Source organism: Barbatula barbatula, assembly GCF_947034865.1.
Source record: "Barbatula barbatula genome assembly, chromosome: 3".
Taxonomy (NCBI): domain Eukaryota; kingdom Metazoa; phylum Chordata; class Actinopteri; order Cypriniformes; family Nemacheilidae; genus Barbatula; species Barbatula barbatula.
In genome coordinates, this window is record NC_136764.1 from 16,507,046 (window position 1) to 16,567,993 (window position 60,948).

General features: G+C 39.0%; 1 protein-coding gene across 2 annotated transcripts; it reads right to left on the reverse strand.

Moving 5' to 3' along the window:
• Nucleotides 1-8,688: 8,688 nt before the first annotated feature.
• pbx1a (pre-B-cell leukemia homeobox 1a) lies at nt 8,689-60,734 on the reverse strand. 2 transcript variants are annotated; one of them, XM_079451367.1, is made up of 9 exons: nt 60,090-60,734; nt 58,893-58,966; nt 20,721-20,965; nt 20,268-20,458; nt 19,962-20,097; nt 19,381-19,540; nt 16,058-16,167; nt 12,369-12,458; nt 8,689-9,726 (listed from the first exon to the last, which is right to left on the reverse strand). In XM_079451367.1, exons 1-9 carry the CDS (start codon nt 60,272-60,274, stop codon nt 9,634-9,636), a joined length of 1,284 nt encoding a protein of 427 aa, XP_079307493.1. In that variant the 5' UTR covers nt 60,275-60,734; the 3' UTR covers nt 8,689-9,633. The 2 variants fall into 2 exon arrangements, with proteins under 2 accessions (XP_079307493.1, XP_079307494.1); XM_079451368.1 differs by lacking the exon at nt 16,058-16,167 and having other exon boundaries at nt 9,280-9,726.
• Nucleotides 60,735-60,948: the final 214 nt, after the last annotated feature.

Consider the following 60,948-nt stretch of genomic DNA (forward strand, 5'->3'; position numbering starts at 1 on the left):
CTTCCTAATATTTGTCACTTTTTTTCTCCACTGGTTTGATTTTAAAGAAACTACAACAAACAGAAAGGATTGTCTGAGACACAGGCAATAAATACATATTTCCATTTTTGTTTCAGTGTAATAAAAATTAGTTTAGGGTTGCATGAGAGCGGCAGTGGTCAAATACAAATCACTTGGCTTGGAAGCATAAAGTCTTGCTACTTTAGCGATCAATAACCACTACAAAAAAAATATAGAAGGGGTCATGCTCTGCTGCTTGTCTTGTGTACAATCAAATTTGTATCAATTTTGAACAAGAGGGCTGCAACAATACAAAACGCATCTTTTTTACTTGGGTCAATGTCTCCCTCTTGTGGCTGAACTATATAGTAATATAAACCTCACACGTTCACGCCACAGCACACGACACAAGGAAAAGTTTGTAACAACTGACGGAGAAAAACATTCAAATGAGCGTAGTTGACATGAACTACAGAAGATAATATACTGTCTTTTTTACACAGCTTTTCGTTTATTTATTTATACATTTATTTGTGTGTGCATGGTTTAGAAAAATTTGTGCCGCTGCAAGATCATTCAGAAATGAAGCCAAGAATGCAAAAAGTTGACTTAAAATGATGGAAACTTGAACTACAACATAACTTAGACTAAACTGAGACTAAAACGTCTAAAAACCATAAATCTTGATATTGATTTAAAAATGCTATATATATAGTATAAAGTTACTGTATTGTACTGTAGCTGCAAGTAAGCGTTTATTTTATTATGATTTGTTATAATGAAATATAAAAGAAAATCTTTATGAAATAATACATATTTTATCTGATTTTCTATTTCTTGTGATTTTCGGTACTGTCATTTGACTTAATCATCCATCTCAGCATTTTCTACAGCAGTGGTCTCAACCTTTCCATGGTCGCACCCCCCTGTAAACCCTTTTATAATCAAAATCTATATAAAGATCTCAAAAATAGCTGTAAGGCTATATGACAGATTGATTTTCTATAGATCAGATTATAAATTTAACAACCCTTCTGATAAAAAACAAACAAACCATCACAGAAATGAATGGTTTCCCTTAAAATACCACTGTGAACCATTAGCTTTTTGTATTAAAAGCATTACAAAATTGTAGTTTTTTATTCCAAAAGGATTAATCTGACAGATCAGGAGAACGGTGCGAGTGTAATTGATTTTAACGCAAGCGAGAGTTTATAGCAGTTTATAGTAGGCTACAGACGAGTTTTACAACTTTAATAACTGTCAACAGCTTTAAGCAGCGTCCAAGTTCAGAAATATATGAAAAGGCACTTTATTATTATGATGTAGAGATCATTGCTAATGTTGCTTTCTACTTTGCCTACTTTGTAGATAATAAGCGTTTGTACGATTGCACCTCGCAGGACCTACAATGAGTCTGCTCGGCCTCTCGTGATTTAAAGCTACTTCTTTTAATTCATTATTTTGATTATATTCAGCTATCACTTTAATACAGAAGAAAATAATCAGACAAAGTCTGTATTTTTGTTTATGGGGACTGGTGACCGAAAATGTGAGTTTTTTCGACCTTAAAGGGGCATGCAATGGTGTTTCATGCATTCTGGCTTATTTCGGCTACAATGTTAAACATGCAGGGCAGGCTTCTCTTAACTTGTCAAACGAATTGGACGTATGACGTAGTGTGTCATGATTCTGCTGCATCATGTCATGTTTCTCTTAGTATAGCGGCAGGGTCATGACAGAACCTCATGTTTAATGTGGAGAGAGGAAATTATTGTTGTTATTGCTTTCCATACGCTCTCTCCGGTCTCGTCTCTGTTCCCATCCTCTCGTTTTTGATTAATGCCCTACACCTGTTTCCCTTTTGATTTGCTCCCTTATTTAATGCCCTTGTGTCTTCTGTCTTGTGCTGGTTCATTGTGGTTTGTGTGGTGAGGTCACGTGTCTAGTCTAGTCTAGTCTAGTCTAGTCTAGTCTAGTCTAGTCTAGTCTATTCTATTCTATTCTATTCTATTCTAGTCTAGTCTAGTCTAGTCTAGTCTAGTCTAGTCTTGTCTAGATGTTCATGTTTATTGTTTATTTTAATCTTGTTTAAGTGTAGGTAGTGTTAGTTCTGTCTTGTTATTGTACCAATGTCATGTTATGTTACCCCCTCGTGGGTATTTGTTTTATTATTTATTAAATTATCTGTTAACCCCTTACCCGCTGTCTGCACCTGGGTCCTCTGTCCTTGTCTCACCACTCGAGAACCATGACATAGTGTTTCTGTACTTGATACACTCCCCCAGCACTCCAGCTTGTTTCGTAAAGTCTTTTATGAGTCTTGATCCATGTGTCGTGCATAATGTAAACAACACAAACTTTTAGTGAATCTGATTTAGTTGATTTGGTTCCTCCCCCCGCACACCCCAGGAGATCGTATGCTTCCGGAAATAATCGTACGGCTGTATCTATCTTTTATAATTGTGATCAAAGCAAATACTCTTTGAAGATCCGAAGTATGCAATACTACTCTATGGGTACTCAAGATTAATATGAGATGTGTGTAATGCAGCTGTAAAATAACATCTCTAAAATGATTTCAGTGGTAGAACAACTCTTAACTGGACTCACCATCTGAGTGTTCAACTGTGTTCGGGTCGGTACACACAGCCCTGCATATCCCCTGCCTGACGAGTGCTTAATGGTTTCCAAACAACGTTTCTGCATTCATCAGTTTAGTCGAATTCACGTGTATTGATCAGCGTCATTATTTACGACACTGGTAACAGACAGTTACGCTTATCAACCACATGGGGGAGCCCGTGAGCAAAAATTCAATAGTGTGGCTTTAAAAACAGTGCCTTTTTAACTGGACTTAAATTTGTTCTTTTTTAAATAAAAGCACATCCAATGTTACTACATTGTCACTTCATGTACACACACATGCTAAATCTTTGAAGCCATTTCAGTCCAGATCTTTCACCCCGAGGACTCTAAGAAAAGAGCTTCTCAACTTGAATCCTTTTGATTTCCCTGCATGTTGATAGTTGGCTGTTACCCATCAGCCTGCGGCCAGTCAGCGGTCCGGTGCCATTTCACCATTGTTCAGTGGCCAATCGCAGTGACCATCCCTAGCCTTTTTGCCCGCTAGTCTTCGCTTTGGCAGACTATATTTAGTCGATTATGAATATGCAATAGTGCTGAGAGTAATGTGGCCAGACATGCCACTGTCCGGCCCAATAATGTCAAAGTCATTAGCAGCAGGAAACAGGATCCACATGCGGGGGATAAGGCCTTCAAAAAAATCTGGCCTGTCCACTTGGTTGCCTGTCTCATATGGATGTCACACCGTAGAACAATGACCACAGCCAACGATATGCACTGCTGACTGACCTACATATAAAACATCCACCACATTCATGGACATGCATTATCATCTAAGAAAATCACGAGTGAAATGCTATAGATGCGTCAGGATGGATGTAGAGATTATGAATCTATATAACTGTCAATTTATGATGCAATTAAGATCTCATTTACCCTTTTATCATTATGAGAACGGCGCTGTGTGTCCAGCATGATTTGAAGAATGTTAGCATGGCTTCTTATTAACTGCAAACAATTTTTTTAAACGGATTTATCATTTTACTATTAACCACAGGCCTAATTCTAAATTATAATCTTCAATTACAGCGTGTTTAGGTCAGATTCCATTGCTATGAAAAAGATCCTTTTCATCGTCACTCTTTGTGTCTGTAAGAAAAGGGCAGCAGATGATGTGAGGGTCAGATGTCAACCCTTGTATCCCTGTGATGATTCCGACAGGGAATGACTGTATGAGACTGGGTTTCTCCCGCCTGCCACACCCCATCCTATCAACCATCTGGGGTCCATCTGAGGAAATAAAGTGGTAACCAAGCAATATGTGGAGGTGTAAAAATGCATGTCCTATTAAATTATCCTAATTTCTATGGAAGATTAGTCTTTGTGCTCTCTGATTAACTCATATACAATGTAGACTTTGACTGTGGTTCATCTAAATTAATAATTTATCAGCAAAATCCTGAATCGACATTTTGGCAACACTTTACAACAGTATTTGTTAACATAAGTAAATGCATTAGGTCACACGAACTAACAGTATGAAATATACAGTAGTTTTTGAGCATTTATAAATTCTTGTTAAAGTTTATGTCCATACAATTATTCATGTTAGTTTATAATGCATTATGTCAACAGTCATAACGTTTGATTTGAAAAATCTATTGGAAATAATGAATTTAACACGAAAAACTATTGTTCATGGTTAGTTCATAAACAACCTTACATTTAGCAAAACCTTTACATCTTTAATTCTCTTTAACTATAAGTATTTGTGCAAACACGTAATTTTGCAGTTTATTTTTGATAATATGGTAAAAAACCATAAAATTAAAAAATATCAACAAATTTGCAAGAGAAACAGGAAAAACATAAAATTTCGCAGGAAAAACTGTTTAATTATGCTTGGTTCTGGCACCCTAGCTGCCAGAAAATTCCCATTTATACAGTGTACATTTTAACATTGGCTTTAAAATGAATCAGTGATCACTAAACAATACTTTCTGAACTAAATTTACACATACTGTACCATTCATGTACCAAATTTATTTTTTACCAGGAGAAATTGTAAAAATGGTGTTTATGGTGAGTTGATAAAATGTTTGTGTGTGTGTGTGTGTGTACTGATGTGTGCTTGTGACCCCACTGATGGGAGAATAAGGGTGAGATGTTGATCAGGTATGACAGGGTGTGATCATTACCGGGCCAGGCCAGCGAGATTTCAGCCCTGCCGCTGTAATGAGATCAGCAGGAGTCATGGCCGCTGCCACGCTGCATGACCCTGCTCATGCGACAGCAGTGCGCTGTGATGGCTAATTTAACGCCGGTCACCCATGAGCTCACCACCACACACTGAGCTACTGTGTGTGACCACAAGCATGTGGAAAGCACAATTGTGGGGAATTGACTGTATTTGTTTGACTAGCAAAACATATTTTTTCTAAAGGTCTTGGGGCAACCTAGCAATAATAAGCTCGCAACGCTGGTCCCAGCATCACACCCTGCATCTCTGTCCCCCAGTTTTGTGCGAGGAAGGACATGGACCCAATGTAATTTAAAGTTGGCTGGGAGCCGCTCAATATTTGACTGGCACCAAAGCTTAGTGTGTGGAGCTCAGATAATTCAGCAGGTTTCACAAAGAAAGCCTTTGCGGGTGTCAGGAAAGGGATTTCTCACCACTCCTGTGAGTGGCTGATATACAGAGCCTGTGTGTCTGAACCGGATGGCATATCTCTGGGATTTGTCCTGTCCTTTCAAACCTGAGAAGATCAGTTGTGAGATGGAATGCCAAATGACACAGAGGCAGCCGGGGAGACTCCGACAGCGGCGAACAGATAAAGAGAATTAAACTTAACCGTCCACAGATGTTCCTCTGCCCATTGCCCTTTTTAATTTCCCAACACAACAATGGGTTTACTGTCAAGGACATTGAGTGTGTTCTCCTCCTGGTATAGGGATGCAGGAAAACACAAGCAATATAAACAGCATTTTTAATTTTTTGCTATTATTGTTCTAATACATGAAATTATACTAATACATAATTATTGAACTCAACATTTAAAAGAGAGAGTAGTCTGACATTCTTGTTCTATTAGGACATAATGTCTTTGAACAATACAAAAAATAAAACCGAATGTTGATCGCTTTAATTGAGAACATTATTTTTTTAGTTGCATCGTTAAAACCATAACATTTAAAAAATGTCTGAAATAACATTGCATTGAAATCTGCTTATTTAACGTTGTACTTTTTATATATAATATCGTATAACATATAAGATGGTACATAATATAGAACTTTGTTCTATTCACAAAATTATGATTCTAATTCAACGTTAACATCCCGTGTCAGCATATCTGGTATTTTTCTACCAACAATATTCTCCCTTCTGAAACTTAAATAAGACCTGACATCATAAAGGACGATTTCACATTGCATTTCTGTTAACATTCGCATCCCTCTTACGTGTTGACAAGCAGCATCGCAGAGAGGGATGTGGATGAGCACGACTCAGGACGTTTAGTCGCTGTGAATGACATGTGGGCTTGTTTGGGCTTTGAAGGTGGGAGACTGGGTCAATATGAGCCTGTGGAGGTGGGAGACATGTTGAAACCTCTTTCCCCCTCACATTTCCCGGCCCCCTCATAGAAGACGGTGAGAATTGGCTGCCAGAATATGTATATACATAAAAACAAATTGCCAGTTCTCCTGAGGCCAAGTACCCGAAAGCTGTTCTATGACCAGAAGCAGAGACCCTGACAGACATGTGAAGTCGAGGTCCGCCGTTAACGGCTGACTTTGGCCTACTTTTATTGTCGGCATGAAGGAATGGCAGAACTCAACTTGTGAAACAAAAATATTACGACATTTAATGAACACTGGGTGAGGGAAACATTATAGCTCAGGTTTAACTCAGGTGCCCATTTTAGGACTACATTTCTAATCAAATGTTGCTTAAAACATTGTCAAAATTATTAAACAACCGTTTTCAGCATTCGTATCCCCATATACCACAAGTAGTTTTGGGGTAATGATGATAACTGCCATGCATAAAAACACTTCTCATGTCCTTAAGTTCATAATAAAATATCAGAAATGTATGATTTTTCTAAAATTGTAAGGAATACATAAAGATATAAGGTGCACATACTGTATGAAATCTACCTGTATGGTTTGAGACTACTGTTATTAAATGTGTTCATAAATGTGTTGTTTTTACTTTCAAATTATTTTTTGCACAGATTTTAAAATGCAAATTTTCTAGAAATGCATGCAGTATTATTCTTTTTCAAATGATTCTTTTTTCTTCATGGTTAAAATATATCAACCCATTTTCTGCTGTTTACCTTATATTGGCAAATCAATCAAATGTGAAGAATAAATACATCAGCATTTCCTCAAAACACTGCAGTATTTTATTGTAAGCAAAACACATGCAACAAAGGAAAATGTGATCATTTGTTAAGGGTTGAACTCAAAATCTCTGGCTAGGAAATTATTATTAGACCAGCAGTCTGCAAAAACTACAGAAATTGATTGAATAAATCACAAATGAGCCTTATTATCCCGTTTTCCTATTTCTTTTACTTGATCATGAGGAAATAAGCCTAAGCATGAATTGGACAAGAGGAAAATAGCCAAACCCTGTAAAGCCTTTATAAAAAAATTATTAACAAAACAGAGAATTTCACACAATACATACTGATGTGTATCAATACTGTTCAGTGAGCAATACAACATTTATTGATGATAATCATGGCAATTTTGAGACAACGTTTCTGTGAATTGTGGGGGAAACCCAAACACAATTGTATGGGCTTCAATGCTTCATATGGTACATAACCGTGTAGTCTAATAATGCGTTTATAGCAGGTGCAGTCGAGTCTATTTCACAAAATATATACATTTCCACAATGGCAACCATCAGCAAAAGTTCTTTTGAAATATAAATGTCATTCAAATAACAGATGACATATGTTTGTATTTTCAAATTGACTAACATGATTATCAAATCCAAAAAAACGAGAGTAATAATGAGAGCTAAAGAAAAAACAAACAAATATAAAAACAAAAAAGTCAAAGCCATTATTAAAGGCAATTAAAAACATTGTCACATATTTCTGTTTCGTATACATACACGAGCTTGCAGTTTTTACATTTTTGGTTTTGATAGTGAATAATGAACATTCCGAAACGCTTCCCAAAAAAATCCAGACTTAGCTTTCTTTCCTTTTTTGGAGATTGATAAAAAATGTTTTTGGAAAAACACTTGATAGAGAGCACAAATTAAAGAGCCATGATATGATATTAGACACTAATGTCATAATAATGACACAAATACATCAGAGCAGAAAAGATGCACTGGCCTTAATTTAGGTCAGTTTTTGGAACGTGTTCAGATGCCGACAAGCTGGATTTCTGTGTTCGGGGGCAAAGGGTCCACTAAAGAGTTAAACAGTTACCTGCTTCAACACAGCTAAGAGTGACCGTCGAAATGTCCAAATCTTATTAACTTAATGACTTCCCCATTTAAATGGACTCTGATTCAATGTACTGCAAAACAAACTTCATTAGCCGGAGCCCTGACAGACAGGGATATATTTTCAACAAAAATTAGTTAACTATTGGATTTTTCAACAATGTTTTTTTTTCAATTATCCGGCATAGCAACATCAATCATGATTTTTTTTTCAAACGTAACACAAATTGATGAGAAACACTTGTATAAGGGTTAGGTCAGATCCCAGCGTACAACTATATTTGAAGCTCAGTATTTTTAAACAACTTTTTTGTATCTTTTACATTGTTAATGCAGTATAAAAGATTTTGGTTAAGAGCAACACTCGGCTGTTATGTTAAACATCCAGCATGGTTGCTTTTTTCCAAAACTGTATACTCTCCACAGTTGGATCTCATACGTAAAAAGTATAGGCTTAATAATATGTCATCAGTTATTTTGTCAGGTAAAAGTCAATGGGAACACTCTACAAAAAAGGATCTTAAACCTAATTCAACAAATTCAGAACAATATACAGAGTTAATGCTTGTTTTTTATAACTTGGGGTAGCACCTGTCTGTATAAATCACAAGAAACAAAGAAAATATGTAGCTGTCAAATTCCTTTACTTAAGGGAGTACGAGACTAAAAAAGCATTTGAAAGCAATCTGAAGTGAGAGCCGGGAGGAAATGTCATTATAGACTATAATGACTTGATGCTTCCGCCATTTCCGAAATGAGTTATATTTTCATTGACTCAAAAACAAACAGCGTGAGGAAATGAGTGGGAATGAAATCTACGATGACAGAGTTGTGTTTAGACTGCATAGGCTGAAAGCAAAAGTGTTTTCTTTAGCTAGGGTACAGGTACAGGTAAGAGACATCCAAGCATTCAATTTAATGTTGGCTTTTCTATTAAAATGATTTATATCAGGGTGAACATTGTCTAAGGAATTGCTTTATCGACATAGCTGACATGAATTCTGAAGGTTTAAAAAAACTAAAAAGCAACTTTTAAAACAAGTCATAACATAAACTATACACTTTTACTAGCGATAACCGATTAAAAGAGGCAATTACTGTATGAATGAGAGCTTCCTCTTAATCGCTATAAATACCAAGTGGCATTTTTTATCAATAACATTTTTTAGAAAACAAAAATTTATTTCGCATTTCATACTTTTTTCCTTTTTTCTTTTGCTGAGAGGTAGAATGAAGCATTTCAATTGAAAAACAATGACTGGTGGTTCCATCATTATCAATCGCTTTGAAAGAATGAAACAGTCACTGGTTAGATAGTCATCCGGTGCCACCTAAAATACACTGTGTAAACTGTACAAACACATCTTTTTTTATTTATTTTTTGTTTCTTTTTAAATTCATAATTGTTTTTGAAAATGTTGTATCCCAAATGTTCCATGGTGCTAAGGAGGTGTTGATGATGACCGTGTATATGGGATATTAACCCCAGTCTGCGGAGAGTAGCAGATCTTTATTAAGAGCAGTCTGAAGATCCAGCATATTTGTGAGGATGGATCGATGGATGATGGTGATCAGTTGGAGGTGTCAGAATGGACACTCCCGGGTCCTTCCGTGGGTGAGGTCACTGAAGAGGGTGTTGGGGCGTCCTGCCAGCCGCCGTTTGCCTTTAATTAAAAAAAAGACATAAAAAATGTTAAACCACAAGGCATGTGACTTATTAAGTGCTACGCCTTAAAATGTTTCATCTGAAGTACATTCCCCAACATCAAGCATTGATGTGAAATCCAAATAAGACACAATAACAAATTCACTTATAATAAACACTATTTTGCGAGAAACGAGTCACGAAGCGATAAAAGGAACGGTATTATGCTGCTTATTACGAGTCGTACAGTCATTTTCAGGATATGATTTTCATAGACAGATGATGGAGGAATCAATTATTGCAAATTATCACATTGGCTAAAGGAATGAAAGTATAATGGGCACCTAAAATGGAGGCCATTTCATGTCCGGGAGACAGGTTGCCTAAAGAGCATTTGGGGCATTAATAGCAATTTCCATGCCATCAGAAAAAGGACTAGAAATGGGCTTTGGCAGCCTCTTATTTTCCGAGCCTGTTATTTTAGATAGAGGCAGTCTGTAATCAAAAAAGAAAGAGCAGAGCGAGGAGGAGAAAAAAACTTTTCAAATCTTCAGCTTTGGTGACATCCTATGTCTATTTCAAAGGCATAATTACAGCGCATGGGCTCGAGGAAAGCTCCCCCACATAAATGCTTTATGTCTCAGGCCGTCATTATCCAAAACTGGGAAAAAGAGGAATAACTTATCTGGGTGGAGATGGAAAAACATCATGTTATTTAAGACCAGTGAATTTGTTGGAAAATTGAGACGCATTCTCTAGCTATACATTGTAAATGTTCTGTATTTTATCTATTTATGTACAGAGATCAATCTAAAATATTTATCAATGGGGAATTCAAATATACATCTTTATTTTTACCAGGGGCCACAAAAAATATGTTGGAAAGCTTTAGAAATTTTTCATTGAAAACAGTGGGGTCCAAAAGACTTTGGATTCTGCATTTTTCTAATTTAATTTAGTTTTCGTTTGCAAATTATATTTTCTGTATAACAATTTGAGCTAAAAGTTAAACTAAAAATTAATATTAATGAATATCTCTGTAATTGGTACGTCAATTTTCTAATGACAGCATGCACTCGAGCTGGCACGGACCCCAAAAGTCTGTGCAAAATCTGATGATTCATATTATCCCAGCGTGATTTGACAACATTCCAAAAAAGAGCTTATTTGATTTGCTGATGTGATTGATGTCCTAGAAATACAGCAGAAGCTTAAATACGTGATTTTACATAAAAAAAAAATTTCGTTGTTTAAAGTAAAACCTTCTTTAGTATTCTGTAGGTTAGCATCTTTGAGTTAAATCTTGAAAAACTGAACTGAAGAGTTGATTCTTGGTTAGAAAATCTTGGTTATAATATGTCAAACGTGATTTTCTTATAAACACGTCTATAAATGAATTCCCTTTATACTAATTTAAAACAAGATATGACGCGTTTAATGGCATTCATTTCAAAACATTTACTAACAGTTAAAAGTTCACGTTACCGTTACCATTTAAAACTGTCAATCTCATAGCATGTTTTGCTAAAAATGATGCCTAAGCAAGTTTTTATTAATCATACGTAATAAGACATTAATAATTTATATAGAATATCACACATGTAAAATTTCTTTAAATGTGGAAAACTACAGGTATCGGTAATGAGTAAGGAAAAAGTTGTGTACACAGAGTGACAAGAGAATATAAAAATGTTATATAAGGTAACTGGTTAACCTGTACAAGTAGATGTGTTTCTTCAGATAAAATCAAAGTAAATATCTTTGTGTGTGTTTAAACAGTCTTTAAAAAACGCTACAGATGATGAGAATATCAGTCCTGGACACATCTTTCTTCCATTATTTCTTCATTCTTATTATACATGAACATTCTGTCAATCATTTTTTGTAATTTGTATCAACGTAAGTCGTCCTGACAAAAATACCAACACAGACAGAAACGGCACAAAAATGCTGCTTCACTTCTACAGGACGTGTCCAGCTCTGCTTTAGAGCGCCTGCTTTTAGAGGCTGCGTTTGTGTATTTGTCTTTTTTCCCCTCCTCACACTTTGCTGGCATCCTGTCAGTGCCGTTAAGATGGCAGATGTGTGATATGACCAATGCGCTTGGATTGCTGTCCCAAATCTCTACTCAACCCTCCCTTGAGACTGTCTGATCAATTTCCTCTGCTGGCGACACGGCTTGTCGCTGTGGATTTTACATGCTGGCCTCTGCCGCTTGTGCTCTCATTTCTCCTCTCTCTCTCAAACACTCCTCCCCCAGTACAGAACTGATGCTCCTCGGGTTAACACTCAAAGCTGTGATAGAGGAGACCATCATGTATGTGAAACAGAATGTGACACTAACACCTGTGTCCGGCCTTGTTTAGTGTCATTTGTGACTTAAGATGTAATGGTAATGCTAACAATGTTGGTTGTTGAAATTTATGGTTGCCTTGGTGACAGTTGCCAGGGTGCCTGTTGCCCCTGGCATCACTGATCAGTAAGGTACCGGTGAGCTGCGGGAGGGCTCTATAATCAAATTCTTCACAGTATGAGTGAATTCATATCAGGGTAATGAAATATATTACATTATAGTTATTTTCACGGAACAGTCAAATATTTTTTTTTTTACTTTTTTGATAATCCAAAAATGATAGATTTAATGTGGCGGTTCAGACTCACATTGATGCCCTGTGGACTGTATATCTGACTGGCAGCCAGGCTTTCACTGTATCCGCCTGTCTGACTGATAACATGGCGAAGAGTATCCACCTGCAAACACAAACAAAAGACAGGGTCAGACCACACTGATGCAAACAAAGACATTTGTGCTGAGAAAAGGTCACCCTGATATCAAAAAGGGTATTGGCATCTGAAAAGGTCTTCAGAGCGGCGTGAAATGTTTTTATTGTAGATATCAGACGAAAGACAATTTGTTCATGAACTGATTTGTACAGAGTCATAAACAAATGGGTGCTAATGCAGCCGCAGCTAGTCTTGTATGAGCAGGTGGGGCAGCGCCCCTCCAAAATATTCATCCAGAGAAATATAGAACTGTATATAAATTGAATCTAGCAAGATTGTTAACTCATAAATGTGGTCTGAATTATTCAATAAATATTTTGAGGCTTCTTTGCAATTTTAAGTGGTAAAATGAGACCAAATTTAGCGCCTGGCTTCCCAGATGGGTTAGGAATGTAATGAACTGTAGGCATGGAAGAAACACCCTCAGCCCTTCCGAGCTCAACATCGCCCCATGTTTTTCCAATGTAAATCTGGGGCGAGAAATGGACGTGCAGCCTGGTCTGATTGACAGCCATATGGGCTGGAATGAAGCTGCCCCTCTGGTTTTTACGATAGGTGAATGTAGTTCCAGACAAAGCTATATAAATCTACGTTGGTAAAGTTTATGTCGGTCTGCACCTGTGCAGGAGTTCAGCAAATGAATCAGGTCAACACAGCGAATGATTTAAATCTTCTTGAAGGTAATAATAAATCAAGTTTCAACCTTAAGGAAATGAACCCTGTTTTTGGCAGACTGATTGCGATTTATACACATTTTTACTACATATACCATGTTTAAACTATGCTTTCTGTAGCACTATGCAGTAATCTTACATTTTGAATTACATTCTAGAAAAACATTGCAAAGAATAAACAATAAAAGATAATTACAAAATATTCGTTTTGATTATAAATATAAAATTTTATATTAAACGATTTTGTAAATATCTGTAAACGGCTCATTTAAATTAGGGATGCACCAAAATGAAAATTGAAAACAAAAACGAAACACATGGCCGAATACCGAACATGGCTTTTCGTATTTCTTCTATTTATTTAGCCAATTTTTTCACTATTGCATAAACTGAATGGTCAAAATGTGCTTTTCAATATAATAGAATATAACTTGAAATCAAATTAAACAAAACAAACGGAGCCCTCTCCCTTCTTGAATAGCCTATAGGCCTATAACTGACTGCTGAAAGCTGTACCCCTACAACAAAACACTTAACTAAAAAGTGTCATTCAACATTATAAGCTAAAAGTATGAATAAACAAAAACTTGTATTATATAGGCTATGCTGCAAAATGATTTATAGAAAGTAAAACATGCAAGCAATTCTGAATGGATGTCTCTCCTCCAAAGCTCCCCACAAAAGATGGATGTCACTGTTCTCTCAGAAGGTGCACTCGTGGCAAGGATGCAGTTGTTTAGTACAGGGAACCACGTATTATGACCTCTGCAGAGCTGGCGCCAGCGGAGCGCTGAAGAGGGGGCCGTATGAAATATGAGAGGGGGCGATCACGTGATACATGGTAATCCCAGCTACAAAATACATGATCATTTATGTCACGTAGTAATCAAACATGTCTCTACTACAATCACAAGAAATAAACCAAGTGAGCAATTTTCAGACGACAAGGCACATTTGTCTTTAAATCTTACAACATAAAATAAAAACATAGCTTGGACATATATATATTAATAAATGTATTGCATAACAGAAGTAAAGGTCTAGTTAGATCTCATAAATGTCATTGAAAGTTTTTGAAGAACAAGGGAATAACAATGATAACACGGTTATTTTTAACACACATTTGTAAATCACACAGGCAAGAAATGCGCGATCTGTGATGGCCCTGTGGAGTCCAACAGCTTCAATATTAACATCATATTTTCGGTTGCCGAACGTTCTCTGCATCCCTAATTTGAATGTTAAACTTAGACTTCAATTAATTTTATATATCCTACCATATGATCCAGACTCTGCCCCAACAAAATTTATAGCCACGAGCCGCTACCGTGCGAATGTAAAGATTTTGCGAATCAAATGCAAACAATGATTCAAACCTTAAGGTTGAAGGAGTTCTATGTAAAGAGAACAATTGTGTCCATGTGTGCTTTTTTAAAATTTGTATACATTTCTTTGTTCTGTTGAACACAAAAGAAGATATTTTCATGAATGAAGGACAGCAAACAGTTCTGAGACACTTTTGACTACCATTGTGTTTTTCCTTTTATGGCAGTCAATGGTGGCCAAGAACTGTTTGGTTAAAGCATTCTTCCAAATATCTTTCTCTGTCTTCATCAGAACAAAGACATTTATATAGGTTTGGAACAACTCAAGGGTGAGTAAATGATGACAGAACTGTCCCCTTTAAATTGTCTACTTAGTTTTCAATATAAAAGCTTGTTTATTTTTTAATTGTTGGCAATAAAAAGAGATCAGGGGTTATGGTGCAAATTTTGTTAACAATGTTTAAAAAGTTATAAACCTCATGTATTATTTATCATGACTTTCTAAAGTCAAGCAACGTTTTAACTAAGCGTCTATTAAAAAACAAAGAAAACAGCTTTCACTTCCTCTATTACAGTAAAGTGCCAGGCAACTAAATTAAACATACAACTAAATTATCAAACAGAACCCAACACTGCAATACCAGTTTAAACAGATACACCAACTCAGCACTATCAAAATACACTAAACAACCTTGTGTAAAAGAAAATCTCGCTCATGTAATTCTTGCACCGCATGAACTCATTTGAGAAAATTTCCTCAGGGATTCCGGCATTGAATATTCATGAAGCACCCCGAGCCTTTGGAGGAGTTCATTCGTATGGGAGAAAAACATCATAAACGTCAGAAGGGAATAAACCGAAGTGCCCCGCATTTCTACTCTAGCGTGCCGGGCAAGGTCAGGCGGCCGCGGTGGCGACTGTGACAGCATGACAGAAACGCAAAACCCACTGATAAGCGCTGTATTGTTTCCAAGACTGTCTTTGATGGTCTATTCATTTGGAAGTTGACAATGGCCACAGAGCAGCATTCAAGTGCTTGAGGGAAACTGTGACCTCGGTGCCTTCTCAAGGACGAAAGGCCCATCATGAACAGAATGTTGGTCGGACACTGAGATGAGGAGGCTGAAGATGAGAGATGGACTTTTTTGTGACAAGGAGGAAGATTTGATACATATGAAAACTACGTAAATTTTAACGGTTATGACAGAGCGCGCCTTTGAAACATTCGTAGTTTCATACCATGAAAACATATATTCCCTTTGGAAATATAGTCAATGACATCAAACATTACGAATTATATTATTCTCAAAATAACTTGCTTTTTGCTTCTCAAAAAGCAACAAAAGTGCACCACAAAAAGACAGCGGCACAATTCACAGGGTGCTTTCTTGAATTGCAATAAATACAACAAAAGAATTGGAGTAATAATGAAGCAAGGCCCGCTGGGTAAACCCAGACTTCATTTTATGAAATCAGAACTGCCATTATGACAGCACAATGTGTGATTGGATTCAATTGAATACATTAGTTACGGTCATCTGCCTTCTTTCCTAGCAGCTCTCCATACCTGTGACTGAACGTTTGCCCCCACTTGGGCCCCCTGGTATGAGTCCCCATTCAGAGACTGCACACTCATGAACAAGTCCCCGGAGTTCATGTTAAAAGAGCCAGCAGAACCTGAGAGTAAAAGAGAATGAGAGAGAGAAAGAGAGAGGGTAAGAGTGACAGATACAGGGATAGATAAAGACAAGAAACACGGTCATGCAACAGTAAGACTGCAGTAAAGAGGGTTAGTAGTGCAGAGTTATTACTGTAAGAATTGAATGAAAGTTATGGTCTTAAGCCTACACGTAAAGGAAAAGTATATTTTGGTATATTTATAATCATAATAACTGTTTATTTCCTACAAAATAAAAGTATACTTTAAAGTGTTAATATAATCAAGACTTTTACCATTTCAATCATATTTAGTTTTTTATTTCTATGCATCATGTTTTTGGCTTTACAACATGCTAATGCTACATTCATAGACCACGTTGCAAGATGTAAACGCTGGTCAAGCAGCACTTCCAGTTTTGGTTTTTATTTTATTATTTTACATGTTCAATGTTTTGTAGGTTGTAGTTTTAAAAAACTGAAACAGGAAGTTCTTATGGACCAGTGTTGGACCAGCTTTGTTCACACCATCCCAAGTGGTCTATAGATACTGGCCCAATTTTATATATTTTATTTTTCAATCCTACATACAATTCAATCTTAAATATATTCATTTATACATACGAATATGGTCCATAGGAATCAATTGTGAGTTTAATTTTCATTACCAATGTAGACAGCACACTAGGTGAAAATGCCAAAGCGTACATATCAAGCGAATGCACAAAACTATCTGTACATAACACTTATTAAGGTATTTCAAGAACAATAACAGGTTAGAATGAAAGAGGCTGTTATTGATTCTACAGTCTAAAATCTGTAATGGTCTGTACTGCGGCTTCATTGCTTTAGCCAAGTCATTTACCACGTGCTAATTGAGTCACATAAGGAATCAAAGAATGCTATTTATCTTTAAATGAACTCCCCAGATGTTTAAGAGACAGCAGGGCTTAACTTAATTTCCTTTTAAAACGCGGCAGGGCACTAAGCAAATGTACATGGACATCTCATCATTTCAAGGCTATAGGACAAAAGGCTTGACCATCTAGTCATAATGAGATCCGTGAGGTCAGCTAGACAACATCGGCCAAGCAGGCTGGCAACCTTAGGTGCATGTACACCTTATTTTAGCCAAATACCTGTTTAGTAGTATTGTAACACGCAAGAAAAACGGGGCAAGAGGGAACTGAGGAGTAAGAAGTGATTTTTTAATGGTTAAAAGAAAGAACAGCAACAGCTTGTTATGTGAGCTACGCTGAAAGCCAAGTTGCTAATGTAGGTTAATAACAGTGGAGAGTTGTTCTTGAAGGTCTCTTACTGGGAAGGATTAAAGAAAACTAAGGAAGTGCATTAAAGGTAGGCAAACTGTGTGGTATTTTAAAGCGTTACCTTGGCAACATGTGACTCTTTTCCCTACACTCAGATTTATATGGTTACATTAAGCCAGTAACACACACATCCCAGGAGTTGAATTGCCGTGCGGCTACTCAAAGTCCAGCTACAGAAGTGATTTGCAATGACTACAATATGTGTCATTTGTATGCAGGGCTGGGGAGTAACGAAATAAAATACAAAATTTGAGTTACTGTTTTTCAAGTTACTTCATTTAAGTAAATGGTGGTAATCAAATTACAGTTCCGTACATCTGAAAAGTATTTTAGATTACCAAAGTTATTTTTTATTTTAATGGCATTTATTTCATTTATACCTTATATTAACTTTAACAGGCAATTCAGGTTAACAGCAATCAGTGATTCTCTGACAATGTGCAAAAGCATCCTAAACTACAGTTCAGCTCATAGGTTTTACCTTGCAGAATATGCAAAATTGGAATAAGTTTAAATAAAAAATTGCATAGAAATTGTATTTAGTTCTTTCCTGAATAAGCTATTTCACGCAATAGAAGTTTACATATACTCCATAACACAAACCGAGTGAATTTCTACAAAATTGGCACATTAAAAAATATACATACCCTTGAATCTTTAATGTCTGTGAATGATCAACGACTGTATTCATGTTTTGGGATAGTTATTTGCGAGTCCATTGTTCAAGTAATTTGTTTAGGGCTTTTTATCTCACAGTTTTATCTCAGTTAGTTTATAATCCACAAATCTGATTTCTTTTCTTAGAATTGTGAGATATAAACTCGCAATTGCGGACAATAATGTCCAATGAGAGAAAAAACACTGACTATTTCTCAGAATTACGAGTATGAGAAAAAAGTTATAAAGTCAGAATGGCTTGAAATAAACTCACAAATGTCAAAATTGCGAGATCTCGCAATTGTGAGTTTTTCATGCAATTCTGATATCATAACGTGCAACTGCAAGTTTAAATCTCGCAATTCCAAAAATAAAATGCTTATTTAGTGATGGAAATAAGTTTCCATGAAACACAATGCATTCAGAGAAGGGGGTGAACATGTTTAATCAGAATGGTTTGTAAAGATTTTTTATTTTGTTTCTTTCTTGAGCATCAGCATTTATTCCTACTCTTTTTTTCTTAGATTGTCTGCTTTTTTGCTTAAAGATATATTTTGGAAAAATGATGATGTTTAATATCATATGCAGAGGAAAACCAAGTGGTCTGTTTGGTGGTCCCTTTGTGTGCACCTACCTTATCAGTATTCCAAAGTACTTCGATGAAGTTAGAGAACTAACAAAATACGTTACAAATTCAATGTATTTTATAATTTGCAGTGAAAAGTAACCTTCCCAGCCCTGTTTGTGTGTGACCAATTATAATAAATAATCACACACTGCAAATTCTTAAAGGATGAACATACACTTTCATTCAAATGTGTAGGATCCCTTTACTGAATTGTATTTGAAATCATTTGATCTCATATATACATCCGGGAAAAAAATTAAGAGACCATTTCAAAATCAATTTGACTTTTAAATGTGTTAGATGATTTGGACCAAAAAATGAGATGTGAACTACTTTAATAATGTTTAACAAGCATCTCAGGGTGAGACCTGAAGAAACTGATAAAATGACAATTCAGCAAATTCAAGGCAAATGGTATTCTGAAGACACAAAAATATGGATTTGTTTTAGTTTTCTTTAGTCACAACATAATTTTCATCATCACATTATTTGTTTTGATGAGTCTTTTATTTTTGTACAATCTAGTAAAATATGAATAAGGAATAAATAAGTCATCCTAAACTTTTGAATCAGTAGTGTACACATACTGTTGGGACGGGGTAGTTATAGCACAACACTCACCGGCTGAATTTGGTGTAGAAGGCGAGTTGGCTTGGCTGCCGTGGGTGGAGACACTGGTTGCGGTTGCTGCGGTTTTGGCAGCGTACATGTTAGCTTCTTCTTGGAATTTGCCGATGTTTTTCTTGTATCTGATCCTCTTGTTTCCAAACCAGTTGGATACCTGAGCAGACAAATAAAATTAGGTAGAAAACAGAAAGAAAAGTGCAAGGCTTTAAATGACATTGACATTTTGTCATTTAGCAGAAGCTTTTATCAAAAGCGACTTACAAATGAGGTAAACATTTGTACCTTGAACCAATAATGAACTATTGTATAATGATTACAGTATCTATGCAAACTCTCAGTGTGTGCTGGACATAAACATATTCAGTGTCACCATAAGAGGATTTCATACTCTTGTATTCTGTGTTTAGGTCACAATTGTTCAAAGAACCGAATAGAATAGAACGGCTTTGTTGTCACTGCACAGCTATATGACAGCACAGTAAGAGTGTCATGCCATTCATTTATGTTTTCACATTGGGATATTATCAGGGTGTGTTTTATATAAAAACCTCATGTAAAAAGAAAAAGCATCTCACCTGTGAAACTGTAATGGAGCATTTCTTTGCCAGCTCTTCCTTGGCCTCCTCGCTAGGATACGGGTTACTGAGGTGCGAATAGAAATATTCGTTCAGGATCTCTGTGGCCTGCTTATTGAAGTTTCTCCTTTTTCGTCTAATTGAAAATAATTCAAGAAAGAAATGTTAAAGAAAGGATAAGAAAAGAATGAGCTAAGCCTTGACACCGTAACCTTGTTTTGACTTTTTATATTGTAACAGTTCTTCGCTTCATGTTACCTATGAAAATATTAGAGAAAATACTTTGACACTCAAACGTGTACAGACCTGGCGTCTAGGAAGCGTGAGCGTAGGATCATGACGGCCTCACAGGTGCTCTGTTTGAGCTGCATCTGGATGGAGCTGAACTTGCGGTGGATGATATTCACCATGCGCTCGATCTCTTTGGGAGAGATGGGCCGGGTGCGAGACTGCTCTCTCAGCAGGTTCATTACATGGGTGGTGAACTCGTTACACGCCTGAACATGCACAGAAGGGCCGCACATGGTTCAGTCACTGGCTTATAAACAGATCAACAGGAGGTGTCCTCCTGCTCTTGTATCTCGAGTTCAAATGAGTCACATAAGGACTGTACAAGATTTTTTTTACAATTATGCCACAATCTTAAGTGCTAAGTCTTACAGGTTTAAAACATTTCTGTTTACACAGGTCTACTCAAGAATAGACACAAGACTTTTGTGGTGTTGTGAATGCCATGAAGTCCAGACTCTGATCTCTCACCTGCTCGTACTTCTCTAATTCTGTGTGGTAGATCTGACGGATCTGGGACAGCTTGGCCCGGTAGTCGGAGTGTTCGGCCGAGTTATCCGCCCCGACCCCACCTGCTGCAGCGGCTGCGGCCGCAGCTGCGGCAGACCCGCCCCCTTTCTCAGGTCCAGACACACCCTCAGCTAGCAGCATGTTGTCTAACCGCATGAGTTGAGCATCTGGAGGCTCCTCCTCTTGAGCTCCTCGGATACTTAATACTGTAAGAAAAGAATAACCATTAGATATAATTTTTGATCAAACTAAAAAACGTAAGTTGAATTTTTAATAGAAATTAGGCACTTAAAGTCTCAGTGAAATAAAAAATTACAATGCCTATTTTTTCATTAAATAGTGTTTCACGAGTTCACCTGCGCAGATAACAGTGATGTTGATAGGGATAATAAAGATAGAGCTTGGTTAGGAAGGTTATGCGTATTTGGCGTGCTGTCCGGGAAGCGGGCTCCGAGCTCGCCAGATCTATCCGAACCCGAAACACTACACCTTGGTCAGGGTGTGTGCGCCGAGCTCGGAACCGGTTTGAGCCCAGAGCACACCCCCCGGGGTTCTTGCAAGAAAATGAGTTTGGGAGAGGAGCCGGGGTGGAGGAGGGATGCTTAATCTTAGGAGATCGAGCAGGTAAGATGGTTTCCCTATTTATGAGCGAGCTCGCTATGGCTGATTGTGTATGTGCGGGGATTGCTGATTGTAGACCAGCCGGCTGATTATATGCTCTGGCTCCTCCCGAACTTTGTTAATTAAACATCATTTAATGTAAATAGTTTATCAATGAGGGTCATTTATTTTAAAAATTTGTGTCCCCTCATAATTTTTAGTTAAAATCGGAAAATGCACTTCCTTCCGGAATGAAAATCGATCTTAAATGGTATGTTAGACAAATTAGGCGGAGCATCAGTTAACTCCTCCCCTTCAACTGTTCAGTCAGCTGCCAGTTCCATTTCAAAATGCCACGGCTGTTTTTATACATCCAAACAAAAGAAGAAAGCCACGCCCACTGTTTTTCTCATTAGAGATTTCATTTCACTCTGAAATGCGTCCTGAAAAGCGATCCTGATTCCCGGGACATTAAAGGTGATGTGTTTATTTTAAATGAGAGACGTTAAGTAAGCTATTCTTCAAAAAGTGTAAAACTCTGATACCATTTCTAGAAACCTGTTTGAGTCGGTCATTATTTTTACAATTATATTTAGTGATGCCGGTAGTGTCGAAATGACACAATCTACCTAAAAAAATGAAGATGCATGGATTCATATAATATGATTGACCCCATAACGTTAATGTTAAATTCCTGTAATAAAATCTGCATTATACCATCACACTCTCCAATTATTGGACTTCAAAGAGCTTGAAGCTTGATATATTGGCCTTGATTTTAATTGCTCTTTGTGATAAAATGTGGGACTATATAACAATCTTGGCAAGGTTTGAGATAATAAAAACACACTTTCATTGATCTGGAACATCATTTTAAAGAAACAATTATATCTGCTTCCATCGGTGTTCGTCTTAGCTCTTTATCATTTAAATTACTCATTGATGAGTAAAATGATTGTCAAGATTTCATAAAGCCCGAGCAATGACAAAACTTGTCTGTCTGCTTCTATATTTCTTTAGCTGTTAAACTGTCACAATCTCCTGAAACATTTCCTCTTTCCACATTTAGATGAAGTTAATATACCATGTAACTTTGCTCTTTTATTTGAAGGCTGTACTTTTATCACTGGTTATATTGGCTGTATTACAGATGCTTAGTCCTGTGTCTGAATATAAAATGAACCTTCCTTTAAAGTTTAGCTTTCATTCAACCTGATCAAATACATTTATCAATTCATTTCTTTTTTGTGAATATTCCTAAAATAAATTTGCAATGGTATTAAAAATATAACTGGGAATGGAAGCAATTACCTTTCTAAAACCACACACAGAATATTTATTGATAAGAAAGTTTACACATTGGTTTTTACTATATTTTCATAAATGCCCTAAAGATGATGTGGCTTATCGTGTCGTTTGAACATAATGCACTGCTGTATCTTTGTCTGCCACAAGATGTCTCTGCTTGTGTTCTATTGAGTGAAGACGGATCCACAGCATCTTCACCAGCCATTCTGCCAGCAACAAAGAACTTCAGACAGCTCATATATACTGAATTATAGAAGATTTCACGAAATACCATTTTCAGATACACAGCAATAACTGAAAAATACCAACCAACAACAATATACCAAGAACCATTTAATACGGTGGGGTCTACTTGATAAAAACTTAGATTTTACACCGTATTGGATTTAACATAAAGCAGCTACCCAGGACAATACCAAAACCGAACAAAAAATGTATTAACATATGACAACTGTGAAATTATTAATAGGCCAACAACATAGGCTGAACAGGGAAACTGACATTTTTCCTGTAAAACAAACAGGGCCAAATACCTAGATAAGGACCATTTGTATACACTACTAGACCCACTGACAAACCTGCAAAAAAAATCAATCTTTGATTTGATCCGTAGTAGAAGCCATGCAAATCATCGATATCACAACATCATTCTAAGCAACGTGTCAGAGGGTAAGGTGACCAGCGCGTCGCAAGCTGTTTCGCGGACCCCAAACTCAATCAGCCCACTCCCACAGCAAATGTCAGAGAGCTCCAGGGGTCATGAGTTCAGGGCGCAGGTTGAGCAACGCAGGAGAGGTCAGATTTCTCCAGAGACCGATAGCAGTACAGCAAACATCCTGGTTCATTAGTGCGTCCTTCGGCAAGCCTTTGCAGTGTGGTGTGCGATTGCGCTTTTATGCACGTTTTCTTAAAGTAATTATTTTCATTCCACCGTCATCTCAGAGAACCAGTTCAACCCGTTGCCGTCGACTTCAGCCCTTTCTCGACCCATCTCGATCTGCTTTCAAAAATCCTGACCATCCAATTTCAGGCTCATATCAACTGTCTGCCCACCCAACTATTTCACAGCACAAAAAAACACAACTGTATCTCAATAGCACAACAAGAGAGAGAAAGAGCAAGTCTTTTATGCCTTTATAATAGAAAGAGACAGCGACAGGGGAACGTGACTGGCGTACAGCAGCGAGTAAAGAAAGGCAGGCCTCAGAAGTGGGCTACGTTCATCTGGAGTGGAAATCTAATGAGGCAAATAATGATTTATTCATTCCATCCATATCCTCCAGTGCACAATTAAATGCATGAAATATATTAAATAAATACAATGAATACGAATAATCATACAATTCACTTTGCTGTTGCTTAATTACCCCAAACCGACGCAATGCACTTTATTTATTTTGATCCAGTAATGGCATGGCAATCGATTAGGCCATAACGCTGCCAGGCCTGTGTGTGTGTGTGTGTGTGTGTGTGTGTGTGTGTGTGTGTGTGTGTGTCCTATATACCCAATGTGCTGCTGATGTGAACTGATCTGAACTCAACCACCCGCAGACAAACATTAACAACCTTCCGAGAGGCAAATTCTCCTTTTTTATTGTTGCTCACTGGTTGCCCTTTCAAAGCTCAGGAGACTGAATACTCAGTACCGACTTTGTTTCACATTTACAGTTTACAACATTACTGAGATCTCAGTAAGTGTAGAGTTGACACACGTGAGATTACTGAGGTCTAATTTCTTTAAAAATGAATAAGGACAGTAAAGCAGTCCTTTTGCTTTCTAGTTCATTATTGACAATAAGATGAACCTTTCAATCTGAATTTATTTCCTATTTCCGCTCTGTATCTCTTACTCACTCCGTTTTTGCATGTGCTATAATAAACTTCAATTTTTTCAAAGCTGCGACTTCCCCTCAGAGAACTCATAATTCCACGCTTCCAGCATTCACTTCCCCAAGCATTTTCCTTTTCATGGCCGATTTGACAATCAAGAACCCACGCACCTGATAGCAAAACCTAAATTTTCTCTCTTCACTTCTAAAACAAGATCGTGCAGGCATGGTCTTCCCCATGATAATCCTGAGAAGGCTCCCATCCTCCTCATGTTTGTTAAATTGTAATCTTTTTAAAAAACGTGTGCTAGATCTTGTAATCCTCCTTTAGAGCACTAAAAAAATATGTTCGAGGTTAGGCGGGAGGCGGCACTGGTGCAGGGGCTTCGAGCTAGGTTTAGTCAGGGAGGGTTTATCTTTTCAACGTCTAAACTAAGGCTGGTATCAACTTGAGGGAATTAAGCTGGAAGTTAAAGAGTGGATGGATTACTGTTGAGACAGGAGGATTTGGCCTGATTTTGTGTCTAAAAGACAGACATATGGCACACAGCAGATTCTCGGTTCTTTAGTTCTCCTCGAAACCTCCTTGGTGAGATGCTGGATGTTGCTAAAAGTCATGCTGCAAAAAGGCATTGAAGAGACTATTAATCTAACAGAAATTTAAGATATAGGATATGGAAGGCTATGCTACACTTTCAATATGATGATCTTAAAACTTGGAGGTGATCTTAAGACTATGTTCGGAGGTTATATACAATATATGACGTACATGAGCCCCAAGTTCCATGATTTCTTATATTTGGGAATTTTATTAAAACTTCATGTTATTTAAAAAATGTGCTGGAAGGTACATTGACTGGCATGTAAACTAAAGTTAAAGGGACAGTTCACCCAAAAACTAAAATTCTTTCATCATTTACTCTAGACATTCTTCTGCAGAACAGAAAAGAAGAATGATGGTAAACAAAAATGCTGGTCTCCATCGACTTGCATTAGTTTTGTGTGGGGTTCATAATGGTTTTTGGTAACCAACATTCATTAAAATCTCTATTTTGTGTTTTTAAGAAGAAATTCATACAGGTCCAAAATGACACGAGTGTGAATAAATTATGACAGAAATTTCATTTTTGGGTCAACTATCCCTTTAACAGCTGGCCTTTGTGGTTGCCTTGTAGTGGTATTGACCCCTCAGCATCCAGAAACAGAACTATTCATTTTTTTAAGAATCAATAAAGCCTTGTTAGTCAGGTTAGCTATATACTTCCACCTTAAACCAGAAAGAAACAAAGGGTGTCAGAGCGTCAAAGTTTGTTTGTTCCTAGGTGAGATTTATAAAGCTGCGCTAGGTGGATATATAAAGCCAGAGATAAAGCAATCGTTCCTCTCTGGCATGTTTTAATTGAACGGTGACAGGAGACAAATCCCACCTCTCTTTGTACTCATCTATAATTAAGCTGAGGATGGAAGGGGCCCTATCATTGACATTACATTGTGTTAATAGCACTGGAACAAATACACACACACACTAATATATTGATGTCTGCGACGAATCCTCTCATGCATTGAAGCTATTGTAAAACCCTTTTAAAATCACTTCATTTAGTATTCTGCCATTTACACAAACACAAGATCCCATAAAAACTATACAGAGAGACACAAGCACGAAGCTAGACAATCAAAACACAGAAAATACAAATGAACCATGCTGGCCATTGCTGTATTTCATGCGATGATATTGGCCAGCCCCCCCTCGCCCGGCCTTAACTCCCTGCGAGCGCCTTAAATGAAAGCATGTTTAATTAATGATGTTGAAGTATTCTGTCACAATTAGGAAGATGTATGGTCAAACAAGGTGCTTGTGATGGCCCTGACAAGGATGATGAAAGTTTGCCTTCCTGGACTGGCACAGGCAGCCAGCGTTGGGCCCTGGAGCCCCTCCAGATGCAGTCAATACGGTAACCTGAGACCTGAGATCTCCAAGCAGACACATGCAGTCAGCCAACAAGCATGTACTGCACCTCTCTACACCACACTGCCGCTTCACTCACGGCGGGAGAGAATATATAGTAAACATGATGCCAACATTTACTGCATTTAATATGTGAAAATAATATATATTGACACAGCAATGATCAATATCTTATTGCTTAAGTGCTTATAACCTAATGGATTGACACAAAAACAGTTTGAATTGGAAAACATAAGCCCCGACACACTCTGCTTGTAATTTTGACAAATACAATAGTTATTTTAATGTGAATATTTATATTATATTCTAATGAAAAATGCCATAGTAAATTAATATATGATATAATATGGCACATTGTCATCATTATTTTTAAATAACACTTGTCCATAAATAAATGGTTCACCTTCAAAATGAAAATTCTGTCATCGTTTACTCACCCCGTTGTTATTTTAAACCTGCATGACTTTCTTTCTTCTGCAAAACACAAAAGAAGATATTTGGAAAAATGCTGATAACCAATAACCATTGGTCCCCATTGACTTCTATTGTAGGGAAACAAAACAGTTACCAACATTTTCAAAATATCTACTTTTGTGTTCTGCAGAAGAAAGAAAGTCATACAGGTTTGAAATGACAAAAGGTTATGTAAATAATGACAGAATATTCATTTTGTGAGTGTTGGTACATTACCAGATAAGTGATGAAATGATAACCATAGTAATCGGTAACCATGGTTACCATAGTAATTTTGTAAGGTTTGTGCCTTATCTGATCATCTGTTTATTTTTCCCTCTCTCATGGTGTCACGGTGATCCTGTCACAAACCCGTCCATGAGACCAACAGAAGGACAGCAACATGTTAATGTAGCATCGGCATTATTCATTACACAGCCTGTTGTCACAGGCTGAATACTGTGAGCGAGAGAAAAAGAGAGACCATCTATGGTACAGGCAACATAACAACAACCATTATCTAAAAAGTAATCCGGCAAAGCTCTGTTCTCTCGCCCTGTATTGAAGGGACTCTAAACATGTTTAGCTGAATTACTGCATTCCTTGTTAATGCAATACTCTGAGTGTCTCATCCCAGCGCGCAAATAAAATATGTTAAGTTGGTATTGCTTGCAAAACTAACTCATGTTTTGAGTTACTGAGTGAGTGAAGGGTCACATAAGGACGCTTTTAAAATCCTATTAAAGCTTCTGTCATTACCAATTCGCCATCATGTCATTTCAAATCTGTATGCTGCCTTTTTTTCAGTGGAACACAAACCAGAAAATTATGCTACTTTTATGATGCTTTTTTTGTACATTTTACAGCTGTGCACTCACCGCTAATATATGTCTATGTTGTCATTTATTGGTCATTGTGTGGCAAGAGCACAAAAAAAATCTACTTTTGTTTTTCACATAAACATAAATGACAGCATTTTTAAGTGGAGTGTTCCTTTAAGAAAAGTCAATTCATAAAAACAGTTTTAACCCAGTGTCCACTGGGTACCAAACATCTCACGGACGGTGACGTCTTGTAGTGACTCTCCAAACAAAATGACAAAGAAGCTCAAAGAATCAGTGGATGACAGAACGAATGCTTGGCATGTAGAGGAGGAGGGGAAAGGAACTGAAACGGAATGGTAGAGTACGGTGTCAATTAAAAAAATGAACTGGAATACGCTGCCGTGATGACAGCTGGCGGGAGCCGAGATGACAGGCGTTACATTACGCAGTTCTGGTGGCTCCTTAGACCTCGTTGTTCCGTCCCCTTCCCCCTCACCGCAAGCTTGCGGGTGCATGGCGACGATCCGGTGCTTTAGCGAGATCTAGTGCTCCCAAAACACCACTGGACCCGCAAGCTATAGCTAATAACCCCGATTAGCATTACCAAGCCTCCACCATGCAACCTGATAAACATCACGAGACAGTTCAGAGCTACGCACTTCCACTTAAAGGCCCTCATTAAAAGAATTTGTAATTCAAAACAGGCAACGCATGTATCCTCGGGCTATCAAAGTCCTGTCTTTTGAGGTGCCTCAGAAACGCACCTCGCTAGATAGAATCAGACTAAAATTTGCCGTGTTTTAATAGTCTTTGGGCTCCGTTAGTTATCTTTTGCTCGGGTATATTGCCTGGACAGATCATAGGGAGGAAACCTGAATTCTCTTAATTTAATTTAGATGCTGTCTACAGCATAGTTATAATAGTTTTGACTTTAGTTTTATTTAGCTATAAAAATATTTAAATTAGCTTTTAATTTATAATTTTAGTTTTATGTAAAAAAAATTAAGTTTTAGCAATATTGGTGTATGCTTTTGTCATTTTATTATTTTTTTTTTTATGTTGCGATATAAAATTAAATCATTTTATTTAAGTTTAATTTAAGTTTTTTAAACGCATTTCAATCTTTCAAAAATAATTTAGGTCAATATTTTATTTGATTTCAATAAACGGAAACGTCTGCAAAATATTTATTTTAGTAAACTAAAATAAACTACAGTAGTGTGTTTTCATTTAAAAACGCTCTTCATCGCAATGTTCCTTATTATGTCGAGGCAAAGTGGAGCAAAGACAATTTTCTAAATAGATGGACAATGAGGCAACTTCGAGATGTTGCTACAGGTTTTTAAAAGGGAAAGTGATACGCTCAGAGTATTGAAATATTCCGTCTCCTAAAATGCAATCTAAAGTATGCATGAACTGACATCAATGCTATCAAACAGTGACATGACGAAAAACGCGTCATCATTTTTAAACCCCTCAGTTTTCCAAAGAGAAAAAGATGCGTTTTCAAACGAAAAAGTACACACAACACACATAACTACCTGGTTTTCAAAAGGTTTTTGTGAATTTACTACATGATAACACACTAAATGCCATAATAAAACTAAGCATCATTCTTTGTCAGCGTAAACGTGCCTTCTTTCTATGGAATTCAAGGCTTAATATGTATTGTGTCTTATTCATAAAACCCGGTGCTATTTGTCTGGCGCAATTAAAGTCACACAATCCCCATTTGTGGAAAGCAGGGGGTAAACTTTATTAAAAAGAGATGTTTGTGTTCATTTTCTATTGATCTTGGCAGCAGCAATTTGTCATATGATGATCAAATGATGAAGAAAAGCATAAACATACATCCAACCTGGATCGCAGCCATGATGCTGTATATGCAAGACTCAGAACTGAGCCTTCAGATCGGGAGTTATGTTGTACAAATTACGTTTAGCAAAATGTTTTTGCCTGATTGTAGTGTTTCCCGATTTGCATATTTTTTTACTAAACAGCCTGCTAAACCATCAGTGGGCACAATTTATTCACACAGAATTTCCTTCTTTGTATCGGTTAATAAGGGATGTATTGAGTTTCCCGAGTTGCTCTATAATGTCTGTCTCTTAAAGAGCTGGGAAATGATCCCTTTGAAAGACAGCGACAGTGATCAAAGTCAGAATTAATTATGCACGCTTGTCTCCCCCCCCCTCGCCTCTCCTAGTGAATTTTGCTAATCTAATCGAGCCTGAGCAGAATGGCTTCCTCTCTGTCATCTCTTGCATGTGTGTGGTGCCTGTTTACTAAAGGGAGAGGTGCATATGACTTAATCTCTGCTCCGTAGGGAATCCGCCTGCTCTCTGTTTATTGCCTCTCTTATGAGGATTGCATGTTAGAGAGGAATTTTTCTGTATCAACCAAACGCCAAAGAAATCGAGTCATCTTTGTCCTTATAAGAGTAATATGTTAAGGCTGACACATACAAAGCAAAGGTATTTTAGTATTCTTTTCAGTTTTAATCATTTTGATAATTTGTTTTGCACTTTTGTTATATGCTTTTTATCATACAATTTAAAAGTAATTTATTTGTCATATTATTTTATAACAAGCCTAATACAACGTAACAGTAAGGCAATCGAAGGTAATTTTTCTAAAGTAAAGGTGTTCAATATTTGCTTTTAATGTCCCAATCTAAATAAAACCTGATTATGTAATACATGTCCTTCTGAAATATTTATCTCCATATTTTGTGACTTAAATGTTTTGTGATACATCGTTATTATTAGTCCATCTTTATGTTTCTCACTGGTTTTTGCAAATATCTAACCAATAAAAAGTGAAGTGCTTTTCAAAACCTTGACAACACAGTACTTAATCATTAAAAAGTACAGTGTTTTTTTACATTTTCTGAAAAACAGTGAATTTGGAGATCTGAGGTTTTGGAAGGACAGTGATGATATAACTGTTTAGCTGCCATAGCTTTATTTTTCTGGATAAATAAAAAAAACATTTACGGCTTCTGAATAAATCTCAATGAGAATCAAAGGATCGAACTTTAAACTTACACCTAAAAATTCTAGTTAGTTTACATCTATAATGCACAATACACAACATAAAAACAGCGACGCCTCCTGTACTTTACCAATGGAGAAAGCATCTTGTCACTGGAATTACACTAAAAACTGCTGAACTACGTTCACACTACAAAAAATAGTTTAAAACTGCTTGCGGTTTCCCATCCTGCTTTCTAATGAGGGAATTCCTCTTCAGAGGCATGGCCTTTAAACAGTAATGATGTAGCAGTAGCAAACATGACTGTGCTTTGATGTTCATCTGTGCAGGTGGGGCCAAGAGCAGAGGTGAACGTGTGCGAGCAGTAACCCTGTTCTATTGCGGCCCTAAAGAGGGTCTCTATACGAGCGACCGCATGTAAAGGGACCCCTTCACACGAGCGGAGGTCCCCGTAGTGTGTGTTTGCACGCGTGGCACATTTCATAAGGCTCCGGTCTTTGACTGGTGATGAGTTTATGCGAAAGTAATTAACAGTAATTAATCCTTAATTACCATAATTAGCCAAGTCGCAGTAAATTAAACCACATCTGGAGGCAGATGAAAAGCCTCAGCAACCAAAGCAGTCTGTTTTCTCAGTTTTTTCAGAAGACCGGGGGGCGAAACCAAAGCCATCTGACAGCATTTGGTGGCAGCTACCTGTTTGATCAAGACTCCTGTGTTTTCTGTTCTTGATTCCATAAGAATGAAAGAGAACGAGTCGTGCTGAGGGGGATGGAGCATGATGGGAAAGGGGAGGGATGAGAGATTCATTTCAAACTACAATAACCTCTCATCTCCAGGGGAGCATCTCCCTTAAGCTACAACACAAGGACGTGCAACATATGGCCACTCGCAGACACAGAGACAATTGCCTGTGGTGTCTGGCTCCTTTTGGAACAGGCGTGTCGTCTGTATCTCACACATGACATTAGAGTCTCAGAGACAGCGGGTGTTCTCATCAGAAAGATCCATCTTTATGCGATCATGAGTCATTTCGATTTGTCTGTAGCAGCATTTCTTTTACTTTTTCAGGTGGCAGAGCATGTCATCATTAAAACAAAAAACACGTAATTCTCATTTGGACATCTCATTCCACATTGTTTTCAATAGTGAGTGAATTCATTGTGAATATAAATACAAAATCCAGACCCCAGTTGGACAACCACTCCTTTACAGATAAAAGCAAACATAAAAGTTGATGCATCAGTGTACTGAACACTAAAACACAGAAATAAAAGTGCTGTGGGCTGTAAGTATCTGTGGATGTTCAGCATTTTGGTGTCACTCTCTAATCAGTTATTTACACAGAGTGTGAGCAGATTAAAGCGGGATTAGGCTATTTGCCACACCCGCAGGCAGCCTATGTATGCATGTGTCTTCCCAGCCGCCCACAAAACCCCTCCACAGCTTTACAACGTCATCCCCATCCAACAGTTCCAACTGTGACACCACATCCCACAGATGAACACTTATCTGCAAAACATATTCACGAACATGTCATGTGTCAACATTTCAGCAACATTCAATGTTCTAATCACATCAATGTTCCACATCCAATTCTCAACACCCCAAAATTGTCCCGAATTCAGTTTTCTGATGTGCTGGTGCAGCAAACGACAAAGGCAGAATAAAATGAGTAGAGAAAAGTAGATTCTTAAAGGGATAGTTTACCCAATACTAATATTCTGCCATCATTTAGTCACACACACATTGTGTTCTGCTGGACAAAGAGAAAGATATTTGGAAAAACGCTTGTAACCATATAGTTTGGGATGACTATTGGCTACCATAGTGGGAAAAAATACAATGACTGTCAATGGTACCCCAGTTTACAACATTCTTCAAATTATCTTGTTTTGTGTTCAACAGAAATACGTCATTTATACAGTTCAGCGTGATTACATGATGAAAACTATCCCTTTAAAAGGACACAATTTGATTATTTACTCAGAGTTCATTCCAAACTCATATGCAGCTTCTTTTTAATAATATTACATACGTTTTTGACCACAAATTGCTGCAGCTCCTAATATCATTCCATTCGGCATATTCAAACCAGTGTGTCTCATTATTTTCAGTAATTTTGGGGTGAAATAATGAGGAGAATGGAACATAAATCTAAGGGTGCTCTCCCATACTAGTAAACTATTCAAAACAAATGGCCTGCGTGTCTCTACAGGACTGGCCCACATATCATTTGCTGTTGAGGTGTAAATTAGAGCACAGAAAGTCTAGTAGCGCACAGACTTGGACCCAGTTTTGGCCAAGACACAAAGAGACCGATTCTTAACCGCTCCCGTGGTAAAGGAGTGTTAACAAGGGGCAGGTTCAAGACACAGCTATACAGGTTACCGCAGTAACCCAGTGCTAACGTGACCTCGCCTCAAGTGCAAGCTGGAGAAGAGATCTCACACTGCGTACTGGACTTGACACGTCTTATGTAAACATGAAAAATGAGTGGGGCTGCCAACACTGACACAAGCACAATCTCTAATTGGACTAAAGTCTATAAGCAATTTTTCTTGGTTAACTTAGTTTCACTGTACACTATAAATGTCTTGTGGAAACAGGCATCACAGGCTCTTTTTAATCTTACTTCTTAAAAAGCAGCAACTGTTACCATCTGCAACCTGCTGAGGAGAGCGGAGGCATCACCTTGCGAAAGATTCACTGCTTGAGAAAGAATATTTAACGTCCTCTCGCATATTTTTTGTTCTTGTTATCTGTCTGCGCAAGTGTGTCCCATCTGAATTTTCCATTTGCGAGATGCCGTGCGCCGGCTTTGCCAAGCTTGTGCGGTAACTAAAAGAAAAACGATGTGAGCCTTCAAATCTCATAACAACTTCCATCCACAAGACACCCTCAGCACTCTTGAGACCAGTGTTTTGTGTGTGGTGAGCAGTAGACCCTGGAGAACAGTGGTCTGTGCTCGGCGCTGGGGCTGTTTGTTTCAACCTGCCAGTCATAATGCTCGCTTGCTATAAAGAAAACTCATGCTTTGCTTCACGACAAAAATGAGAAAATGCGTTGAAACCAAAAAATGTCTTGCACAAATTGAAATAGAAACATAAATACAAGTAAGGATAGTGCAGGATATAAAAATTATTTGGTAAATGTGATGACACCCAAAAGCTATTTGTGTACAAACAGTACAATCAATCAAAACAATTTTGTCTCAGAAACGCACGGTATTGCTTCGATTTCCCAAACCTCATAAACAGAATGAAGCTTAAAAAGAGCGAGTGCGAGAGAGAGAGAGGGAAAAAAACATGTGATCCAATTTTTCACATATTCAAAGATAATTGTCACAACATGGGATTTTCTGTTCTGATTGTTTTGGGTTGGAGATTAGCGGCGCAGCTAATCTTGCTAATTAGTGCTAACAGCGTTACTCACTTGACTCCCCTGTGAGATGGGGACTCCTGCAGACTGTACGAGTTAAGAACCCAATGCTCCTGAACATGCAAATGAGGCCTACACGGACCGAGCTTTACAGCAAGAGCCGGCCTGGATAAAACCAGTGAGCCCTGAGGTTCACGACGCTTCAATCACTCAATCTTCCCGGCTTATGTGGGTCGCATAACAGATGCACATGTGGGTCAAAGGGAACCCCCGTTGTCAATCAAGAGACAAAAGTAGAAAGAGGGAGGTCATTTGTATATGAACTCATTAGAGAAAGTAGCGGGGGGTCATTTTTACATCTCCTCCTGTCCTTGAGGCGGTGTGTATGAAAAATGAGCGAGAAGTCTAAGGCAACGGCCACGGCTTGACCCGAAAAGGCTTTGCCGCGTTCGACGCTAAAGCTAAATGGATTCGCTTTGACAGAGCTACAATACAGGACATTTCACACAAAACAACACAGAGAATCGTGTTTCCTCAAAAAAAGTATGAATTCCTTATCTCTCAATGCAAACGCAGTGAAGTGCATAACTGTCAAAGAGAATGGGAGTCTCGGCTCAGGGGCTGGTCGATTGCGCAAAGATCACATAAAGCATCCCAATTCCCCATCTCTCTTTCCCTCTTGCCCATTTGTTATTCTCCTTTCTTACCCAGCTCGCTCGGAAGCTTTTTCCTCCACCCATCCCTCACCGAAATGCCCACCGCAAATAAGCTATGCATGAGTCAACACAAAAGGAAATTGAGCAAACGCTAGGTGTGTTTGCGTGGCATCTGCTTTGAGGGATTGCAGTGTGACTAAATAGGCAGCTTTCTGTCGGTCAGCCCATCCACACCTGCCTCCCCAGCTGGACTGCCGGCTCTCCTCAGCACACAACCCATTCGAAATAAATAACTCCCAGCTGCTGACTGTATTTTTAGCCGCCGCTTTTATTTTCGCACCTGCGGGGAGTGTTTTCGCAGTCGACTTTGGGCTTTCCCCCCTCTGGGCGCAGGCAGGTACAGTAAATGGAAACACATGTTGTTTACTCATCAAGTTTCATCAGGCTGTTTTTGTGAAGAACAGGCCTGTCTCTGGGCTCGACCCCGAGCCTGGCTTTCTTGCTATGTGAAAATCCGCTATTAGTATGTGTAGCACCAAAGACGTGTTGTGCAAGCCATCTTTATCATGAAACACCCATGACAAAAAACTCAACGAGACATTTGAAGAGTGCCACGTTGGTACCTGGTACGATCTGGGTCACTGACAAAATTAGCATGACAATGAATGGCAATTTCGACACTTGTAAATATAGAAATGGGGTTTTCGTAAGAGCGCTGCAGGCGAGAAACTGAAATAGTCTGGGGGAGTGGAAGGCTTTGCTTGTCTTCACCATCCTCACGTACAGCTGGTTAAGTGTAGAGATGGTGGGATTACATTATGAGTCTGACCTAGTTAGGAGTTGCCTCCAGAGACTGAGATACTCTCGCCTCAGTGGCTGTAATTTCTCCCTGCTGGTGAAGAAGAGAGACAACAAAAGAGGAGAGGCTGGCTGAGATGGGCAGACAGGCTTTGGTTTAAAGTCTCAATGTTGACTCTGAGGCTCTCTGGGATATTGCTGTGTGGGCGCTGGTTACAAAGCATGACTGTGCTGTGGCTCAGGGGCTTTATGAGGTTCATCTCCCTCTCTTTCTCACATACACACTGCACTGAACCTGCCCCTCTTATTTTGAGCCAATGATTGTTAACTCTGATTTACATCCACTAAGGTACTGCTTTTGATGGTAGATGAGTTGGTACAGTAGACTGTAAATGATGAGCGTGTAAGATGCGACTCATTGATGCTTATGTGACTACATCACTACAAATGAACACAATGCGAGGTAGAGCAAACTGAAGCAAATACTTTTTATTAAATAAATAAAGCCAGCTGGTCATCCCAGTAGGATGTAAATAAGTAGGCGTGGTTAACTCCACGCTCTGCAAATTGAACGTTATTCTGAAAAAAAAATGTGAATTATCCACCGATAACAAATGAACAAATAAAATTTTCTTTTGATATTCTTTTAGTCTGTAGTTTTGTGATACGCTTCAGTCCGGCGCTTTCTCTTTCACCTGCTGTGATCGCGCAGGGATCTGCACGTGCATATAAACTACAGTACAGACCCCATGAACACCAGTTTATAACACCAGTCATATACATGTACTCTCATTGTTTGAGCATATACATATTGTCTATCTTCCTACTGCATACATATGATATAGCCAGAAGATAAATATAAGTAATTAATTAATATGATTATCAGAACTTAATTTGATATCTATAGTACATTTTTATAACTTTTACAATTTTAAATACGGTGAGCATTTTAATGAATTGTGGTAAATTAAATCTATCTGTGAAAAATGAGGTGTAAGATATAGAATTATACTGGGAGATTGTTACTGTGAAATATATCGTTACCATGAAATAACATGACTTATTCCATATAATTGATTTTTGGTAAACTCATCATTTACTCACCCTCGTCATTTCAAACCTGTATGACTTTCTTTGATCTGCAGAACAAGGAATATATTTTGAAAAATGTTGACAACAGGGAACTGTTGGTCCCCATTGACTTGCATTGATATTGTGTCCATAGGAATCGACGGTTTTTGGGGACCAACATTTTTCTAAATATCTTCTTTTGTGTTCTGCAGAAAAATGAAAGTCATACAGGTTTGAAATGACAAGAGGTTGAATAAATGATAGTTTATTTATGAGAAATTATGAGTTTTCATTTTTGGGTGAACTATTCCTTTAAAGTGCTCTATGTGATATAATATCCAAAATAATTGATTTTAAGATACAAGTGTACACTGCGCTATTTTGAGACACCATGTATAGAAGTACACAAAAAACGATATTTTAATATATTCATATACAGTATGTATTTAAACAATTATATTTGACAATTGAGCACTATGTACGTGTATGTTATGGAAGTGTACTTAGTGCACTTTTGTTTACCGTGGATAAAAACCCTGATGAATGGTGAATGATGAATGGTAGGCTGTACATTAACCAGTTTAATTTTATTATGCAAAGAAAATGAGACAAGAGACAAAACTAGCACTACATAGGAGCATGGTTGACAAAATTTAGACAAAAAAACAGACTACACAAATTCTAGTTCACAAAGTATTGTTAAATCAATTTCAATTAGAATGATGTGAATTACAAATTCTAACTCTGAATTATGTGGCCAACTAAAAGAAGCAAAGAATAAAAAAAGTTATGAATGAGTCAAAATCCTGTGGTGTGTGTGTGAGTTTTCTTTCAGCAGGTGTGCTTTTCTTTATTTCAATCTCTTGTGTCAGAGCCAGCTAGCCTTTATCAGAGGGGTTGAAGGGAAATGTGTTCCAGCCAGATTAGCCCCCGCTCTGTGCCAAGGTTATAAACAGCCTGTTATCGGTCTCCCCAACAGAGTAATCCACACTGTATCAGCACCCAAACATATGGGGCCACACAAAGACAGATAGGCCCTGATGGACACCTCATTTTAATTGCAATGAAAACAGGGTTGGAACAGCTCCCCTCCCAAAAAATGTACAAAAAAGGGACTGGGACTATATTCCAGCTCGTCCGTCTGAGTCTATTCTTTTTTTGTGCGTGCCATGTACATACACCTTGCTTAAAGATGAGTTTTTGTGTTTCCTCTGAAGGTCATTATTCATTTTCCCTTGTTTGACTTCTATCGCATTTATTCAGCTTAATTGATCTTTGTTCAACATTAAATCCTGTCCCAAAGCTTTCATCTGTGTGCACAGCTGAAATATTCAATACCTCCTTTATCTGAGACACTCCTCTGCTCATTCTAAGGAGCAATGTGATTAATATTCACCAGGAGGCAGTTAATTCAGTTTAGAAACATAAAAGAGGACTACATAAATACACGCGCGATAGGACACTTCACGTGAGATAAAACACCTTTTTAAATAATACTGTGCTAATTAAAAAGAGAAAGTGTATTTCGACAAATTGTAAGGCTGGGGAATGGAGGGGATATTAAGTCAGTCTAAAATGGTGTATATTATTTAGAGTGAGTTTGGCCTACGGTTTATAATAGCTTTCTCAACCATTATGGAGGACAGCCAGATTGAGCAGTAATGGCCTTGGTAGCCATGGAAACATTATCGCAGTAGTAAATGCTACATGACATCAAGAGCACAGTGAATCGATGAAACTAAACAGTATTATATCTGACCGGCCATGAAATCCCAGCGTTTAGAACGCAAATTTATGAATGAATTACCTGACCGTCAGGTTTAGCGGGACTCTTATGCCTTTGGCCGCCGCTGCCTGGGAAACTCATCCACGGGAGAAAGCAATAAATTCCAACATTTTTATATACTGCCCACAGATTTAAAAGTCTTGTTCAATAAAGTTTAAAATGTCACAGAGGGGCAATAACCGGGATCACATAATAGCTTAGGGCTCGGAAAGCTATGCAAAAATGGCAGAGTCCTCCTCCTCGAACGCAATAAACGTTTACATGTTTCAATCGCCCGTGAAAAAATGGTTTTGCATGTTGTCACTGGGGAATAATTGGTGCATTTTATGAATATTATCATATTTTCCAACAGGTCCCTTTTTTGCCGTGTCAATCTGTGTTCAATCAATTAAATTTAATATGAATGTAAATACATTTGATAAGAAAAAACCTAAGGAAAGACCAGAATACAAAAGGACACCTTTCAGGTTCCTTGGCTTTTCTAACAACATGGCAGTGTTAATACAAATGTGAGTACATTTATATATTGTATTAAAATACTATTTAATCTAAAGGCTTATGCTTTAATGCTTAAAGTGATTAAAATATATATTTTATTAAAATGTTTCATCAATTCACATATTTCCATCTGTGCTATGATTTACTTTGATTCTCAAATGTTCCACAATAATGACATTACAGAACAAACAAGTGTTCAAACCTTTGACTGGTGCAACATGTCTTTCTACCAAATACTGCCAACAAAATCAGCCATTTCTGGTATTTAACATACTTTTACCTCTACCATCATCTCTGCTACCACGTGGAGTTCCATCCCAAAGTATATAATCTAGTAAATGTCACTGCATTTTTAAAACCTCATTTCCAAAGCAGGTGATGAACCGAGACCACAGACACCATTCTGTTTACTTAAATGTCAATGTATCAGGCGTTTCTGTGGTGTGAGCTTTAGCCCGAGCAGACAGTCTCAGAGCATCCAAGGCCCTCATTAGATCACTGGCTGCTGTTGAGAACCCCCACCCGCTCGCTGATGTGCTTCTGCTCTGGCTGGCTGGCACACAAACACTCCTGGTGTCTGCGCATCTTCAACCACACGTGAAAAAAGGAGAGCGTTGGCATTGGGGGGTTAACATTCGCTCTCATCCGCACGCGCGCTCAAACATTCTGTTCCAGCAGGCTGCTTTAAGCCATTACCTCTCGCCACATTGCCGCGCCAGCTCATATGCTGGATGGTCTCCCTCTCCCTAGAGCACCCTGCTCCAGACCGTTACACAACCCAACAACCACCCCTCCCGACCTGCTCGCGCACACACAATCGCGCACCTCTTCAGACACCCCCCAGGTCTATATATCACATTTAACACTCTGACAGTAACAGTCTATAATGTTTCAATTCTACAAAATCACTCTGCCAACTCCAGGATAGCTGAGCGCAGACTGAAGAAAATAAATAACCCCCTCGGCCAGCCACAGTCCATTTCAGAGAAGGAACGAAGAAAAGAAAGGAAGATGGGGAGTGGGGCAATTTTAGCCCTCATAGACTTTTCCATTTCCTGTATGAATGATTACAGCATGCTGGCGAAATGAAATGGGGTAATTAATTTGTCACTCGGTTTGTTTCGGCGAGATTTGGCACCCAAAGTCGAGCGGGTTCTTGAGAGAGCGACGCAGGAAGTGTTTTAAAGTGCACAGTATTAGGTCAAACGACTAAATACAGATTGAATGGTTGAATAAATCAATGGACGCTCGCTGAATGAATGAGGAGGTGAAACCAAACTGTTTTGGCATAGTTATTGTTAGCTCCATACACAACGATTGTCTTTAATACAAAAAAATCCCCAGAAAGAGAAAAATTAAACACCCTATGCCCGGAAGGAAAAATTTGATACCATTTCGGAAAGTAAAAAACAGGATTTTTTTATTATTTTGTTTGGCAGCTTTTGAACCCCTAGCCTTTTGTCTAATTTTGTACATTCTCACAATGAAACCATACAACACACTGTAACCACGTTTTTTGTTTTCGCCCACAAATTTTCATGTTACCAACCCTGAAAAGATTTACCTCGGCTAGATTCAATCATTCCAGCTGTACACAAGCTTCCCGTGTTTCACATCCAAACCCAAACATTTGTTTTGCTCCACAGGAGTATTAACATAGACATATTGTCAACTGCTCCTGCTCTTAGGAGCCATTCATTTAAATTCGCCCATTTGAAACACTTCAGTTTGTCACCATTATTCTTTCCCAGTACACCACCAAGTCAACAGCAACAATGGCCCTATTTTTCAAGCTAATGGTAGGGCTTGCCTTCCATTAGCTAAAAAGGCGTCTGCCTTTGAATAAGCCTCTCCAAATGTGACTTCTGTTTAAGAACGAATTTGAATAATTAATTACCAGATAAACCATGCACAAGTAACAGGAACGCCGCTTTTGGGGTTCAGGCGTTGAGTTTAAACTATTTCTCAGCCCTTCGGTCACAGAGATTTCTCATTTGAAAGCTAATCCTAGAGGATAGCAATCTCAGCCGAATTTAATGAAACAGAAGTAAAAGATAATGTCGCTTTAGATCCCGTCACTTGGGAAGCTCTTCCTTTGCTGCTCAGTTGAGGTGCCGCTCGATCGTAATGGGCAGAAACGTGTGATTTCACCGTAAAGAGATGAATTTGCCCGGAGTGCTGGTTCTTCACTTCACTCCAGTGCTTTATTTGCTGACTCCTGACCCAAGGTCATAACCTACACTCCAGCTGTCAAATCAAAGACCGGTCAACTCACAATTATGAGGGCTACACTCCAATAAGAACATGATTCATAATCTCAATGAGAAATCCAATAACTAGCCTGCAGTCATTTTTAGACATGCACACATGCACACGATCAAAGGTAATCAAATGTAATAGATGCCCATCTTTCAGAAATAGGTTTTGAAGCCACAATAACAATAATAATTTTGAGCAATATCTTAACTAAAGATACTGGTTGACACCTGACTAGTTGATTACTAAAGACAATAATTTACTTGTTTCTATAGGCAGTCTAGCATGCTAATGTTGTTTGTTACACATTTTGAGCTCTCTCTCCTCTTTGAGGCCGCTCTACTGTAGCCAAATACATTCAGACGGTTTTAAAATGTTGCGTCAATTGACCATGTGCTGTTTTTAAAGGGATAGTTCAACTAAATTGTGTATTGTGTCATCTTTTACTCACCCTCTTGTCATTTCAAACCTTTATGACTTTCTTGCTTTCGCAAAACACAAAAGAAGATAATCTGAAGATGTTGATAACTGCATTTCAGAGGTACCCATTCACTTGCAATGGTTTGTGTACATATGGGGCCCGGCATTGTTCGGTTACCAACATTCTTCTAAATATCTTCTTAGGTTCGAAATGACGGTTCGAAGAGGTTGAGTAAATGATGATAGATGTTTTTCATTTTGGGTTGAACAATCCCTTTGAGCAAGCAACCACTAGCAATGGACACAATGCCATCATACACAAAAACATATTGTATGCCTTACGTAAACACACCTTCAAGAAAGACGTCCAGTCAGGCAAACCCAAAACCAGGAAAATATAGTTTTGCATATCTTTAATTTTCAACAAATCCATCTGTTCAACCACATTTTAACACTATGCCACAAATTAATTTGTTAGACCACTATACCACAATAAGACCACTTAAACACTCTCTCGTCTAAAATAGCCCCGCCAGCATTAAGCATATCAAACAGACCAAGTAGGTTTAAACCGAAGTTAATATCCATTTACAACCTCACGCATTGGTTTATTTAATGATTCATTCAGATCTAAATAATACGCTTGCAATTCTCCCGCATCAGGCTTAAGGTCATCCCACTATCTTTTATTTGTTTATCCTCTTCTCTTTAATCCTGCAGAGGACTATATCTGCGGGTGCCGGCGCTTCATTATACATGAGCCCTTCTCGTTCCATTCCTTTGCAGGGCCACACTGTCTTTATTATTTAATTAAGTCGCAGAGTCGTTACATTAATAATTGAGTGCGAGGGGACCCGGTGCAGCCTGCGGCGGATGGGCCTTTCCTGGTGTGGAGTGTATTAAAAAATGTGTGTATTTATGCCTTCAGGGAGTCTGTCCTGGCTGCATAAAATTGAATTGGTTATATCTAATATATCCACCCCCGAAGGGGGAGCGGGAGTAAGAGAGAGAGACAGAGGGAGAGAGAGAGAGAGAGAGAGAGAGAGAGAGAGAGAGAAAATGACTGAAAGAGGATGCAAACGAATGGTGCGTGGGGGGGTTGAGTAGATGAGGTGCTTGAATCCAGCCATTGGGGAATAGAAAGCTTGGCTTGGCTCTTGGATTTGGCAAGATGCGCAGGGCCTTGACGTTAATGTCCCCGAATCAAATCAATGGATGTCCAAATCCTAAGTGTGTGGTGTGTATAGCCTTAAGGCTGAGTCAAGGCAGAACGACAGACAGGCAGAGAGAGACAAACAGAGATACAAGAGAGAGAAGCAGATTAAGTACCGCCGTCGCCGGCCTCTTTGTTCTTCTGGGATATGTGGATATGAAGAAGGCTTTGTGAGAATCAATAAGACCAAGAGGTGGATCGGGTCTTAAAAAGGATTAGCGGCAAAACAAAGCTTGTATAAATGTGTTAAAGGCTCCCCAGTAGGAGCATGCCTAAGAGCGCAACGCTGACACACACTATAATATGCACGTGGATTTCAAATAACCAATGGCACCATGCACCTCTGAGGACGCATGGCTCTTCAGACATCAGAAGGAAAAATACATTCGTCCCTCACTGAAGGTTTTACGTCAGAGTATATTTGTTCTGCTCTGCACCTTTAAGCAGCCGAGCCTGCGGGCCTGTAGACGTATGAGCTTTTAACGCCACCATTAAGGCCAAGGCCTAAATTATTGATCCGCTGCCTCCATCAGCATAACGGTCACGTTCCCTGTATCACAACCCAACCGGGCTGTGCCGGGCCATTCCAGAGCCGCAGTCTCTGATCTCTGGGATAATTAGGGGGATCGGACAGAGAAGTTTTACGATGTTACCAGGGGGAGGAGGGGTGGATTTGTGGGCAGTGGGGGCGGGGCTCATGCAGGGGGAGTGATATCTCTCCAATCAAATCTGTCGTCCGCACCTAAGGATGGCAGGTCTCATCCAGACCCAAATACAGCAGATAAGGCAGCAGTTAAGGAATAATAAAAGAATAATGTGAAAAGAGAGAAGCGCAGGGCAGGGGCATAAATAAAGATGTGGCACGGCGGCGTAATGAATTCTGAAAGCCGGGATCAATAATATCAGCACTCTGGCTCTACCTTATACATACACAAAAACGACTGAAAGAGAGAGAGAGACGATTCATTCACATACAGCCACACAGATAAGACTTAAGAACTGGATGGCTGTTTGGTGAAAGAAACGCTGGGATTGAGAATTTTTTTTATTTAAAATTGCTACCAAAAGACCATGCGAGTTGATACGGTGTAGTTCTCACTGCAGGCACAAACAATCCTGCGTAATGTCGAGGCTATCAAGAAAGAGTCTGGCAGCTTGCGACAGTGACACACACACACACACTGCTGAAGTGAACTGATGTGGGGGTGGGGTGCTCTTATCTGCAGCGGTGAGATCAGACGATGAAAGAGCAAATGAGCAGTCAGCACTGAGGCTGTCCACCACGAAGACAGAAAGGAAGACAGACTATATATATATATATATATATATATATATATATATATTACACAAGGTTTGCGAGTAGTTTCAAAATTAATACTTACAAAAAAAGTAATTTAGATGAGACGAGTGACGTAAAGGGGCAGCTGGGAACTCTTTAGGACTTACAACAGATGAATCAGAAGAATGATTTCCTGACCCTTATGCTGTGCTCACACCAAACACGAATTGAATTTTTTTTTATAAATTGCATAAAACGTCAATGCAAACTCGCACCTGGTGATGCAATGACACACATTGGTCAGCACGATTGAAGCTTGTCATTTTCAACCAGAGCCAGAAATTCGCACTGAGAGCTCATTGACACCTACTGTTTGACACGTTCCGATGCATGAAGACACTACCTGCCGCGCAATGTTTTTGCGTGAAAATAACAAACTAATCCCGCGAGTAATAAAGATCAAGAATGTGATGTTTTGCATTTGGTGTGAACAGAGCATTAATGTTTTCTCAGCTGACAAAAGTGACATCAAATCGATGTGATACAAAAACAATCGACTGAATAAGCTCACTAATCTCATACGTTGCAAATGAAGGTGGGATGCGGTTTTTTGTGTCTGCCTTATGTCGGCAAAACAAAAATACGATGAACATGAGTCACTATTTGTATAGATCACTTCACTTGACCTAAACAACACTGACCCAACGCTGGTCGAGAGGAACATCCGGTTTTGTTTTTAACACTATACAAATGTTAAATACAACCCACAGAACATTTATAACCGAATCAAAATGTTAAACGAATATCTTTAAGATATATATGTGTTTAAAAATATATACAAGTTAAATCTTATCTGATTAAAAATAATCTTAAATCTGAAACCTGAAGTGCTTCTGGACCAGTGCAAAATGGTCTATTGGATCATTAAATTTTGGTCAGAGGTTGCCTTTTATCACGATACTGAACATGATGTTGTGAGATATAAAATGACCTGCACAAAGTGGTAAAGTCAAAAGAACTACATAATTTATAAAAAAAAATGGAAAAATGTTTTACAGTTAATAAAAATGTATGTATGTCTGTGGTGTGTATGCGCCACACTACCACCATTCCCACACACCATCATCTCTAGCCCACGTTTCAGTCACAAATGGGAACAATGAGCGTGGAGGGATTTTCAGCAGGCCTCTGGTAATAACAGACCTCATTGTGTCCTCATTATGCCGCCATGCCAATGTTATGATGATGTTTCAGAAATGTTATGAACCGGCACTCCTCTGAAACTCCCTCAGTAGGCCTGTTATTCAGGTTACACTCCCATCTGGATACGAGAGGAGACGCATTGTCCGAAGCCCGCTGCTTGCATGACGAAGCGTCACCTGGCCGGTGCAAATTCCACCCCGTGTCGTAGAAACAGGGCGGTGCTGACGTCTGTGGGTGGGGCTATGCTATGCTAATGAGGATGCTGGAGCTGTATCAAGCAGGCCCGGAGGCTGTGATCATTTTCTCCCACCATGCCAGCTCGGCTCCCTGATCGCTCATACAGCACCACAGCCTAATGGCAGCCCATTAACATAATTGCCAACACAACTAGTGTTCCGTGTCTGAGAGTCATTCCCTATCCTTCAGGACGAAAATACAGAGCGAGGGAGAGAGACGGGGAGGGGGGAAAATACAGAAAGGAGAAATGAAAGGACGGAGGGAATGTGAGTCATACTGCAAACCATGTAATGCTATTATCATATTGAAATTATCTACAGAGGTGAGTTAGGAGCATTAGAAAGGATGAGTTTGGATGAGATGGCCAATGATGGGAGAAAAAGAAAAAGATTTCAGTGGGAAAAAGTCGAAAAAAAAAGATCTTAAGGAGCAGAAAAGAGAGAAAAGAAGCTTATTGGTGGGAGGCCGGTATTCAGTCAGGCGGATGCCAGGCGCATGCTGGAGCACAAACCAACCTGCCAGGCAAAATGAAATTCCCATTATTTTTAATTAATCCCTAATTAAAATATATTACTCCACAGATTCCGCAAATCTCTCTTAATATGCAAATGCAGCCCAGTGAAAGATATTTACATATCATTAATTAAAGTAGTGCATTCTTTCAGTCTAACGAGCTATGGTCCAAGTCTGCCAAAGAAAACCCCAGCCTACACAGCAGTGTGAGAGAGAGAGAGAGAGAGAGAGAGAGAGAGAGAGAGAGAGAGGGGGAGAGAGGGAGAGAGAGAGAGAGAGAGAGAGAGAGGGAGAGAGGGAGAGAGGGAGAGAGAGAGGGAGAGAGGGAGAGAGGGAGAGAATGAGAGAGAGGGAGAAAAAGAAAGCGTGAGAAAGAGAGAGCAACAAGGTTCTAGCCAGAAGAATGGCAATATGGCTGTCATCTCACGAACAAATAATGGCTACACATTCCGTTGTGTCCAAAAGCCTGATGCCACAAATTTTTCTTGATAGAAAACTTTTTATATTGTTATTTTCATAACAATTTTAATGAACAGTCAAATAAGAAAAATCATGAATTCTTAAAGGCCATCCACACAGTATATGTACAAATTTTGCATCGCATCGCTGTTTCCATCCGGATGGATTCTGCATTTTGGAAGCCTAAAACCACTATTTTTGAAACCGGGTCCCAGAGTGGATGAATATGAAAATGACACACTTGCGCTTTCATGTGTACAGCCAATCTGTATGTTTTCTGATACGGTGATGTCATCAACCCCAGCATGCAAGGTTCTTCGCATGCTCTCTGATGATCTCTGTGGCAGAATTACAGTGCCACATACTACAGTCTTAAGTTAGTTTCAGTGGTTTCGTGTGTACGCAGATGTTTCTTGAGACAACGCCTTGTTTACGGAATTAAAAGGGAAACAATCATTGAGCGAAAGCTCTGGCTTCATGTGGATGTGCACTTAGTATGTGGTTGGTTACAAGGGGCAGTCGGTTCCTTATTTTACATTTTAACATTCTTTTGTTTAAATTTTCTTAAAAGTGATAATTCTATCATCATTTACAACTGTGTGACTCTTTTTTTTCTTCTCGAAAGAAGAGTTTAAGAGTTAAGAGTTATTTTGAAGAATGTTGATAACTAAGCAACGGCGGTACCCATTCACATTTATTGTAGACAATAAAACACCAATGCAAGTGAATGGGTACTAGCGTTGTTCGGTTACAGACATATTCCAATATTTTTTTTTGTGTTCTGCGGAGGAAAGAGAGCCTCAGAGTTTTGCTCTCACTATCGTTTGCACTAAAAAAAGATTTGCATATTATAAACCTGTAAAAATTATTGTACCAACCTTTATATGACATGAATCAGGTGGACCCTGGGTTTATGTTCGGCAGATATGCTGCCAAATTTGGCTCGCATGCACACACTGTAAGTTTCATTTGAGAGGGGGTACAATAAATGGAGGCGACTGGGCAGAATTCATTAAGTTGATAACCGCGGGCTCCATTACACAACTCCACAGCACTGTAATGACTTCTGAGGGTTGGGGAATGAAAAACGCAGCAAAAAGAGTAACATGTAGAAACAGAAAATGAAAGGACATCTGAGAGAAATAGGGGTTGGTTGGTGGGGTTTCCCCAAGTTTATAAGCTTCATTAATGCTAACTGTGTACAAATTGCAATAACACAAAGCGTGGTTACGAAAAAGACGGACATTAGGTTCTACAAACAAAAAAGCTTCAATAAGTGCTTTAGTTCACAGGCGTAACCTCTGCCCACCAGACGGTCATTTGACACCAACGGATTAAGTGGCTAATTGCTAAAACAGACATACCGTGCAGGGGAGGCGCTAGCGTACACTCCAGGAAAAATGATCATGACACCTACAAGACAGATTTATAGAACACTGTGTCTGTGCACTCGTTGACTTATTACAACGCTTGTGAACGTACTGTTCAGCATGAGAATAATGTACGACATTGGTGCCTATACTTCCTGTACTGTTTCAATACATCTCCACAGTTTCACATGACTGTATTACCGAAACAGCTATAGAAGAAATTTTAACATTAAGATTTTATTGTGTTATGGTGTTTAGCTTGATTCTTAAACACTGTCAGCTCAACAAACTGCTAACATGGAGCTGTGTTAAAAGAAACAGATTTAATTCCAACTTTAATATCGTGCCAGCTAAAAACGTCATTTTCTTTTAGTTGCATAGTAAACTGATTCTTTAACCGACTTGCAAGTGTGTAGAAAACTTTCCTCTCATAAAAAGAAAAAGAAATGTCTTTGTCAAAATAGTTAGATGCTGGCATTCGAAGGCTTTGAATGATCACTGATCTGTCGTGTCGTCTTCCTAATGATAATCATGATTCTTAATGGCAGGCCATTCATTTCATAAATTCTATCGGGCTTGATTGCCGAAGAAGCTTAAAATCCATCCTTCATTAATGTTAATGGGCTTTTTTAGTGGAGGCCAGTTGTGGTTAGGTCTACATGGCAGATTTCCCAGGTTTGTTACATTGATTCCCTCCACACCGAACCCTGATTGGCATAATGACCCATCAATCTCGAACAGGATCCACCCTGTTGGCTTATTTCAAACCTCCTTGGGCAATACAGCGAGTGGACGGCTGACAGCTCATGAAGTGCAGAGGCTAACACTGTTCAGGATTCATTGTATTGTATGACTGGTTATTGAAATCCCACAATAGATCATAATAGCTGCTATAAACATAAGCGTCTATGAAAAAATCTTGGTGACATCTCAGAAGAGACTCAAATCAGAAACAGCAGAAATCTACACCCCCTTACAAACTGAACAGCAATTATAAAGGACAAAGGAGCAGCTTTTAGGGGTCAAAGTGAAAATCCATTACAGCACAGATGTCAACATCCAACTTGATTCTTGGTCTTAAGAAGGTTTAATAGATTGCATGTAGGTTTTAAAAGGTTTCATTTGGGTGGTTGACAAATTTACCATACATGTGTGCTATGATGTGATATTGCTAAAATATTGTTACAGTTACTAATATTATTTGGTATTATTAAAATGTATATTTACAATATGAAATAGTTTAAGAGAGATTTATCTTTTTAGTATTTTTTTCTAAATGTTTACTATGATACCATAAGACACATTTACGGTTATTTTTGTCAACTATTTACATTTATACATTTGATGAACATTCTGTCTCCTACAGTGCATTTCAAAGGGACAGTGCTGTTCAGTTACCTACTTTCTTCAAAATATCTTCTTTTGTGTTTAGCGGAGCTGGGGCTTTAACGTGCTCTACCAGTTGATATATAGCATACACTTACCACAATGAACATAATATTAAAAAGCATCCTATAAAAATATATGAGCAGCAACGGACATTTACAAAAAAGATGCTTGCTGAGACAAACCTGAACTCTGCAATATTTCAACATTTACTCCTAATAAAACTATTCACATCGTGGAGATTGTTTCACGGATAACTGATTTAATTTGTTTTTCATTACTCCCTTTAACAAACTACAAGTAAACAAAGAAGCAAGGTGTGTCAGATAAATGTCACATTTGCAATAAAAACAATGTTCTTACACTTTATTTTCTGCATTAATGTCTTTCTAGTGGTCCTGTGACCGTGGCATTCTGGGACATTAAGCATTATAATTAGAACAACTCCTCACTCTCCAATTAACCTACACAGCAATATTTCATGAACAGCTAATAACATTCACACCCGTTACAACCCGCTAACGTAAATACATAACCTGAAGTAGCCGCATTGGACTAAAAGTACTGTTAAAAATGTACTTATCTGTTATCAGGACATCATGGTTCATTTAATACACACATAAATAAATCTGGCGGTAAAACCACAGTGTGTGTGGCACCTCGCCTCATATTTTATGCTGACACATTTAAATATAAAAAGAATGTGGTAGGGCAAGAACGGTATTAATATTTTATAAGGTGACATGTTTCCACCATTCCATTGAGGGTAATGGGAGCGCAAGTGTGTGTATGCGGTTAAGGTACTTGGTATCAGGTGGGTGGAGGGGGGGTGGTTATCTGTAAAGACACACTAAATTTGGACAGTAAGGAGTATCGCCCTGTCAGCGCGGAACACCGCACATTTGAAACGGCCCATTTAACGCCAGCACGCACCTATCCGCTGCGCTCATTTGCATACTTCAGTGCGGCTCTGATGGATGAAGATGGATGAGAGAAAATCAACCTCGCTGAAACAACTGTTATATCAAGGTTAAACTATCCACAAAGCTCTTAACCTGTGCAGCTTTATCTCCCCGCTGCCTCTGCCGATATCAATTCATCAATAGCACCTTATCGGGGAGGATTTCCGAAAGACACGTGCTATGAGGTCTGGTAATAGAGAATCAAATGAAAGCAGGTATATGCAGATATACGGAGGCGTCTGCTTGCGATGCTGTCGGGGGATAACAGAGAGGAGAATACTGGAATGAGTAACTTGTACCTGTGTGTCTGATGCACACCTATGCAAAGATTAATGAATTAGACAAGTATGGGGAAAAACTTAAAGCAACGTTGTTTTAATTTTGGATCTTAATATTTATAATAAAAAGTTATTTTAAGCATTTTTGCTATGGTGTCATAATTAATATTGAGAACATTTTCACAGGTTTACCTACATTTTAAATTGTGACAACCAAATTTGCACAAACTAGGCAGTGGTGCCAACAGTGTATGTAGGTGTCCGAAAAGACAGTAAAATAATAAAATATCTACAATAATGTAAATTATGTTTCTGAAGCTGTCCTACAGTATTATTCACCATGTGTGTCAAAATCTTTTAAATTGGATGTGCATGCTGGTTGCTTTCCCATTCTTTCATGGCAGCGCCCGGAACCTCAGCCTTCAAAAAGACAGCCAGAATGGTAAAGTACACAATGTCACCAGCTGGTGTGACGACACGAGCCTATCGAGGAGAGCCATCCATTCGATAAGGACTCGATGGTGGAGGTTTAGCTTCAGGTCGAGGTAAACTCTACAGCACATGCCTTGACATCTCACTGTTCCTTTTTCTGGCAGGAGGCTTGAAATGTAATATATCACTGGAACAGCCTTCTTCCTCCCCAGCTCCCCAAACGCACACAGTGCACCTGCCACCCATGTTCCGCCTGTGCTCTTAGCAACGGAAGACCTAGTCAAGAACTGCTAAAAGTGGTTATGTAGGACAGCAGAGCACAATGCTGATTATGCACAAGGCAAAAAAGGAAAATGACAGTCATTAATAGGATTCCAGGAGTTAACTGTCCATAACTAACACTGCCGAAGGCGAGCTGGAAGACAGGAGGAATAGGAAGTGTGTGTGTGTGTGTGGGGGGGGGGGGGGGGTATAAAGGAGAGGCTAGCACACACTGTACAAACAGTTTTCAGTTTAGAAACGAACTACAATAGCAAACACGCAATTAGCTAAAAGATGCAAGACCTGCGTCCTCAAGGTCAACCACTATTGAATATTTAGCGCTCAGCCTGGAGGAAATTATTACCACCCACCTAATTACAGAAGATGACTGTATAATGCAATTTCATCAAAAATGCACCGTATCGACCTAGGGTAAATTCCTTCCTTATCTAACATGCTTTTGCAAGGGGAAGCCCACTAAGTTATCGCTAGACCTTGAATTCCTTGCAACATTAGGGGTTTCTGCATTTCCCCTCGATTAAGCTTCCGTCAGCGTTGAGGGCAGAGTGTGTCATGGTTCTTCAGTGCAAGTGTGTGGTGTTGCCAGGTGGCCATGGCGAGCACTGACCCCTGCAAAAGCTCCTGCTCCTCACCCCGCTGTGCTAAAAGCTACCTACGCGTCCGCCTGCGACCATGTTGGGAGATGATCCAAGTCCACCTCTTCGCACTCCCCCTGCATGCTCTGCTCCTCCGCAGCCAGGCATGCATTCGGCCGTGTTTGATCACGCATGCGCATTTGCTGCGATAACGCAGGGCTGAAAAGCTGAAGTGTATAATTTTGTCTGTGTTCAAAAACTTTCTTCTATATTACCAGAACAACACTTAATACATGGTGTTAACTCAACATTGATGTTTGAAAGTGGGTAGGCACAGCATAATATTATATAACATAAATAAAACATGTAAAAATGAAAATGAAAAGATTCAGAAACTATTATCAGAAAGTCTCAGTCACTGTTCTTGATTTGCCCACAAAATTCGAATCTTATACGCTTACACCTAAAACCACTTCAATGCCATAAAGTTTTGCCAATCATATGCAGACACCACACGATGAGCGTGCTGGCTTAATTCATCATTCCTCTCCCTCAATCTCACATAGAGAAAATATGTGTACTCGTGTATGTGTTCACCAAGGGGGTTACGCAGGCTCATAGCCAGCCCTTTTGTTTCTCACGGCAGCGCCAGCTTCATTAGCATAAATTAGAATATTTCACGGCAAGAGAGGGACTCATCGCTATGCGTTACCTTCACATAACGACACACGTCCTCCCGTATCCCCCCGACACAGTCTCCCTCGCCCACTGTAACATCTAACCCCCCGCTGATTAAAGAGAGTGGAGGGGATCTTTAGCACAGCCACACCATGCCAATAGCATTACATTAATCTGCATTAGAAGCATTCATTGCATGCTAAAGCGCTCAGGCAACATGCCTCTTCCCCAGTAGACTCTCTATATCACACCATTTGGAGTAAGTATATGGAATGAATATGAAAAGGCTCTTCCCTGTTGAAACATCGCCTCGAGTACTAAAACACGGCTGAGGCAACACTTAAATTGTTTGGTGAAACCTAGCAAAGGTAGAAGATATCAGTGTGATTTTATTAGTCTAATACCTACAACATGTGAAATAAAAACTAAAATTTAATTTTGGGGGGGGGGTTTGAAAAAGCTAAAGAGCATGTGTAAGGTCTCACACTGTAGCTGTGGTGTGTGGGTCCACAGTTCTTTGCCGTTTTCCTGAACACAATGCCAAATAAATGTTGATCAGCGTTGATTCCGTCAAATGAGCATGTGTCGACTGACAGTGTTCCTAAACTGCAGCGAAAGCCGGCCATTAATCTTGGTCTGGTTTAAGTAGCATATATTAATTTGTGTCATTTTTACTAAGTCGAGTCAGGAAGGGGCGCTCGCCAGTCCGTGTTTGACTGCTCTCAGCAGCGGGGGGAAAGTGGGTGGGGGGGATGATGGCTAGGGGGAATATGAAGGGGGGTCTTTTATGTATTGCGCGGCTGCCACTGCTGTCGACGAAATCAAACAGCGGGACGCGGGACAACGGCAATTCGAGGCCTTTGAATTAAACTAAATGAACTCCCGGGGTGTTGGTATGGCAACCATAGCTGGAAACGGCCCCGCCTTTTACACTTAAGGCACGTAAGGAAATGAATGAATTGAAATGTGTTTGTAACAATGAGGATTTTGACTGGGTGGAAATGGCAGATAGAGCTCTAATGCTGTTATATGGATCACAGCCATTGACTGCAACGCTGAGGGGCTGAGACTGACTCCACAGAGACAATAACAGCATCTGCAGAGCCTTTTACTGTAATTCATATTTTTACATTGGGCTACAAACTGCACCGCAGACTAATATCAGACCGAAAAAGCTCCATCGCATTTGCAAGCAAATTTCCCCTCCAAAGCAATTTTTAATCCAATAAGTGAGTAGATGTTTTCGCTGTAATGGCTCAGAATATGATATCTGTCAAACAACTATGAACAAAGCTCAGTTTGCAGAATGGCTGGTACTGATGCGGCAGATATCCACAGTGGACTGTGCTGTGGTGTCTTCATGCGCTTTAGATGCATTGAAATCATTTCTAAAAGGAAATGACCATTTCTATCACTGTCCCTTGTTATAAAACAAAGAATGACGAACAATAAATGTAACTAGAATATGATGTGACATCTGCTTTACTTCATCTGAAAACGTTTTCAAACAGGATTTTGATCATTGTTTTATAATTACTTTACATGCAGCTTGAAATTTTAAGCTCTTGAAAAATTGAACAAAAAAATGCACAAATTCTGTACTTTGTATCAAGCCCCCTACACAAACTCTCTTAGAGTGTAAAAAGGCTGACAAAAACATAACATTATTTCTTGTGGTAAACATAGTATTTAGTTTTCCACAAACATGAATCCTCCGAATGATTAATTTCATGTGTTGTGATGCCCTTCACACAGTCACAACCACAAACATACAGTGAGGGGGTGTTTTGGTCCTAAAGCAATGTGCATCTTAAACATCATATTGGTCAGCTGCCCAAAGTGTCTTTTTTCGATCCGACTAAACACAGTATAGCAACCGTAACCTTTGCCACATCAATAACAACTCCATAAAGTTAGGGTTTTGCATCTTTCATTGACCGTCCGCAAGAGGAAAACGCCTCCGACGCGAAAACCACTCCTTCGCTATTCACACGGGCAACCTGTTATCAGAGCTAATTAGAGACTCCCACCTCCGTTATACATTTCTGTAATTAGGCTCTTAAAACATGATTAACATGTCTCAATTACGCCAGTCATCATTTGCATAATTTATAAGGAGCTCTAATTGCGAGTGAGTTTAGACTTGAAGCCGGGTAATAACAGAAACACACAGGAAACATTATGCTGCTACTGAGGCATGTCCGTTCCAACGGCCCCAAGTATGATTAGCAATCACGTTCCAAATAAAACAGGAGGAGAGACTCCCCTCGTGTAGCCGTAGCAAACGCAATATTTCTCCGCAATCCACCACGACAGTCGTTAGATATCCTGCCAGCTTACAAATCATGCAGCACGCAAACAACGAATGATTTAAGAAATGAAGCCCAAACTTTATTAAGCGCCACGTTGCAAACACTACAATAACACTGACAAAAGGTGAGAGAATGTTGTACGAAAAAACATTTGAATATTACAGTACTCCAAAAATAAACATAGTATTCAAATACGCTTACAAAACAAACATGAGTTTTATATTGTTTAATATATGAAAGAAAGAGATGTAAGAATTCTGCAGCTGAAGCTTGTTAGACATAATTAATCACAAGGATGAAATACATATCAAATGAGGCTTTATCACTCATTTGGCTGTGTGTACAACGTGCCAGGTTAAGGCTAAAATACACTACAAGACTTTTACTCAGATTTGCAGTCAGGACTTGTAGCAGAAAGTCTGCAGTTTTGATAATTAAGTGTGTTTCGGTCTGAAACTTTCAAAATGTCTGCAAGTGTATGATGTCTAATTTAAAGTTTTTTAGTGTATTCCAGCCATTATTAGATGATAGCGGTGTATCAAAGGGCTCCCACGCTTACCAAAATGTATAGTTTGCTGAAAGCTACCATAAATGCTTAGCCAAAACGGCAGAAACAAATTGTCTCTGTTTTGCATTTACCACCGACCTATGATTTAACATACAGCAAGTTCATGCCAAGGTTAAATTTAGCTTTAAAATTAAGTTTATTTTTTTAAGCTCTCTTTACCAGAGGGCAAATGTACATCCATGTGAAACCGGCCTGATGAAGGTCCCAAGGGTAAAGCGGAGCACAGGTCTGCAACCTGATACCCACAAACCTCAAACTTTCCATACACATCCATTTATAAGTGCCAGTTCACTGAATTCACACATGCACGCAGAGGACTCAGATTTCCAATAGCACAGACTACATATAAATACACAAAAACTTTAAATAATCTGAAAATCGCGCGAAGCTAAAGCAATCTTGTTTGAAAGCCCCCACCCCAGCATTGCATGCTGTTCTGTGAGCTGCCGTACAGCACCATGCTTGTTTATACTCGCCGGCTTGTGCCGTGTAAGCTCGGTCAGGGCCTGTGTAAAAATACACGATGAGGTCAGAAGTTCAGGTCTGCTCTGTCCGCTGCTGGCACACCATACTGCCCCGCTTGTCAGCTGCTTGCCAGAGGCCGGCTCATCACCACGCCGTCCTCCCGAAAGGCTGTCAACACGCTGACGCCACTAACACACAACACGTGGTCCCTACGCCGGGCAACTCACAATCGCGTCAATCTCTGCGAGATGGCCATAGGTTACACAGAATTACAAGAGCGTTTCACCCATTTAAAACACATATGGAGATAAAATATATATGCGTTGTGAAAATGTATTGTTCCTGTCGATGGAAGCATGCTGTGTTAGTATAGGAATTATGAGTTGCTATTAAAACAGTAGGTTGAGGTGACTCGCTAGCTGATCCAAACATTTCCAAAGTAAGGTGAAAGATTTTTTTAAAAGCCTAAAGACACCGTTTTATTGACACTTGTTTTCAGTCGGTTAAATGACCTCCATAGTCTGTTATGAAAGTGAAGACACCACCACAGCACGCTATGCCATTTCAACAAAACAGACCTGCTACGGATTTAATAACCTCGCTTTTCTGTAATTCACCTGGGACTCTGCGGCTGCGACAACGTAAAACCGTACAAGAGGCTGACTTTTATTAAAAAAAGGAAAACATTTAAAAGGGCCTGATAAAAATGGTGGCTGCTCTCGTTTCGGGCGCACTGCACTCAGCACATTTGCAGTAAATGTCACGACGGAGGTTTCAAGCCATTTTCTCAGTGGCAGTGGTGGATTTTTAGTGGTGTCTGTCTGCGCAGTGTGAAATTACACCCTCACATTAGGACGACGCGTAAGCGAACTGAGGTAAAGCTCACCGCAAATTCTGTAGGAGAGAGGGAATACAAGGACCTTTCAAATCAAACTAAGGGTCAAGGGTGTATATTAAGTGTTTGCTAAACTAAACAGCCTACAGCAGTAAAACATCATCATAAATCTATCACAAGTAAAAGTAACATTCCACCAGAATCATACCTAATGCCTTGTCACTCTTTTATCTATTTTTGTAGTTATTTTTTATTTTATTAGGCACGACCAGGGTACTATCAATAGCATAAAAAGGCTACAAAAGCAACTTTTTCTGTGAAAGTTGGGAGCTTCAGAACTCAATTCCCAGGCCAGGGCTCTGAAATCTACCAAAATAGCCTACAATAACTGGCAACAGGCTGTGCCTGAATGTTTGACGCTTTAAATAAAATATATTTATAGCAAAAAATATCGCATGGGTTTGCTCTCCTGTTTCACTTCACACACAAAAAAGTATTTTTTTGTCAAACGGCCTCACAAAGACAGAAATGATCTAATGCTCATTTTTAAAACAGACACTGATCGAATTAAATTAAAACAAATTTCAACACTTCTAATGAACTCCTGAGAGAAAAATAAAGCATGGCAGAACCAAGAACCCCCCCCATACACGAACACTCACAACAAAAACAACACCTGGGTTGCGTTCAAGTACAAACAAAAGCTCAACATGAGGTGTTGGGGGGCATCTAGCATTGTTCACTGATGTATGCTGAGGATAACACAAGAAAAAACAAAGACATCCCCACAAACAAACAACTAATTTACACACGGGAGAATGACATCAAAATATGCCCCTACAACTGTAATAAAAGCCTGTCAGGGTACGGTACTTGCTATGCTTTCACCTCTAATAGTGTGTTTGCAATGCCCTGCGCCTATCAGGGTTCTTCAATCCAGTCAAAAGCCCTGCAGGTTCCTGGTTGCCAGGAACTGCGGGAAGAGAAGGAGCAAAAGCCAGGAAGAGGTCCAAGTCACTTTGTTCTTCATCTTGGAAACGAACTCTGAATGAACCTAGGGTGACGCCAGGCAGTTCAAAAGAGCCAGGCATAACTCTTTTCCTCCTTGGAGAACCTTACTAAACAACGAAAGAGAAAAAAAGAGAGGCAGAGCGATTCTAGTGCCATGAGGCCCCTCTGATCGCTGACATGGTGGCCCTTCTAAGCCCTCTTCATACGGTCAGGATTTTACTGAAAGGATTGGACAGCTCTCACCGCAGAGCCGTTCATACAGCGTGGAACAGAGCCAACTTCGGCTTCCAAGTAATCAAATCTTTATAAATGACACTATGAGATTAATTAGTAGAACGATACTGTGGTGTTTTTCTTTCACTTTGTCATTTGCTATTGTTTTTCATTTTACCAAACTTTCCCAAAAGCCTTTACTCTGGTACGATCGCATAATCAAAACAGCATGTTAATTTTGCCTTAATGCATAGTAGTTCTGGTGGACTTTCAAATTTGTTCTCAAATTGCCTTAGTACACAAAAACTTCAAGACATATCCAAAACCAACTTTGCTTCTGCAGCTAGGAAGACAGCACTGCTAAAAAAATGTTGTAGCAACGAGTGGAGTTTATAAAACTCATATGGGCATTTATCAAAACCATGAGGCTGAATATTTAAGATGTTGGCATGAGGAAAAACTAAGCAGCTAAATCGCAAGACAATGAACAAAACATGTATGTATTTCAAACTAAAGCCACTGGTATTTTCATAATCTAAAGGCTATAAAAGTTATAACTGAAAGTAAAATAACTAAGATAAAAAGTCACATCTGTACTGTTCAGTACAAGGTTTAATTTACAATACTCTGCAATGCCCAATGCTGTGTTAAGCAATACACTAATGCACAGCTGCACAAATTATGACCCCATCACACATAATAATCATAGCTTTCTATACGAGGTATTTAAATGTTCTGTCTAAATTACAGAATATTTGAATTGCATACATTTTACTGTTATTATCGTAATATCACATATTTTCAAATGTTGACACAATGCATTTTTTACTCCAATTGTAAATTCTCCCATCCAAATTGATAAGACACACAATAAATCATTGTATTAAAGAGCTCTCTGCTCCATATTTCAATATTCGGTTAAATGTGATAACTGGATTTAAACACAGCAGAGCATACGTACACGGTTTCAAGTTTTGTCTTTCACTCTTTACATATTTAGACATATTAGAAAAACCCACCTGTTTTTTCTTTTATTTCACAAAGGACATTGAAAAGAGCCGGCTTCATTCTGTGACAATTCAGTGCATGTTTCCTAAAAATACAGACAGAAAATACATAGCAACTTGTCAAAATGCATGACCTGTCAAAACTGTCAAAATACAGACATTAGGCTTAGAAAAATATCTGCTGTGTGTGTGATGCAGGCATCCTTTTGAGCATTTTACAAACTGTAAGTAATGGAAGACATCTGACAAATGGCTATATATTGTGCAACAATTTGTGGATGCATGTGTAAAATAAAAATAAGGTCAAGCATTCAATCTGCATCATGATTTGCAGCATAAAATCTGATTGCAAAGTGAAATTACTTTGGACTTCACTTTACGCTTAAGATGGTGTGTCTTCATTTAAAAGAGGCTAAAATATATTGCTAATATTAAATACTACTAGCAAACAACATTTCAGTTCAGAAGTACTTCAAGTCACTGGGCAATTATTGGACAAGGCTTTTTAGTACAATTTTTTTCTGATTTAAAGGTACCAGGCAATTTCAAAACTAAATGTATTCCTGAAAATGACTTTTTACATGAATTGGCATGCACTCGTTTTATCACATTAAAACACCTGTATTCAGCTGTTGGCTTGTCATCTAAACGGACAATAAACAATTATCTTATTAACTCGTGTGTTAAATCTTAAATTTTATGAAATGTAATCAGGTTTATTCCAAAATAATCCTTAAGCCTAAAGCCACATTTTATAAAATACTTGGACTTTCTAACACCTGAGATAAATTTTTAAGCAAGCAATCTGGCTAACATTTATTTTCTTGCTTAGATCTTAGGTGCTTGCGGTCCAATAAATAAACTGGATCCACCCGCAACATGTAGTAAGTCTATGTGGCACTGAATCAATGCGTTTTCTCATTTGTATCCTGCGAGATCCAAAGCAATTGGAAATCGAGAGGGTGCATCTAGGAAGTAGACAGTCAAGATTGTGCACAGAGGTGCTTCAAAGTGACTGTAAATGCAAAATACGGTGTTGCATTTTTAAACCGAAATAAAAGTTTCGAAGAAGACGTCAAATGAAAGTTTGCGATATACTACGATTCAAGCGGCGTGTAAAAATAAACGCCAGCGGACTTGTTAAATGCACAGTACTGTTAAGTTCATCATAAAAATATATATATCGCGCATAAATTCTTAAACACATACCTCGCCTGTGCTTCGTCCAGACTTTGGTCGGTTATGGTCATGATTTGTTGTAATATGTCTCCAATGTCCTGTTTTCTTCCATCGGCGTCTCCTCCTGTGCCATCCTGCATATGCTGCGCCAGGCCAGGGTGTCCGGCCATGCCCACCCCGTGAGAGGAGTGCATCAACCGGGGCTGATCATCCATCCTTGCCGTTGTTCTCTAGACTCAGGAGACTTTTGTCTCTGCTTGCCTAACGGAAGGAATATCTCAGAAAATTCCTTCAGAAACCCCTTGAACTCTCTCCGTCACTCCCCCTTTTCTTTCTTGATTTCTGGAGCTCGCTTACAACATGGAGAGGGAGAGGGGAGAAAAGGCAAAGCTCCCTCTCACAGCTGGTTTGGGTGAAATCTGATCTGGAGAGCTGCTTTAGGATCAAACCACTCCTGCCACCAAAGCAAAGACAACAGAAAGCAACTTTGTATATAATGTCTCTAATCCCGCGTAATCTGCTACTCTGACGCGTAACTCCTGGTTTCCTTTGACAGCTTGCGACTGAAACGGGTTTGAGACGCGCTTTGAAGGCGTTAAACGTGGGGAGAGAAGTGCTTTTGTTTCGCACAGGTCTGCTGGCAACACTGACACATAACGAGAGACGCCGCCCACCAACACTGACACATACAGCGCAACACGCCCACCGACGATGAAACAAGCGGATAGGGTTCCGCCCGGTCGCCGCCGATTGGGGGAGAACGTGTTCTTGGTCCCGCCCTGCTTCTTTTACGACACGTCAATCATATTTCCGAGGGAGGTGGGTCGCCGTAATAAGCTTTAAGATGTGGCGTTAGCGCCGGGACTGGACAGGGTGGTAACACGGTGAT

Coding starts and splice junctions, on each gene's coding strand:
- pbx1a (XM_079451367.1), bottom strand. CDS start 60,274: ATGGATGATCAGCCCCGGTTGATGCACTCCTCTCACGGGGTGGGCATG. Junction 20,966..58,892: donor TGAAATAAAAGAAAAAACAG/GTGGGTTTTTCT, acceptor CTTTTCTTACAG/TATTAAGTATCCGAGGAGCT. Junction 16,168..19,380: donor TTCTACACCAAATTCAGCCG/GTGAGTGTTGTG, acceptor TTTTACTCTCAG/GTTCTGCTGGCTCTTTTAAC.